Below are 72,089 nucleotides of genomic sequence, written 5' to 3'. Positions count from 1 at the left end.
ATTCAAAGAGTTGACAAGAATCAAAGAATCCGATTCTAATATAATTTTTGGTACCCCCCATTGAGCACACAGTTGTAGACCTCTCAACAAGGCGATGGCTTCAATAAATTCAGGTGAAGAAACCTCCCTTTCCACCTTACTAGCAGCTACCACAACATCCCCATTATGATCTCTCAAAATAATCCCAACCCCAGCAGAAAAATAGTCACTAAATGTAGCACCATCAACATTTAATTTCAGACAACCTATTGGAGGGGGATGCCAATACACAACATGATTGATTCTTTTATCAAACCCAGGAAAAACCTGCACCTTAGTATATTCTTGTTTTAATGACAAAGCATTATTAACAGCAGTATTAATAGTCAGAGATGCATCCTCATAAATAAACTTGTTTCTCCTATTCTATAATCCCCAAGCAACTACCAAAAAAGTAGCTAACACATCATGAGAACCTCTGTCACGAGCCAAGTTTGCCAAATCCCAAAAAGAAAGATCAGAAACAATCTCCCCTAATTCAGGACAATAATCCATCCACACTTGTCTCACATCATTGCAAAAAAATAAGGCATGAGCAGCATCTTCAACACAACTAGAACATATAGCACAAATATCATTCTCAAGCACATGTTTAAGTTTTAAATTATGGAAAGTTGGTAGTTTTTCATGGCACACCCTCCATGCAAAAATCTTAATTTTTTTAGGGAGTTTCAGATGCCACAAACATTTCCAAAAAGCTGAAACCATGCTCTCCCTTGAGTGCTGCCCCATATCATTTGAGATACCCTGCTGTAACATTCGGTAAGCACTTCTAACTGAATAAATTCCATTTTTCTCATGCACCTAAAACAAAGAATCTTCAGCATGAATAGAAATATTAAGCTGCAGAATTTTCTGAACCACATTTGGATTGAATAGAGCTCTTAAAGCTTGTATATTCCACCATCCCGTACTGCTATCAATCAAAGAATGAACTTTTAAATTTTCATCAAACTCAGAATTATTGAGGGGCAAATTATAATCAGGAATCCATGGGTCTTTAAAGACATTAATAGATTTACCATTTCCCACTCTCCACCTACACCCTCTCTTCAAATCTGTTATAGCTACCAAAATACCCTTCCACACATATGATGAATTACATCTGAGCTTGGCGTCAAACAAACTTGTATTGGAAAAATATTTGGCTTTAAAAACACGATGTACGAGGGAGCCCTCATTCCTTAGAAGCCACCAACCTTGTTTAGCTAAAAGAGCTAGATTAAAAAGATGTAGATCTTTAAAACCCATCCCTCCTCTAAATTTAGAGTTACTTAGCTTCTCCCAACTTACCCAATGAATTTTATTCCCTTGCCCCTGATTTCCCCACCAAAACTTTGCCATCATCATCTCTAATTCTTTACAAAGAGACTTTGGGAGCAAAAAACAGCTCATAGCATACGTAGGGATAGACATTGCTACTGCCTTAATGAGTACCTCCCTACCCCCTTGTGATAATAACTTACTTTTCCACAACTGTAATTTCTGCCAAACTCTACTTTTGATACTAGAGAATGCCTGTTTTTTTTATCTCCCAACTAAAGGTGGTAGTCCTAAATATTTTTCATATTGCTGTGTATGACTTCCTCCCCAAAGTTACATAATATTAGCCTTTAATTCATCACTAACATTCTTACTAAAAACCATAGAAGTCTTTTCTTTGTTAATACACTGCCCCGAAGCTCTCTTATATTTGTTTAACAAGATCTGAATCTTATCATTAGTGGCAACATCAGCTTGACAAAAAATAAGACTATCATCTGCAAATAGCAAGTGATTCACTCTAGGTGCACCTCTACAAATCTGAACCCCCTTAACACCTTCTCCACCAGCAGAATTTTTCAACAAAGAGATTAGGCCTTCAGTACATAAGAGGAACAGATAAGGAGATAAAGGATCTCCTTGTCTAATCCCCCTACTTGGAATTATAGGGCCCTTGGGGCTGCCATTTACTAATACTGAAAAGGAAACTGTTCTCACACACTTCATAATCAAACTTATAAAGTTATGAGCAAAACCAAGGGATTCCATAATTTTTTCTAAAAACGTCCACTCCACCCTATCATATGCTTTACTCATATCCAGTTTAAGAGACATAAAGCCTTTATTTCCATATCTCTTCATTCTCAAGAAATGCACAATCTCATAAGCAAGAAGCACATTATCAGAAATTTGTCTACCCGGAACAAAGGCACATTGAGTATCAGAAATAACATCCGGTAAGATCTTCTTAAGTTTATTTGCAATGACTTTAGACAGAATTTTATAGAGCACATTACAAAGACTAATAGGTCTAAAATCTGCCACTTTTGAAGGTGATGCCTTTTTAGGAATAAGAGTAAGGAAAGTATGATTCAAATCACTCGGAAAATCCCCAGAATTCAGAGCTAACAGCAAAGCATCAGTAACAGATTTACCAATCACATGCAAATACTTCTGGAAAAAAATAGGAGACATACCATCAGGTCCGGGTGCTTTTGAGGGGTGCATTTGTTTGAGAGCATTCTCCACTTCCTTGGCCACAAAGGGTTTTAAGAGCTCTACATTCATATCAGTTGTGACCTTCCTATCAATACTCGATAAAATCTCCGTCATCTCCACTTGGTCTGCTACTGAAAAAAGATTCTGAAAATATTCAGTGATTAAAACATCCATCTGAGCCCCATTCTTCTAGTTTCCAGAGTCATCTTGCAGCTGAACAATAGTATTCTTCCGTCTTCGAGCCGAAGCCTTGGAATGAAAATACTTAGAATTACAATCCCCCTCCCTAATCCACTGAACACGAGACCTCTGTTTCCACATTAACTCATCCCTTTCCAGCCACTTCTGAACTTCATCATGGGCCTTATTAAACTCAGCTGGGAACAAACAATTAGGATCAGTAGCTTGTAAACTCTGCAGCTTCATCTTAGCCTTGGCTAATTCTTGTTGAACATGACCAAAAGATGACTTATTCCAAACGCCCAAATCCTCTGCACATGTAGAAATACAGCTCGTAATACTACTCAAAGGAACAGAATCCTCAACACGCCTCCACACATTTTCAATAATAGAAGAGCATGCTGTCTCTCCCACCCACATGGCTTCAAAACGAAAAAATTTCTTCCCCCTTCTCCGAATTAAAACACCCTCAGTATCTAACCACAAAGGAGAGTGGTCAGAATGTGCCGCTACACCATGATAAACTCTAAGATTTGGATATAGATCACACCATAAAGTATTAGCAAGAAATCTATCCAATCTCTCCATAATTAAACCAGCCCCTTCTCTCCGATTGCTCCAAGTGAAACGAGTCCCAACAAACCCCAAGTCTCTCAGCTCACATACTTCCAACACCTCCCTAAACTCTCTTAACTGAGTTTTACTCCGTAAACTTCCTTCAGATTTTTCAGAATTGTCAAGGATTTCATTAAAATCTCCAAACACTAACCAAGGTATATTAACCCCATGGCCCAAAGTTTTTAAAACCCTCCACACATCCATTCTCATGGTCCTATCCGGATGGCCATAAACCCCAGTTATCAAACACTTTTCCCCATTACAATCAATAATAATTGCATGAATATGGGGATGAGTATAATTAATGATAGATAACTTCAACTCATCCTTCCAAAATAGAGCCAGCCCACCGCTCCTCCCCACACAATCAACACCAAAACAGTTACTAAATCCCAACTTAAATTTACACGTCTCCACTTTTCTAGCATGCATTTTCGTTTCTTGCAGAAAAATAAAATCAGGAGCTTCCTTCGCAATTAAATCAAGAAGCATACGAACACTCCGTGGGTTCCCAAGCCCACGGAGGTTCCAGCTTAATCCTTTCATTGTGACCGGTGGGGTTGTTCAACAGCCACCACCGATGAAACTGATTTCGAATCCACATCATTTGAGTCACAAGAAACTTTACCTTTCTTTGCAACACCTTCCAACAGCAAAAGGCCCTTTCGTTTTCTGCCGAGAGACACAGAAACATCCTCCGTTTGACCTCCATCAGCACACCCCGGTACAGCCGACCGGCCTCTCCCATGTTGCCGCTTGAGTTTCGCAGCCCTAGCCTCTGCTAAAGGGATCCTCGAGTTTAATTTAGTTGGTAAAGGGGCTGAATGAAAAACTGAGTGAGACTTAGAAGCCTGTGGGTTGTAGCCGTATGGGCCTAAGCCCAACCCCAAACCCATGTCCGAAGCCTGTAGAACTGGGACTTCAGTAAGCCCATGCATTTTTTCCCTACCATTCTCTTCGGTAAGCTCCATACACCCAAAGTCTTCTGCAGTAAAACTCTGCTCTGCTTCCGTTACTTTCGAAACCAATATATTCCGAGATTCCTTCGTAGCCGTTATAGCAGAAAAAGTCGCCTGAACACTTGGACCTGAAAGTTGGCCTCCGTAATCAGCTCGTCCACGACATTAACTTTATTCCCAGAATTTATTAGCTCAACTAGTGCCGTATCCAGCTCTGTAACCGACGTAATTGGTTCCATAACAGACGGAACGTTGTAAATGTCAGATTGATTCGTCATCCCCTCTGGTTCCCCTCCCTCCGCCGGCGACAGCGGTGCTGCCACTGTTGGTGCTCCTGAGTTTGTGCCTTCACGCCGTCCTACCACCCTTCGAGTACTCAAGAAGCCGGCTCTCAACCATTGCCCATAGGGAAGCTTGGTCAGATCTAACTTTACAGCGTCCGGAAACTCACAATCCTTTAGCGTGTGTCCTAACACTCCACAGAAAAAACATAAATCGGGTAATCTTTCATAGGAAAAATTCACCCAGAATGAAGCTCCCTTCCCCACATTCAAACGCTTCCTTCGCAAAAAAGGTTTGGAAATATCCAATATTACTCGGACTCGCATGTACTCCCCCCATTCCATTTCTCCCTTATCCAGATCAACCTCCAGAACCTCCCCCAACGCACTGCCAACCAATTTCCCAATATACTCATTCCGAGCAATCAGTGGTAGATCATGAATACGGACCCAAAAAGGAGCCTTTACCAGTTCAAGTTTACTGATCTGTATCAGACCATCAAACTCCTTCAATAAACCCAAATGTTTATCAAAACTCCAAGGACCTTCACGTACAACTTTGGCTCTGTCTCGGCTATCTTCAAATTCAACCAGTGTAAATTCAGCATTCAAATCGCGAAACTTCACACTCTTCACCAACTGCCAAAATTTTCACATCATCTGTTTAAAAGCTTCATGATTATAATGTTTCCAAATCAGAAGATTCATAATCAAACAATTCTCTCCCCGTTCCAACACTTCGTCCAATCTATTCGGCTCCACCGACACCTCCTCATTCTCCTTCTCCGTTAAAGACAAGCTCGCATACAATTCATCCAAATTATCCGCCATCCGATTGAAGTCTCGTACAGAAGACGGGGGTGAAAACCTCTACCCTGAAAAACCAGAGAGAGGAGAAGGTGTACACACCAACTAATTTTAAATGAATTACATACAGATATCAATTACAATTACTAATCTAACCTTTCGATTGGTAGCAATCCCTTTGCCGTTGTTATTTGATTTTTCTTTTGCTAAATTGTCATGGTATTCGTCCCTTCGTGAACAAATTAAAATTAACTTCTTCTCCATAAGTCTTCTTGTTAGAGGTAATATTAAATCAAGATTTTGATTCGATTATTATCTTAATTAGATTTTCATAATTATTAAATCATGAAATTTAATTTTCATAATTATCATAAAATTTACCTTATCTTATTTCTATCTAATTTCTCTATAAATAGGGACCAATCCTTTGTATTCAACCATAATTTAGAATTGAGTAAATGTACCCTTCAAAATCTCTCTCCCTCCTTTTCTCTTCTTCATTTCATTTTCTTTAATATTTTCTTTCATTTCTTATAAATAAGAAAAAAAATAAGGATTATTGCTATCTATATATTAAGGAAGATTGCATCAATCCTGCCTAGTTAACTGATCATTGTCCAAGTTTAGAATTCTAGCTGCTACAAATCTTTCCATTTATTGTAAATTGTATCCTTGCAAAATTACAGCAAACATACATATGTGTTAGTTACCTAAATTATGTTCTGTGCTTGTATATATCTGATTCAATAGTCAATGAAATGTGTGTGGTGGTTTTCCATTGAAACTGTGTGCATGTATCCTAAAATCTTATATGGTATCAGTAGAGCCATTCTCTTACGAGCAAACAGACCCTCTTCTTTAAAATGTCCTCTTCCCCAGATCAAACATTTGATCCTCGTCCAAACACTCATCCTGTCTCCTCCATTGAAAATGCCCTCATTGCTCTCAACATTACTGCACAAATCAATGAGAAACTGGCACTATCCACCTTTCCTCAATGGAGAGCACAATTTGAAGCTCTTCTTATAGGATATAATCTCTTTGACTATGTCCATGGAATTTCCCAGTGCCCCTCCCCTGTTGGCACATCTTTCACCGAGTTGAATAAAATTCATTGGGTTTGTCAGGATAAATTATTCATGAGTGCCATTCTGGCTTCAACCTCCACCACCATTACCCCACTCAATGCTACTGCCAAAACCTCTCATGAGGCTTGGAAAAAACTTCATCACATGTATGCCAGTAAATCTAGAACTTGAGCCATGCAACTTAAGGAAGAACTTACCATGCAGTGAAAGCCCTTGCCAATGAGATCACACTCATTGATCATCCAATATATGATGATGATCTTACCCTTTATATTATTAATGGATTGGGTTTTGATTTTAAATTGCTACACCGATTCGAGCACAGGAAACATCTCTGGCTTTCGAAGAGCTTCATGATATTCTTGTGGGGCATGAAAGTTACTTGCAGCACTTGGAGACCGCAACTCAGTAGCTTGTGGCCTCTACAAATTATTCTCATTGTCACAAGCAAAACTCTAGTTCATCTAGTGGGTCTCAATCAAAAGGGGCTAATGGGCCTTCTCGGTCTGAAGGCCAAAACAAAATCCCTCAAGGCCAATCCAAAGACAACCCCAAGTTTTCAAATAATCAGTCCAATCAGCAGCATTACCAACCGAAGTGCCAATTTTGTGATCAAATAGGCCACACAACCAAGTCTTGCCCACAGCTCCATTCCTCTAAGGTTACGGCTAACTATGCAACTACATCCAATCAACAAGATCAGAAATGGCTTCTTGACTTTGCTGCTTCTCATCATATTACTGGTGACTTGGCGACCTTATCTATTCATTCTAAGTATGATGGCACTAATGAGGTTCTTATCGATGATGGGTCAAGTTTGGTCATCTCACATATTGGTTCTTTGACTTTAAACTCACCAACACAGACTTTTATACTACATGATACTTGTTGTGTCCCCAATATTCGCAAAAATTTAATTTTCATTCATCATTTCACATCACAAAATAATGTTTTCCTTGAGTTTTGCCCCTTTTATTTTCTTGTGAAGGATCGGATTATGGGGGCGACCTTACTAAGAGGTGCAGTGAAAGCGGCGTTTATCATTTTTCGTTTATCACTAGTGGGTTCCTCTTCTAAAATGGTTGCAAATGTGCATGAACGAACCTCGTTAGATGGGTGGCGCAAGCATCTTGAAAATTTGTCCTTCAAAGTTGTTCAAAGTCTTGTCAATCATTTTTCTATTCCTGTTATGAACAATAAAATGAATTCTTTGTGTTCATCTTGTTCTATTATAAAGCCCATCAACAACCTTTTTGGCCCACAAGTTTTCAAAGTCATGCTCCTTTTGATATTATTTACACTGATCTATGGGGACCCGCTCATTGTACAGGTCTAGATGGTTCTCATTATTATTTAATTTTCATTGACCATTACACAAAATATATGTGGTTTTATCCCATAAATGCAAAATCCTGTGTTAGGAGCATTTTCCCCAAAATCCCATAAATACAAAATTCTTGTTGAGAAATGGTTTCAAGCAAAAATTAAAAGTCTCTATTCCAACAATGGTGGCGAATATATTAGTCTCAAACTGTTTCTCTCTCTTCATGGGATTAGTCACTACACTACTACTCCTCACATACCTCAACAAAATGGTGTCTCCGAACGTTGTCACTGTCACTTAGTTGAGACTCGTCTCACCTTACTGCACTATGCCAATCTTCCTCTCTCATATTGGCCACATGATTTCCATACTGCTACTTACCTCATCAATTGTGAACCCACTCCCCTTCTTCAAAATAAATCACCCTTTTTGGACAAAAACCCAACTATCTTAAGTTAAAAACTTTTGGGTGTATTTGTTATCCCTTCACTACGCCTTACAACATACACAAAATCCAACCCAAGTCCATTCTGTGTGTCTTCATTGGGTATTCTTCAACCCAAAATGCTTACCGTCGTCTTAAGCCCACAACCAATAGGGTCTACATTTCTCTTCATGTATACTTTGATGAAGCAAAAACCCTCCATTGGGCCCTCTTCTTCTGCGTCTGCATCACCACCATTGAAAGTTGTCGTTCAGCCTGCATATGCTTCAATGGCTCAACTTTCCGCTGCACTGGTGGCTTTGAAAACTGCCTCAGCCACAATTGTAAGCTAAACTTTGGAAGTGCAAATTTAAAGTCCCAATAATAGACTATTTCGGCCACCTAATCAATTTTGAAGGGGTTAAGGCTAACCTTTCTAAAATAGCTGCTATGCTCGACTGGCCAACTCCAACTAATTTTAAATCCCTTCGGGGCTTTTTATGCTTAACAAGCTACTACTATAAGTTTATCAAAGATTATAGGCTAATTGCGACACCTCTCACTCAGCTACTTAAAAAGAATGTATTTCTATGAACTGAAGAGGCTGATAAGGCATTTGTGGAGCTAAAACATGCCATGACCAATCCCCCAGTCTTGAGACTTCCTAATTTTTCCCACCCCTTCATAATTGAATGTGATGCAAGTGGCAAGCGCATTGGGGTAATGTTATTGCAGTTCAATTAATCTGTTTCCTTTTATAGTAAGGCTTTAAAGGGTAAGGCCCTAATGCTATCTATAGACGAAAAATAACTCTTTGTCTTGGTGACAGCAGTTAATAGACCTTATTTATTAGGCCAATCCTTTGTCATTAAGATGGACCAACAGGCCTTGAAGTATCTTTTGGAACAAAGCCTAGGCACGGGTACTCAGCAAAAATGGCTCAGTAAATTACTAGGCTACGATTTCACTATTCTTTACAAGAAGTGCAGGGAGAACAAGGTGAGTTGGCTGATGCCTTGTCCAGGAGAGTGGAGGAAGAGGGTAGCCCACAAGGGGCATTGGCTATGATTTCTTTTCTTAATCTTGAATGGGTTGAAGAACTCAAGGCAAGCTATGGTAACTCAGCAGAAATGAGAGATTTGATTACTAATCTGTCCAGTGGTTCAAATCCCCCCAATGGCTATCAACTACAACAAGGTTTGATTTTAAAGAAGGGTATAATTGTTATTATACCAGATTCCCCATTCAAGACTAATGTTCTCCATTACATTAATGTTGATCCCTTTGCAGGTTACTCGGGATACTTGAGAACCTACCACAAGGCAAAAAGAGATTTTATGTTGAAGGGTTGGCTGATATCAAACAAATGGTGAGAGAGTGCCAAATCTATCAAATTGGCAATAACAAGACCACTCATCTAGCTAGGTTGCTACAACCCCTTCCTATTCCACAACAGCCTTGGACAGACCTTTCTATGGACTTCATAGAAGGTTTGCCAAAATTCCAAGGTTATGATGTTATATTGGTGGTCGTGGATCGTCTCACAAAACTTGGCCACTTCATACCTCTATCACATCCCTATACTACCTCTATTGTGGCTTATTTATTTATGGCACATGTTTTTAAATTGCATAGTTTACCAAAATCAATTGTGTCTGATAGGGATGCGGTGTTTGTCAATAATTTCTAGAGGGCACTTTTCACACTATAGGGTTCCACACTCAACTATAGTTAGGCCTATCACCCTCAAAGTGATGGTCAAACTAAAGCCTTAAATAAGTGCCTCGAGGGCTAACTCAAATGCTATGTAGGTGCAAAACCTTATAAATGGGCCCATTGGCTAGCCCTAGCCGAGTGGTGTTACAATACATCCTATCATGCATATACAAAATTACTCTCTCTCCCTTGTTTTCTTACGTTCCAGGTATATCTACCAATGAATCAGTGGACAAGCTACTACACATGAGGGAACAAACATTCAATTTATTAAAGGAGAATTTCAAGGCTTCACAAAATCGCATGAAATACTATACTGATAGGAAAAGAATTGAAAGGGAGTTCAATGTTGGAGACTTGGTGTACCGATGCCTGCAGTCGTATAAGTAGTCCTCAATGGCAGTCCAACGAAGTTTGAAGCTCTCGCCTCACTTCTGTGGCCCCTTCCAGGTCAAGCAAAGGATCAAATCTGTGGCTTATCACTTTCAACTGCCTACCACAGTCAAGATCCACCCCACCTTCCATATATCATGCCTCAGGAAGGTGGGAAACCATATTCAGCCTCTTTCCACACTTCCACTTGTGGATATCCACGGGATCCTTCTCAACCTCGAAGCCATCATCGACTGCCATATCAGATGCCAGGGACAACGACCCCTCACGGAAGTCTTAATCACATGGTTTGCAGGTTCACGCGATGACAATACTTGGGAAAGTCTTTGGAAACTCAAAAGCCTTTATTTGCACCTGGTGGACCAGGTGCTGTAAGGGGGGTGCTTGTTAGGGTTCTCATCGAATGAAGGAGGAGATAGCGAGGGAAACCCTAGTACTGGAGACTGAGAGAGGAACTGAAGTGAACTAGATTTGGGATCGAACTGAAGCTAAGTCTTTTGCGGGAATAACTAGCAATGATGTCGTTCCTGTGTTGGTAGAACGCTACATTTGGAGTTGGAGAAGCAGTAGAGATTGTGAGTTTAAACACTGCATTTCACTTACATGAAACACAGCATTTAAGGGCTCTGACCCTTACGTTTGTTTTTACTTTTAATTAGCTGTGAGCGTTGGGTTGTCTGTCATTGTTAGACTTCATTTTCCTTTAATTTGTAATTCTATAATTAGTATGTCACTACAGTATATAGGGTCAGGGAATTTGTAAGGAAGACTTGAGCAGAATCTGAAGATTGTTATAAATAAACCTGGAGGATGGAATGCCTCGAATCTTCCTTATGATTTTCTACATATGAATGAAAGTTTATCTTTTCCTTGAAGATCTTTCTATCCATCTTTGATCGTAACATTTCCAGTAATGTGAATTCCTTTATTACAATATTTTCCAGCAAGGTCCTAATAATACACACACACACACACACACACACACACACACACACATATGTATATGTATGTATGCTGTTCTTTGTTATAAAATGGGCCAAGTTTTATTATTTTATTATATATAATGAAATAAAAAAATTTTGGGAGGAGGCCGAATGGGCATATGCATGAATGCATGCAGCTGAAGCTGATCTTATACATTGGATCATGTCTTCCTCTTCAGCTATGAGAATTTTTTAATATGCACTCATGGCATCTTGACTTCTATTAAGTTCAAAGACGACGTACTTACCATTTTCTTTTAGGCCAAAAAATAAAAAGTCTCTTAATAATTCACTTATACGTACGTACACTTTGTACTATTTCATTAGGCTCAGGTCTTTAATTTGTATTAAGTAATTAAGTACTTACGTAGTAATACAAGATTTCTTAGGCATTAGCCATGCGAGGGGGGATCGATCATTTCTCCTAGTTCGATCGTCTACCCATTATTACAACAGCCAAGAGGCCGTTTTGGTAAACAGTTCCAAAATGTGTAAGGTATGGACAACTGAAATCAAGTGGTCGAAATTGAAACAAAGATGGGTTGAGGAAGAAAACGTTGCAGGTTACATTCTTGACCAGTTCCACTCTAGACTCTAGAGAGTGCGCTTCACTATTGTACTTTCAGGATATGTTTGGATTGTAAGATAAGAATTTTTAATTTTAAATAAAAGTTTAAAATATTATTTTTTAATATTATTAATTTTTTAAGATTTAAAAAAGTTAAATTAAAATTTTAAAAAATTTATATTTTATATAAAAATTTAAAAAAATCATAATAATAAAATAAAATTTTTGTATCAAATCCCACATGTAGAATTATTTTTAACGACGCTGTGAATTTAATAGCAAATTAGAGACCCAATGGCGCTTGAAACAGAAGCCAAAAAGGCCATACAAGTTGGCGGCGTAGTAAGCTCTCCACCACTGTGCGTGACACAGAGGCAAGACAGCCTCTTAAGCCAAAACGACACCCACACTCATAGAAGGCACGTGGTGGTGCATGTGAGGGATTCCAATGTCCTTTTTTGTTCAAGTGTGGCATGTGTACTAATGTCAATCTAATTTATTTGAGTTACATGAATATTTATATAGATTCCTATTAAATATGTGGATGCATATATTGAATTTTTATTGTCAAATATATGCACATATTGAATATCTATTCCAAAATTTGATGATCGGTTAAACCCTTCTCACTAATTAAGAATGTGAGTCCTCTATTCATTGACAATTCTTCTATAGTCAGTCGGGGGATGCAAATGCGGGGTAAGTGTGCAGGCCATGTTAATTAAATTAAAAAAAATAAAAAACAACAAAAACAAAAAATAAAGACACTCAAAGGTGGTGGTCATCTTCTTCTTCGGTGAATCTTCTTGTACATATGTACGAGGTTGCTATCATCGAATAAGAGGTAACTGGCAAGGAACACGTACAGGATGACTCCGCAAGACCAAGCGTTGGCTTTGGAACCGTCGTATCCGCCCCGGCAGACGATCTCGGGGGCCGTGTAAGCCGAGGTCCCGCACGCCGTGTGTGGCAACCCGTTCTTGAGCTGCTTGGGGAGAGCTGAGAGTCCGAAGTCCAAGACCTTCAGGTTACCGTCTTTGTCGAGGAGGAGGTTTTGGGGCTTCAAGTCGCGGTGGGCTACGCTTTTTTGGTGGTAGAAATGTAGTGCCGAGACCAGCTGCTGGAAGTACCGTCGCACCGACGGCTCAGTAAGCTTGCCTCAACAAGAGATCTTGGAGAAGAGCTATCCGCCCGTGGCAAGTTCAACGACGAGGTAGATCTTGGTCTTGGTGGCCATGACCTCAAGAATCTTGAGGATGTTAGGGTGGTCCTGAAGGTGGTGCATGGCCATGATCTCTCGGATTATTCACGGTTCCATGGCAGCATCGACAGTCTTAGACTTGTCGATGACCTTCACGGCCACTGTCGTGTCGTCCACCATGGACCGTGCCTGGTACACCTTGGTGAAGCTACGACGTCCCAGTAGATGCCCCAATTGGTACTTCCCGAGGATGGTGGTGGGTGGCGATGGCGGTGGGACTGGGACCCTTAGCTCCATGGCTAGAGAGGTTGGAGGAAGAGAGAGAAGGAGGCCCAACTCCCAACACCAACAGACAACACAGAACATGGGTCTCGAGCTCTGTTTAGTGTGTTTGAGGGAGGAGAAGATGAGAGGGGAGACGAAGAAGATGAAGGAAGGAAGAAGATGAAGGAAGAAGATGGAGAAGATGAGAAGGGAGATAAAAGGAAGAAGAAGATTTTGCACGATACGCACCGTTTCATTAAGGACACGTAGGACCTGACTGCTCGACGACTACCCCTCCCGCTTGTAGTTAGCATTTTCCATTCATTGAACCTTCATGCACACTATTATGATTAGATGTTTGAATTCATTAGTAATTTTTTGTAAATGGATAGAGTTAACATAGATAATTTGTTGTGCTCATGTGTAATCTATGCATTTATTTTCATGTAAGTAGATGAGTCAGATGTAGCTTATAAGTATATGAGTATATGGGTGTTATGACATCCCTATTTGAAGCCCTTTGGCGAGCTTGTTGAAGGTAGTTTGCAGTTTAATGCTCATAAGCTAAATCATTTTCATTCCTTAGCGTTGGTATATATTAACAGCTCAGCCCAACTAAGATCCGACTCCACCTCATCAAAGCAAAATCTCACAGCAATCACCTCAGCAGCACACGCAACAGTCCAACCCTCTCAGCATGAAAGCTCCTCCAAAAACTTCTAGAAAACTCTTGCTGAAATTCTCTTGTTTTGGTTTCTGGTAGTCCGTTGTAAAATGGCACCTTACGGTTACAACAATATTCCAGTAAATAGCTTTAGGCAACATGCACACCATGTGCTTGAGTAAATGTCCAAACTGTCCTATAATTCTCCTATATAAAGGAGCCCTTGTAAACAGTTAAAATCATGGAAGAAATACAGATACTCTTAAATCGTACATGGCATCAGAGCCTCAATTAGACAAACGTCTCCATGGCTAAAGCTCATTCTGAAAACTCTCCCACCCGAAATCTTTTTCTTCTTCTCTTCCTCACCTCTCCCATCTTGTTTCCGTAAAATTAAACAATGACAACTTTCTTCTCTGGCGAGCTCAGATGGTTCCATATCTGAAAGGCCAACATCTTTTCCACTTTGTCGATGGCACTAATCCCCCTCCACCCCATTTTCTTCCCAACTCTACCACAATCAATCCAGAATATCTTGAATGGTCCCATACTGACCAGCTTATTCTTAGTGCTATCATCTCCTCCCTCTCTGACAATCTTATTGCCCAAGTCGTCGGCTACACCACCGCTTATCAAGTCTGGAATGCCCTGGAAAAACTCTTCACTTCTCAATCCCAAGCTAGGATTATTCAGCTTCGATATCAGCTTGCCACTGTGTCAAAAGGTTTCTCCTCTGTTTTTGACTATTTCCAAAAAGTGAAACATCTCTCCGACACAATGGCTGCTCCTGGCATTCTACTATCCTCAGCCGAATTTATCTCCTATCTCCTAGCTGGATTAAATAGTGATCTTGATGCTCTGGTTACTACCCTTACAGCTCGTGTTGAACCAATCTCCTCTAAAGAACTCTTTAGTCTTCTTCTCACTCACGAAAGTCACATTGCTCACTCCACCCATCTTCCCTCCTTCACTAACTTATCTGCCAATTTCTCTTCCAGTTCCCCTCGTGGTCGTAGTAACACTCGGGGAGGCTACCGAGGTAATTTTCACGGTCGAGGAAGGGGTCGAACTCCAACTTCCTCACCTCCAAATTTCTTTCCCATCTCCACAACTCCAAATCAGTCTCCCTTACAGCACTCTAAGCCAACTTGCCAAGTCTGTGGCAAAGTTGGCCATCTTGCACTGCGATGTTACTATCACTATGATCATGCATGCGAAAATGGCCCACCAAAGTCCTTCTCAGCCAACTACACCTCATCAAATTCCACCTCAGACAACAACTGGTACCCAGACACTGCAGCCACAAATCATCTCACCTCAAATCTCTCTCATCTGAACCTCAACTCTGCCCCTTACAATGGATCTGATCAAATTCGTGTAGGGGATGGTACTGCCTTACCTATTTCCAACATTGGTAATTCTCTCTTGACCTCTGCTTCCCGCTCCTTTCATCTTAAGAAAATTTTACATGTTCCTCATATCACCAAAAATTTGGTTTCCGTGCAACAATTTTGTCTTGATAATCGAGTTTATTTTGAATTTCATGCCTCTCATTTTATTGTGAAGGATTCCAAAACGGGGACCCCTCTCCTTCGTGGCCCCATGCATGATGGTTTATACACTTTTCCAGCAAATGCATCACCTCTTCAAGCTCTTGTTGGCGAGCGCATCACATCCTCTAGGTGGCACTCTAGACTTGGGCATCCATCTCTTCAAGTTGTGCAGCGTGTCTTGTCTCACCACTCTCTTCCAGTTTCAACCCGAGACTTCAACTCTCCATGTTCAGCCTGCTGTCAAGCAAAAGTCACCAATTACCTTTTGTTTCTCTCCATCAACAGGCCACTCAGCCCTTAGAACTTCTTTACACCGATGTATGGGGTCCCACCCCTGTTCTTTCTCGTGAAGGATATCGTTATTATGTTGCCTTTCTAGATGACTACACTCGATTTACTTGGTGGTTTCCTTTAATACAAAAATCTGATGTTGTCTCAGTTTTTAATAAATTCCAACGATATGTTGAATTACTTTTTAATTCCAAAATAAAATCTATTCAAAGTGACTGGGGAGGTGAATTTCGTCCCCTTAGTCATATTCTTCAATCCAAAGGAATTTCGCATCGAACTTCTTGCCCTCATACTCACCAACAAAATGGTGTTGTTGCAAACATCGACACATTGTCGAAACTGGCTTAGCACTTATGGCCCATGCCTCAATGCCTCAACATTTTTGGGCAGATTCCTTTCATACTGCAGTGTATTTAATAAATCGTCTTCCTACTCCCTTACTTCAACACCTTAGTCCTTTTGAAAAATTGTTCTTTAAACCTCCCAATTACAATTTTCTCAAAGTTTTTGGAACTGCTTGTTGGCCTCACTTACGAACATATAATCGACATAAACTGGATCTTCGCTCCACACAATGTCTTTTTATTGGGTATAGTGACTCCCATCATGGCTACCGGTGTTTACATCTACCGACAGGACGTCTTTACATCTCAAGAGATGTCATCTTTGATGAAAATTTATTTCCTTTCAATCACTCCACCAAATCGGACTCAAATCCATCCCCAACACCTCTTCCATCCATTCTTGGTCCATGTCCCGCCCAGCTCCCATACACAACAAACCAACCCTCTGATAACACCTACTCACGGCCCACCGAATCCACTCAACTCCAGTCTATCCTACCCAGCTCGTTCCCAGCTACTGAATATAACCCAGATTCTCATGCCTCTCTTCAAACTCCTACGGGCCCACTCATTTCACCAACTGAGCCCATTACCCCTCAAAGCCCATCCTCATCAACTTCTCCATCTGATACCCCACCTCAATCCGATTCCCCTCAGCCCTTATCTCCCTCCTTCAATACTCTCGAACCTTCCTCGCAATCTTCATCCTCTACAGAATCTTCCCCAAAAAATCAAATCATCACTAGATCTAAAACCAATTCCCTTTGTCCCAAAAAATTCACCGATGGAACTATCCTTTGGCCACCACCACGAAGCTTTCTCACTTTCTCTTCTCCCATTCCTGAAGATCCCATCAACTTTACCGAAGCTTCAAAACATCAAGCATGGAGGACAGCCATGGCCGAAGAGTTCCAAGCACTGATAAACACCAATACGTGGTCTCTAGTACCCTCTTCTGGAATCCACAATCTCGTCGGGTGCAAATGGGTTTTTCGCACCAAGAGACGATCGAATGGCACCATCGACAGATACAAAGCACGCCTCGTCGCAAAGGGGTTTCATCAACAAGCAGGTATTGACTTTTCCGAAACCTTTAGTCCTGTTGTGAAGTCCACCACAATTCGTACTATATTTTCCATTGCTGTTACTGAAAGATGGTCCCTACGGTAGAAAGACATCAACAATGTCTTTCTGCATGGGGACCTCCAAGAACAAGTTTTCATGTCCCAACCCGTCGGCTTCATCCATCCCGATCACCCCACCCACGTCTGTCGCTTGAATAAGGCCATTTATGGTCTTAAACAAGCGCCACGTGCGTGGTTCTCCAAGTTGAGTAACAAACTTCTTGAGTTTGGCTTCACACAATCATTGTCTGATCCCTTGTTATTTTTTTACAAAAATTCATCTGTTACTCTTTTCTTCTTAGTGTACGTAGATGATATTATTCTTACTGGTTCCAGTGTGGATGCTATCACCTCTGTTTTACACTCTCTCAACTCCTTCTTCCCAGTCAAAGACCTTGGACCTCTTCGTTTCTTTCTAGGACTTGAGATTCACCATCTCTCACACGGTCTCCACCTATCACAAACAAAGTATGTTTGTGATCTGCTCAAACGGACCAACATGGACCTTGCCAAACCTGTCCAGACCCCCATGGCCTCCTCTGCTCGACTCTCACTCACAGATGGTCCTGATTTTTGTGACCCAACTCTTTACCGTAGTACAGTAGGTAGTCTTCAATATCTCTCTCTTACCCGACCCGACATTGCATTTGCTGTCAACAAAATTTGTCAGTTTATGCATTGTCCAAAACTGCCTCACTGGCAAGCAGTCAAAAGGATCCTTCGATACCTCAAATACACTGCTCACTATGGCCTTCTCATACGCCCTTCCTCTTCCTATAAGCTTCATGCATTCTCTGACGCGGATTGGGCAGGATGCCCCAATGACCGTCGCTCTACTGGCGGCTTTTGTGTTTTTCTTGGTTCCAATTTCATTTCCTGGAGTTCCAAGAAGCAGCCCACCGTCGCAAGATCCAGCACAGAAGCTAAGTACAAAGCACTGGCAAATACCACTGCTGAACTACTTTGGCTTCAATCACTGCTTAAAGAACTTGGTAATTTTCTCTCTCAGCCTCCTACCCTCTGGTGTGACAATTTGGGGGCTACTTATCTTGCGGCAAATCCTGTTCTTCACTCACGCACAAAGCTATGGAGATTGACTTTCATTTTGTGTGTGACCGTGTCACTTCCAAGTCTCTACAAGTCGCCTTCACTGCATCTCGAGATCAAGTTGCTGATATATTTACCAAGCCTTTGCAATCATCTCGGTTTCTTCAATTAAGAGTCTCACTCTGGTTCCCATCATGGACTCACATGAGGGTATTAACAGCTCAGCCCAACTAAGATCCGACTTCGCCTCATCAAAGCAAAATCTCACAGCAATCACCTCAGCAGCACACGCAGCAGTCCAACCCTCTCAGCATGAAAGCTCCTCCAAAAACTTCTAGAAAACTCTTGCTGAAATTCTCTTGTTTTGGTTTCTGGTAGTCCTTTGTAAAATGGCACCTTACGATTACAACAATATTCCAGTAAATAGCTTTAGGCAGCACGCACACCATGTGCTTGAGTAAATGTCCAAACTGTCCTGTAATTCTCCTATATAAAGGAGCCCTTGTAAACAGTTAAAATCATGGAAGAAATACAGATACTCTTAAATCATAAAGTATATACTGGTGGATTGCTTAATTTCTCAACAAAATCAGTATATATTTAAAACGTGTACGTCAAATATTTTAAAATGATTGGATTCTTGATACTATGTATGAACATTACATTAAGTTATTAATCAATAATAAATGAGTGAAATCATCCAGAAAAGATGTCTTATCAGATCAGCACTGTCGATAAAATGAAACGTTGCGAACGCCAAATCTGGAAGCGTTGGGAAAAAGTAATATAACAGTATGTCTTCCAAGTATGCCCATAAAATGTGGCCATTAATATATTTTAATATTTTTTCTTAATGATTAAAAAAGTGGATGTTTAAAAACTGTTTAAAAAAAGACAAAAAAAAAAAAAAAAGGAGGACAAAATCCATTTGTATTGGTATGTTCATATTTGGAGTACATGAGAATTAGATGATATGATAATTTTGTGAATTGTAATAAGATAATTTATGAATAATAGTAAATAGTTTGAGTTAAAAATTTATTGGGTTTTAGAAAATGAGAGAAAAAAATTTGAATAAAAAATATTACAAAGTTAAAATATTATTAGAATATTACATTTTTGTTTTGAGATTTGAAAAAATTAAGTTATTTTTTATTTTTATTTAGAAAATTGATAAAGTTGTAATAATTAATTTAAATGTATTTATGTTTAAACATTATTTGGAAAGTAAATAAGATGAGATGGGATGAAATGAAATATGTTCCCAAACATCCCTTGTGCACCCTAACTACCCTCCTATCATCGTTTTACTAATCTTTTTATTTTTTAATTTTTTGGTTTACTTAATGGTTAAGAAAGTGACTATTAGTAAAATTGTATATTTTTTAAATTTATAATGGAAAGTATTTTTGAAAGGTCCAAAGCTTATGCATTCATAGATGATCATGCTACAAGAAAAATGGACTTTTGTGACCAATTTATTGCAACAAAAAGACCATTCGCAACCAATTTTGATTGCTAAAGGGATGAATGATCAGGTATTTCTCATGCATCTTCCCCGCTCCCATTCTCTCCTGTTTTTCATTTGGATCTTTTTTTCATTTATGGCGTTGAATACGTAGGAATGGGTTGGTGTTGATGTTGCAAAGAGTTAATCAATAATAATATGAAAACTAAGATCAATATCGTGAGGCTTGAAAATTAGCTCCACCCCACTAGTGAAGACGAATAGGAAGAAATATACTAACTAAAAAAATGGAGTTAAAAAGAGTAGTAGTGATAACAAAAAACACTAAAACCTAAAATCTTAATTCATCCAAGTCTTACAAATACACTAAACACAAATTTCAACAAAACGAGAAATCTGTCAATTACAAACACACTAAACACAAATTTCAACCAAACGAGAAATTTGTCAATATTTTGATCTCAAGCCCTTAAACCTTTGAGATAATGAAGAAAGTTATGAACCTCTCTATTCTTTTGAGCGGCACAAACCTGAAGCCTTCAAGCATGCAATCTCTTGCATTGCCAACGAAGAGATCTTACGTTTATGTTGCAAAACACCATATTGCACAATGGATTAGTTAAAACCAAGCTTCATCTTCCTATTGAAGATGTCTCGAGAATAGGTCGACTTGATCATATTTCTAAGAATGCAGAATTGAGTCCTTATGAAGTAGATGACTGGAATACTAATGTAAACATACGAAGAACCTGGAATATATCTTTCGTCACCTAGCATGACGTCAAGAGCACAAAAAAAGGCTATCATCAAGGTTAGAAAAGATAGCATTAGTGTAGAAAAACCTAGAATCATCTTTTTCAGTAAAACCTCAAGAAAATCCTCTTCTGTGTAACGTGTTGTGAGGACTTCTAGAAATTTCAAGACCGAAGTTGATGACAAAAAAAGGGACATTGTATCGAGTACTATAAAGATCTTAAACTTTCCTTTCTTATAGAATATTGGAAAGCCTGTAGTTTGGTTGTAACCACCTGGAATGGTAAAAACAATAGTGAACGTAATAGTAACAACCAGAGCAGCCACCACTATACTTGACGATGCTATACCCTTCATCCATTTCTCTCCCTTCTCCCTCATGTTCTCGTGGTTCTTTGTAAACAGTTGTCGTGGAGTCAAACCATTTTTGTTAGTACTTTCTTTAATCTTGGAATTGACAATTCTCTCCACAAGCTGCATTTGTTAAAAAAATATGCTACCAAAATCAACTACATAACTAGGGGTAATGTTAGAAATTTTTTAACATTTTTATCTAATCATTACATAATGATCATTATTCAAACATAAAAAATAATACAACTTTTACAAGTTTCAAAACAAAATTCATATTAAAATGGATAGTCATACAATTTTTTAACTTTATAATATTTTTATTCAAATTTTTTCTCTCATTTTAAAAAAAAACTCAATAAAATAAATTCACTCGAACTATTTTACTAGTATTTATAAAATTCTAAGATACTCCCAGTGTCCAAACATGCTTAATTCTCAAACGTTGCAAACTTTGCTTAAGTGAATTAAAAAAGAGAACAAAAAAGACGAGCAAATTATGTGCCCAAGGAAAAAAGACGAATAAAAAAGCATGTTTTAGGAAAATTAAATGACTATTAACTTCAAATAAAGTAGAAACCTAGCCAAATATACATGCCGTTTCGATATAAATCTTTACTTTTAAAACTACATACTTTGAAGATTTTAGAGCTCGTATTAAAAAATAGTTAGTAATTTGATTGGATATATATTATCTTTTATTTCATAACTTGATGCTATATGTTATATATCAATAGCACAAATAAAGAGTACTAGACGATGTGGCTTAATAACATAAATTGTTTTTCAATAATAATAGATTGAGATAGCTATAGTTGGTTATATATATGGCTTTATGAAAATGGAGTTTATTCTTTGAAATTTTTTAAGTAACAGATATTTTCCAATTATTCTTAATCTATGATAAAATAGCCAGCTCTCTTTAAATTATTTTTGTGTGTATGCGGATATATTATATTTTAAATGTGTAAATTGAAAAGGATAAGAAGACTGTGAATGATTAGAAGACCAATCCTAACAAGGGAAAGAGAGATGTTGTGATGAGGATTAACTATTGAGGGTTATCTATGAGAGGTTGTGTAATGCCAAGGTCCAAATCACATGATTTATACTTTAAAAAGACTAGTCAATAATATAATTAGAGCTCCATTGAAACCTTATAAATTAGAGCAAGAACTTCTTTCCAATCAATGTGGGGCCTCATTCACCACCTACTCTTATCCTTATCATATGAGATATCACCCTTAAATTCCCGATATCCTTATCGAGTCTGCCCGTAATAGGTGACACGGCTCAAATCCTATATTTTTGACCGTTGGGATAAGCTCTAATATCACTTGTAACGTCCTAATAGAAGGTCCAAACTACATGATTTATATTAAAAAATGATTAATCAATGATAAAATTGGAGTTTTATTAAAACTTTATAAAGAGTAAGAATTTTTCATTTCCAAATAATATGAAATCTCATTCACGATCTATCATTATTATTATTATTATTATTATATGGAATATCACAAGTTGGAAGTTCATGGACATCGGGATCATATATCTCTAGTACCGTCGAAGATCTACACCCAGAATATCTGTTTTTCTTTTAAATCCTCTAAAAGTTTGTTTCAGATACTAGGCTATAGCCCTTAAAGAAGTTGGTGCCTAAGGTTATTTTCGGTTCTTTCTTTTGGGAACTACTCTGATTTAAATCAGATCAATTATCAGGTTTTACTTTTAGCATGCCATATGTTGTATTTTGTCTCTAAAAAGTTGTGCAAGGTGACTGATACGAAGAAAGCCGTACATTTGCCTAAGGTGACTGCTTGTTTAGTCTCTTGGGTCACAAGAGAGTGTATAAACGTACTTCTTATTATGGGGTCCATTACAATTATAAAAAAAATTTAAAAGACCAATACCTTTTGCACTAGTTGACAAGGAAAAGATGTATTAGGTGCGTAAATAAGAAGCTTATAAATATAATTTTTCGCTCTTTAATGGATCGTCGCTCCTTTCAAGGAGCGGATCGGCTATGGGTATAACTATAGATAGAGATAGGGTACTGTGTTGCATGTATGAGACTATTGTACAATGTGAATTCCACACGTTTATTATAAGTCTTCCTTTTCACAAGTTAGACGAGAGTTGGAGAACATCTCGATCCATATGTTCAGGTATGATGTGTTCTCGAAAAATGGATTGTCATGAGCATTTATGGTTTAGTAGTTTTGAGTTTGTTGTGTATCTTGTTTCCTTTTAGAATAAGAAAAATTTAGTTATCAAGAGTGAGGGAAAAGAAAATATGCCAGACAGAGAGAGAGAGAGATATGACCTTAAACCATTGTAACTCTCTTTGCATCTGTAAAGCTGCACCAGAGATTTGATTGCGCATAGTGGAATCTTCTATCATCCCTACCATATGTAATATGTTGTCATCGTTGCAATCTCCATAAGATGTCAAAGTGTTCTCCATATCAAACCCATGATATATATGGCTAAAGATCTCAGATTGGCGATACAGAACAGCAAGCATGAGTATGTTCCTCGAATTTCTATATTTATTTTCCAAAAAGCTCGGATGTGTCCTCGCTACCTTAAGAACAAACTCGGAAATCCCATTCTTGATAGCAAGGGTGATTGCATCACAAACTCCACCAATGTTTTCAAGCTGTCCAGTCTGTATGAATGATGTTGATATCTCCTCACACATGAAGGAAAGAAGTTTCTGGGATTGTTTATGGAGCTTCTTCATTGCATACAATTGCACGATTGCTTTCACAATTGCTGAAACAATGCCAATTTAATTAATTGGATGAAACTATAACAAAAAATGAAGAAGGAAAAAGAGTACAAAAATTTCAAACAAAAAATATATATCTAAGATATGATTTTGGTGGAGTAGAGACGGTATACCGGCCAACAAAATTGGAGTGTAGTAGAGCGACGCTACTATTAGCCCTGCAACGTGATTGAAAAAATATTTTCAGTACTTACAGACATGATCATATAAGTTCCACCAAAACAAAGCTAGTAGATAACTTCTTGTTCAAACTAATCATGCACAATATCTTACAAAAATCTTAAATAAAAATTATCAAGATATGATTTTGATGGAGCGGAGACGGTATACCGGCCCACAAGTAGAGGACAACTGAAATTAGGTGGCGCAACAGTACTGCTGTCACTGCAAAGTAATCAACAAAATCTTTTCAGTAACTATGCCAATCAGTTTTCTTCTAACTGAATTTTTTAGTTAAATTTTTGTTGAGGCAAAACTGATATTTTCATTGTCAGTCGAGTCATAGAGTATTGTCTACTTTGAGAAGGATTCTTTACGTGCACATGAATGCCTCCTAAGATTTGGTGTAATACAATGAACGACAGGGCAAATAATTAAGGCAGTCGTCTCAATTGTAAATAGCAATATTTCAAAGCAGATGCAATTAGCATCGATCTTGTATTAAGCAGATATATTCATAAATCAACTGTTAGAAACTTGCAACACTTTTACCGCTATTTGTATAAAGGGACGTATTTTACAATTAACTCGGAGAATATTCCCCCTTAACAATCTGACCAAACAGCTCATTAACTCCTCAAAACTGAAGAACTTCTTTTGGGTAATTAAGATAAAGATATTAATCAAAATCATATGGCAGTTTACGATGGAGATCAGATCTACATATGTAGTGAATATATACTAAAGTTTCCAAATTAGAATAAATTATATTTCTCAAATGTTACAAGCCAAGAATGAGGGAATAGTTATAATTAGTTAAGGCAGAGAGATAGTACCTGATTTGATCCTTGTAATTACTTGATTGCGTTGGCGGCCATTTTCAACGTTGGGAATGTTCAAACGAGTTTCAAAGGTGGCTGGAGCCGATTGATTACCTTTCAGCAAAAAAGCCCAGCAAATATCGGAAAGATCAAGTACTGTCAATCCAGGTCTTGGATGAACAATTTTGTTTTAAATTAGCAACAAGAAACAGCTCATTAACGCCTCAAAACTGAACCGAATATAACAAGCTAGGCTGTAGAATAAACTGTATACATAATGAAAACCTAGGTTTCCAAAATAAATTATATTTCTCAAATGTTACACGCCAAAAATCATGGAAAGTAGGGCAGAAAGATATACCTGATTCAACGTTGGGAGTGTTCAAACGAGTTTCAATGGTGGTGCCAAGAGCTGATGGATGAATGCATATACCTTTCAGCAAAAAAGGCCAGCAAATCTTAAGTCCGTGAAAAATGTCGGATAGAAGTACTGCTGTCAATCCAGGTCTTGGATGAACAATTTTGATCTTTTAAAAATACAACAAAAAATATAATAGCATGTATATATATTATATATATCTCTCTTTAATTGGCTCTATCCGGATATATTGAAACCTTCAAACGAAACATATATAGCATTGAAAAATTATATTTGTGAGAAGATACTATAATCAAATCTTACCATTTAAATAATGTGGATGATGTGTTCTATACAAAAACTTGAAAGTAGAATAACTCTGTAATATTTCACGATTGATCGGTACATTTGTCTTGATTCTCCATCAACTATTAACATAGTAATTGAAAGTAGTGGCAAACTCTAGTAATGAGAGAGAGAGAGAGAGAGAGAGAGAGTAGCACTAACAGTTATAGATCCATTGTTTCCAGAAGACGAGTCGATTTCCACTCGGAAATGCGTTCCGCATAGAAGCCAATGCTAAGAGGGGGGACTCGCCGCGGTCGTCAAGAGCATGTGTCAAACTTGGGTAAAGCCGAATTAAATGCAAAGCAAGATCTGTTGTGTTGTGCGAAGCGTACATGCAGCAAAAGAATCATGAGCAAAATAGGAATTAATTAATTATAATGCCAAGATTTCAAATGATCGATCGGAAATAACGGACAATAATATATATATTGGGTATTAGTAAAACAAAGAGTACGTTGCTACCCAAATTTCTGGAAGATATTGCACGGTTAAGGAGCATAGCTCCTTGGCGGCGTTTTTCTACAAGCACCAGATCATCATGATTCAACGAAGTGAGAGGATACAAGTAGAGCGCCAGTTTGGATCTTTCATACACAAGAGCCGTTATTAGAGCTGTGTAACCATCACCATCTTCAATTCCCAAGTCTTCTGTCGACATTCGACTCACCAACTCCCTGACTATATGGGCATGTCCAGTAGCAACAGCAATGTGAAGAGCCGTTTGGCCTTTATTTGTGATTGCCTTGCTTACTGCCTCCGGTTGATAATCAAGGAAGTCCTTTGTAGCAGTCAAATTACCACGATGCACAGCCCTGTACAAGTCGGCATACTGAAGATAGCTCTTGTCAATGTTGCCCGTATCTGCAATTTTTTTTCTTGTTTTCATGAGATGGTCTTTTTCCGTAAATGCAATTAACTGTGGTCTTTTTCCGATCGCCATTTAGAAAAGGCTGGATTAATCTCAAAAGTAACTAATCCGGCCGCCACCATGAGTGGTGCCAGATGGAGCTGCCAGAAAATACTCCGATTTGGGGGATTCGGCCGAATTTGCCACATTCAGCACCATATCTAGTAAATTTGGTGCCGCCGCAGGTGGTGGCAGACTGGCAGTCCATCCCATAATATATCTTTTAAAGATTTCATTAACAATTAATGACTTAATTAAGTTAAAATTATGTCAGTTAAGTTAATTGGGAAAACTATATATATATATATATATGAATATGTAAAATTAATTAAATAGAAATCTCATATTTGTAATCCTATCATTTTTTAATAATTTGGTTTTTAAAATTTAAAATTCGATTTATGTTTTAAAAATTCTAAAACCACTTAAGTTATTTTTTTCAGCTTTTAAATTTTATTTTTCTTAAGGGCCCATTTGGGATTGCAGTAAGAGTCGTAAAAAGTTTTAAAATAGTCTTAAAAGTTATTTAATGAAAAAATTAAGTTGTTTGTATGTTACATATTAAAGTACTTTTAATCTCAAATAAGCTAAAATGTACGTTTGCCTCAAACGTGATTTTCCGAATAATACAAAATGTAATTCAAATTTTAAAAATACGATTAATTGATGAAAATATCTATACAATTTTTAAACTTTTAAAGATAGATCATAATCTTTAAAAATTTAAATAATCGTCATTTTTAACTTAGAAAATACTTCTTTAATTTGTTTCCAAACAAACGTAACATGTTTAAAAGTGTTTTAAACATATGATTACCAAACAGTCAATAAATTTTTACTAGTAGAATTTATTTATTAAATTATAAACTATATTTCTTATCGGGAACATTTTTTGGATTGGAAAACCTTCTCAACCCATCTTATCTCATCATTACATCGATCTTTCCCAAATTCTCATATAAAATATAGTAAATAATTTAACTATCTCAAATCTCAATTCAGCTTTTTTAAATCTCAAAATAATAATAATAATATTTTATTTAACTTATCTAAAACCACCTCATCTCATCTTCTGAATCAAACTAGAATCTTTTAAATTGTATTTATTTAGGACAGTACTTCCAAGCCTATTGAATTTATTTTGGATAGGGTTACCAAGAATTGTAATTTGTTAGGCAGAGTTGAATCAATTTTTGAGCGGACGTGGCAATGTTGAGAGAAAGAGAGAGAAAGAGAGAAACTAACTCACCAAGCACGATCAGATACTTCTTTTCCAAAGTTTGCCAAGCAGCCTTGGCCGAACAAACTGTCCTAATCTCGGAAAATGCGTCTGGACCGCATGAAATCTGGATCACATGTAAAGCCAAGTAATTCCTCCTTCTACGAACGTTAATAGTAGCAACAGCAGCATCATCGTCGACACCATCATCATCAACATCATCATTTTCATAAGCTGGTGCATTTTCGTCTCTGTCAGTGATGACCTTCCAAAGATCTTGACCCTTCAAGTAGGTTCGCACCCGAATCGCCCATTCCGGATAATTATGTTTGTCAAGTAATTCAGGAACAGGAATAGCCGCAGAAAAGCCAGTAGTACTCTTTGTTTCCATCTTAAGTACCAATGATCTATCAGTATATATTATAATCTATCTGGTGAGTAGAAATATTAAATTGAAGAAAAAGATGAAGTGTTCAAGAGATCAGAGGCAAATTTCATATATAGTAATCTTCAACTTTCATTACAGTCCTAATTTTATTAATTATAACTTAAAAGTGAAATCTAATACTAATAAAATTGACTTGATGAGAAATAGCATGATTTTCTTAACTTCAATCATTGATCAAATTAAAGGATAAAGAGATCATGAATCAGTTACTTGCGAGGCAGCTAGCTAGCTGGAAGACGGAATATTTTTCAAAACTGTCGCCGGTATCTTTAAGTTTCACTTGGCTGTTGTAGTCACAGGTAGTACTCCATGAAGAAATGATGGCTGCACAGCTAACCAATGTTTACCATAACAGGATCCTCTCTGATCACTGTATATATACATATATATAGACTTGACAATGACAGATACAATTTTAAAATATATAAATTCTACGTACTTTTTTTCTTTTTTTTTTTTAAAATTGATCATTATAAGCACTGATAGTTCTTTCAAAGAAACGATAGCCGCACAGCTAACGTGTGGTTACCATGACATTCAGTACCATATCCATATTGACTTATGTCAATGAACATGTGGTGTTTATAATATTTTGTTTCATTTTATGATTTTCATTTATAATATGTTTTTGTATATATGCATCAGATCGAGTACGCAGTAAATATCATATATATATATATATATATATATATATTTATATACACGGTATATATCTCATTGATTGCCCTTGTTTTGATTGTACGTAATCTTTTGGAACGAGGCCGAATAGGCAAATGAATGCATGGATGCAGCTGAAACTGAAAGAGTCTACCTTATCTGATCATGTCTTCCTGATTCTAATGTATTGATCATGAATGAGGACGTCGGCCTCTAATTCGCATATTAAGACGTAATTTGGATAATCAAACGAATTTATCTCATTTTATTATTATAATATTTCTAAATTTTTATACAAAATATAATAAATAATTTAATTTTAATAAATCTTAAAATAATAATATTATTAAAAAATAATATTTTAATAATATTTTATTCAACTTTTAATTTTTATCTAAATTTATCTCATCTGATCTCATTATTAAAAAACTATATCGTATCACAAAATATTATTAAAAATATTATGAAATAGGTTAACACGATACAATATGAATTATTTCAAACTATTTATGTAAATGAATTGAATAAGTCTGAAATTAATCCCTTTAACCTAATTAAATTTAATATAATTTTATATAAATGTTAAAATTACAATATCTGTAAAAATTATAAAACTAACTATTAGTTCAAAATTACAATTCAAATAATAAAAATATCGAAATTAAAATTTTAACAATTTTATTTTAAGTTTAAGGGTATAATTGTAACTTTAACTTTCTTAATGTATCATAACGGATCGATCCGATATCAACAAGTTAAGTAATCGTGTCTTAACAAGTTAAAAATTAGTACTTATGTAAGTAATGTTGGTAGTACAATATTTTGTGATAGGATTGAAATACCACATTATTATTGCTTTAGGAGTACTTAATAATTTCTCAAATATTAAGTCAATTAGTCATAACTCAACTTACTAAACGAAAAACACTCCACGTAACTAAATTGGCGTGTGTTGAGGCATTATACAACAGATAGCTAGGCCCTTTAAAAAATATTTGACATTTTGATTTGCAGAATCTTGGTTGAATTCTCATAAATTCATACTTCTACGTGGAATCAACTCCTTCCATGGATCATTGCAATTTTAATTTGAAACCTTGCAAAGTTTGCTGAGACTATTATCTTCAAATAAAGTAGAAACCTAGCCAAATATATATGCAATTTTGATATAAAAACTTTACTTTTTAAAACTACATCTATAATTTGAAGAATTTAGATTATGTATTAAAAAAAAGTTAGTAATTTGATTGGATATATTATTTTGTATTTCATAACTTGATTCTATGTGTTAATTTCAATAACACAAATGAGGAGTAGACGATGTGGCTTAATAACATTAATTGTTATTCAATAATAATAATAAAGTGAGATATATAGACGATGATGATATGTCTTTATCAGAAAAGAGTTTTATATGTAATAGATACTGGAAAATTATTTACACACAATAATTTTTCACAATATATTTTATAATAACATGTTAAATGACGAATATTTTTGTAAAATATCTTATAAAAATAATATTATTTTATAAAAATACTCTCATTTTATAATATTGTCATAAAATATATTATAAAAATCTGTTATGTGAGTATCTTTACAAATAGATATTTCCCAATTATTCTTATTCTACCTAGTCTATAGTAAAATTGAAGATTGTTAGAGCATTCACATCCAGTATCCCAAAATATCAGATTTTCCATAATTTGAGATTTATTATAAGGTTTTGATCCAAATACTCCCCACATCCGAATCCTTATTTTAGGGAAAATGTTTATTATAGTGAGTCTCCAAATTGTTCATCTCCTAAATCATTTTTTATCAATATTTTATTCTAATATATAAAATAAATATTTTTCTAATCATCTACACTTTCTCTCATATTCATATTTATTATAATTTTAAATAATAATTTTAAAAATAATTTAATTAATTACGAAAATATAAAAAATTTAATTTTAAAAATATTATCATATCCACAAAAAAATAATTTGAATTTTTTTGTAATAGTTCAAAACATAAGAAAATATATTGAGTAGTTAAGTTTGTAAATGGAAGTGAGAGAAAAAAATAATAAAAAAAGAATAAAAAAATATTATTTTAATAGAATAGATAAAATATAGGCAATGAGATGTATGAAGTTTTTGAAAGATGAGTAAAATTTTAAAAATTATATTTTTTAACTAAATTATAAATTTTTTTCCAATAGAAAATGAGATGTGAAAGCTCTTAACGGGATCAATATTTTTCGTAAGTACAGTCGCTAGCTCGCTGTCGTAGTCAGTCACCGGGTGGGTTGTAGATGAATCCTATCCTGAAGAAATGATGGCCGCACAGCTAACGTGTGGTTGCCCACACCATCAAGTAGCTTATCCATATTGACTTACTTCAATGAATTTGTGAATCATATGATGTTTATAATATATATGGAGATCAGGTGCTGGGTGTGGATTGAGAGGGAATTTCAACCCATTTTAATCTCATATTAAAATATTCATTTTATTCCATCTCATTCAATGATTCCAATCTTCTTTTTAAATATAATTGAAATATAAATATTTTAAAATTAAATATTACAATTTTTTTTAATATTTCAAACAAAAAATAAAAAATATACTTTTTTAAAATTTTAAATAAAAATAATATTATAAAATTATATTGTAATAATATTTTAGCATCATAATACTTTTTATTCAACTTTTACTCTTATTTTTCAAAACTTAAAAAATATTCAATTCAAACTATGTAACTACTATTCACAAACTATTTTATTATTATTCATAAAATTCTCATATCATATCACTTTCCAAACATGTAGGCAGGTAGAGGCAGAAATTAGTAAGTAATTACTTATCTAGTTTCCGAAACAGATTATATATATTCTATTTTCAGTGATGTGTTGAAGTAATTAATCAAAATGACATATTTTTTTTTCACCAAAGCTTTAATTTTGACGCATGAAATGATATACGAGGGTTCTTTTTTTTTTTTTTAGATGCAACGTACTCTGGATTTTTCAGTCCTTGCATTGTTATTTGTTCGAAATCCCAGATCTCACAAGCTCCATATATAGTGCACGTCAAAATCAGGAAAAACTCAAATTGTTCTCATAATCATGATTGAAAATTCTGATCTCTAAAAGATCAGAAAACCTTTCATTTGAATTTATGTTAAATGCTGCGAATCAAATCACTTTAATTTGATATTATTTCCATCTCTTTTCTCTATTTTAATTAATCATTTTTATTATGATATTAGAACTCTTAACTGACGTCAGGTTTGATTATATTGACTATTTCTCTCAATTACCTCTTCATATCACAAAGTTTTCATTATCATTCAATCATGTTTAATCTCAATCTAAGCATTTAGAATATCCTTATAAGAAGTGAGCTTTTTTTGAATTTTGGTTTATTGTGAACATTATTTGACGCAAAGCTTCAATTAAGTCTCGCTATTGTAGTCAGTCACCGATAGGTTATATGGTAGATGAACCCTATCCTGAAGAAATGATGCAGGCCGCACAGCTAACGTGTGGTTACCCATACCATCGAGTACCTTATCTATATGGACTCACTTCAGTGAATATGTGAATCACATGATGTCTATAATATTGAGATAAGGTGCCGTGTGAATCTCATCTTAAAATTTTTATTTTATTCCGTTTTATTCTATCTTCTTTTTAAATATAATTCAAATATAAATATTTTAAAATTAAATATTATAATTCTCTAAACTTTTAATAAAAATAAAAGATCATTACTTAAACACTAAAAATTAGTACAACTTTTATAAATTTCAAAACAAAACACAAAAATCAATACAATCTTTACAAATTTTTACAAAACTCTCATCTCATCTTATCTTAATCATTACAATTTTTTCAAATTTTTATATAAAATAAAATAAGTAATTCAACTTTTTCAAATCTCGATACAATATTTTTAAATCTCAATACAAAAATAATATATTCTAATAATATTTTATTCAACTCATCTTTAAAAACAAACAAAGCTTAAAACCAAAAATTAATATTAAAAATTATATTTAAACTACTCTTTAACGTATTTTATAATAATTTTATTCACATTTTTCTTTTTCATTTTTCCAAACCAATAAAATATTTTTACTCCAACAATTTCATTATCATTTAAAAAATTCTGAGACACACTCTGACACACTCCAAGTGTCCAAACCTGCCTTAGTAATCGGTTTGGATTCCGAGTACAGATAGAGACCGTCTTACAGTTTTTTATATCCAAACCTCTTATATTTTATTTTTAAATTTTAAAAATATCAACTGAAATAAATAATAAATAATAATAAATAGTAAAATTTGACAGTAAACAACATATAAATAGTAATAAACAGTAAAATCTGAAAATAAACAGTAAACAGCATAATAACAGCGTGTGAACAAGAATAAACCGTACATACTTCGGATGAAAATTAAAATAATGGAATTCAAATTCTTTTATTCGTTTGTTTTGAAAGATGAGATAAGTTAGAATTAAAATTAAAAGTTGAATAAAATATTATTAAAATATATTATTTTTATATTAAAATTTTTAAAAAATTAAATTATTTATTTTATTTTATATAAAAATTTAAAAATATTATAATGATAACGAGGAACAGCAGTATAAGTAAATTAGTTGCGAGGCAGCTACCCGAAGACGGGACATATGTTTTCCAAAACAGCCTCTCGTCGCTTTAAGTTTCACTTGGCTGTTGCATGTAGTCACAGGTAGTCATGAAGAAATGATGGCTGCACAGCTAACCAGTGGTTACCATAATATGATCCTATCTATATAGAGGGGCTCTACAACTGCACATAAAATCTCGACAGTGCAAAAAAAATTATTATTTTTATTTATTTTAATGTATTTTCTTAATATTTATAATATTTTTTAAAAATAAAAAAATTTATCATATTATTAAAAAATACTATTTAATTACTAAATAAAAAAAAATTACACTATCCAGATCTCAATGTATAGCTTCAGCATTTCTTTTTTATATATATTGATTTACGCAATGATATATATAAGTTTAAGATTTATAAGTTCTATATAAATATATATATATATATATATATATATTGTTTTTAAAAAGTGATGGTTGTAGTCACTGATAATACTTTTGAAAATGATAGCCGCACAGCTGGTTACCATGAGATCCAGTACTATATCCATACTGACTTATGTCAATCAACATGGGATATTTATAATATTTGTTTTCTTTCATAATTTTCATTTATAATATATTTTTTATACGCAGTTAATATCATGTATAATATATATATATACACACACACGAGTTATGTCACTGATTGGCCTTGTTTTGACCGTGAGTAATCTTTTGGAACGAGGTCAAAATGAACATGCATGCAGCTGACACTGAAAGAATCTTATTGAATCATGCTAGTCATGCTTTAACCTGAAGAGGACTCGTTTTCAGAAGTTCGGTAAAACAGATGTATGTCGACTGTTCTCGCTATTCAATTATTTCCTTCCCACCTGATATAGAACCAAAAAACATAAAAAAAAAAAAAAAAAAAAAAAAAAAAAAAAAAAAAAAAATTATTATTTATAAATCTCATGTATCATATATCATTCTTTTTATTATTATTTTAATTATTTTCTCTTATCAAATATATAATATATAGAATCATAGATAATAAATAGAATAATTTAATTATTTAAAAAAATAAAACTAAAAAAATTTAAAAAATTAAAAATTATGTAATGTGTAGTTTATAGGACTTATTAATAGCAAAGTTTCTATAAGATTATCAGTACAGTTACAATATAAGATACTATCAGTAAATTAAAAAGAACATGATATAAACTTCATAAATTTAGATTTATTATTAACGGATTGAGATTAAAATAGATTGACTCGTTAATATAAGATTTATAAACAAATCAATCTATTTAACACAAAATCAATCATTTTTTACCTGTTTATAATTTATTTTAAAATTAAAATTTTATTATAGTTAAGTTATAATATGGAGATTTATCAATATGCTTATGTTTTTATTTTTTTATTATTGAAATTGTAATTTTAGACCTATACTTAAATTTATTATTATAGAATTTGTAATATATGTTTTCTTATATATTAAAATTTAAAAAATATTAATGTATATTTATTAATATATTGTAGTTATTAATAAATATAAATTTTTACTTTGATTTAAAATCATATTAATCAAATCAAATCAGTTATATGTTTTAATTTAATTTATTTATATAAAATAAATAAATTTAAATGAGTGTTAATATATTTTTAATTAATTAATAACTTAATAAAAAAGAATGCCATTGTACGATCCATTATCTAATTAAATTGAATTAAGATTTAAAAATATGATAGATTTAACTTAACAGATCATATTCCAATTGATTTATATAATTAAATATTCATAATTTAAACACGAATAGGAATTAAAACACGATTTGCCAACCCTTAAACTTGCCTACCCTCTTTCACCAGTTGTCCATTGATGGTGAAACAACTGTCTGCCATCTTATTGGATCATGAATTACTGTTTCAGGGTGACGTCATTCTAACGACGTCCTCTCAACAAATTAAATGCAGAAATGCTAAAATTACCGAATTCGGACCAAAAAATTCTACCGAATCCTTTTTGTTTTTCAAATTTTTTTTTTTTTTAATTTAGTGATTGAGTAATTTTTTTAAGTGATGATATAATTTTTTTAAAAAAAAAATTTAAGAACATAAAAAAAAAATTCAAAAAAAAAAAAAAGATTTCATTCAATAGGAATTCAGACTACACAAAGGGTGGATATAGCACCACTCAATTAAATCCGACTGTACCGTCCGATCGACCTTATTGACTAGTTGTCCATTGATGATACATATTTTAATTTTTTATAAATATTTTAAAAATAGATTTTAATACTTTTTAAAAAAATGTAAAAAAATTAAAAAACACTTTCTTAACTGAAAAATAAAAAAAAAAATTAAAACTTCTACTCATAATTTTCACATACTATACATCATATTTTTTTTATTTTACTAAATATTTAATATATGGATGAAAAGTAGAAGAATTCAATTAGTTTAAAAAGAATAAATTTAAAAAAAATTAAAAACATTAAAAATATGTGGTGTATGGTGTATAGAAATGATGAAAATAAAGTTAAAAGAAATAACACAAATCGGTGAACACTGTTAATAATCACTCTTGATGAACACAACATTTTCCTATTATAAATATGATCATATTGCTCGTGAGCATATAAAACAAGTCCTATAATTTAATTTAATCACCATGAATAACATCTAAAGATAAATTTAACACAAAAGTTTTACATAAGACATTTTTATATAATTAATATGTGATTTATCAATTTTATTATTTTATTTTAATGCTTAAAGATGTGTATATTTAAATAGAAAATAAAAATAATAAATTACATGTTAAAGATGTAGAAACATGAGAAATCAAACATTTATTCTGAGATCAAGTTAAGCTTTATAAATGGTAGAAAAATACCAGCCGGCAGACATGTTATATTAGGCGTTTGTCTGTTTTAAGGAGTGGGGAGGGAGAGGTCAGATTCAGCTTTTTGGTTTTCTACAACGTTCGTGGTGACGTGATTTGAAAGAAAAGCTTGAATGGTAGGGAAGGTTTGAAGAAAAAAATGTTGAATAAAAGAAAAAGTTGGGGGAAATTTCTCCCGAAGAGGCCCCAACCTTTTGACTACAAAGTGTAGAACCAAAAACTTTTTGAGAAAGTAGCGGTTGTTGTCATATTTCTCACCTAGCCCACTTGTCCTTTTACAAATTGTCAACACAAGCGTTAGGGAGATAGCGTCAATTTTGCTTATAGGCGTTGCAGGGTGACTAATAAGGTGTCAAATTGTGATAATAAATCATATTTGTCGTGTCAAAATATATCTATTATATTATATAAATTAATTTTAATAAAATATATCTATTATATTATATAAATTAATTTTAATTTAATATGTTAAAATTATCGTATCAAAATTTTAAACTGATCTATTAACATAATAGGTCATGTTGTGTCAATCTATTTTTGTCTATTAGTGAACATTACGAAATAAGTTACAATGACACAATATGACATTTTCAAACTATTTATGTAAATAGATTGAATAAGTTTAAAATTAACTTCTTTAACTTGATTAAATTTAATATAATTTTATATAAATGTTAAAATTATAATATCTATAAAAATTATAAAACTAACTACAAATCTAAAATTATAATCCAAATAATAAAAATATTGAAATTAAAATTTTAACAATTTTATTTTAGGTTTAAAGGTATAATTATAATTTTAACTTTATTAACGTGTCATAACGGGTTGATCCGTTATCGACCCATTAAGACAATCGTATCTTAACAGGTCAACCCGTTTTGATCTAAACTCTTTAAAACTAAACTTAAATACGTTATTATTGTATCGTGTTTATGTTGGATTAACGGATCGTGTAACATATTAGCACTCTTACTTTATAGAAAATAAATTCAGATTAAAATTAAAAATTAAATAAAATATTATTATTAAAATTAATAATATTTTTTAATATTATTATTATTTTAAAATTTTAAAAAACTGAATGATTTATTATATTTTATTTAAAAAAATTATAATAATAAAATAAAATAAAATAAAAGACTTTTATTTTCTAAACTTTGGTTTGTACTGACTTGTCAGAGCATATTTTATCAGGCAATCAATCAGCCATTCACTTGACGAAAAGGTCCTGACTGGGCCCGCTGGAATGTTGTCCCAAAATCTAGTCTGGTTGTTTTGGTTCAAGATGTTCAAATAGGAGTAGCGGGGGTGACGCATAATAGTTCCGGTTTGGCAGTTAAAATTTCTTATCTTAAATTTAAAATTATCATTTTATCATTATAATTTTTTTAAAATTTTTATATAAAATATAATAATTAATTTTTTTAATTTTTTTTAAATTTTAAAATAATGATAATAAAATTTAAATCTTAAAATTTAAAACTTTCATCTTACTGTCAAACCGAACCAAATCTAACTCCTACAGAGCATGGAGACTCGTACATTCATGTCGCACATATTCCATGCTCTGTACGAGTTGGCCAGGACGGTTCAAGAGATTCAAAGGTGGCTGGTTCGCATGTGGGAATGACGACACAATTGTACAGTTTTGCTTTTTGATTGATGATGGCGAAGCGATCGTGAAAAGACAGGCTCTTTTGGTTCGGTGGCTCCCGCTGTGAGTCACCGTTAGGTAAAAAAAAATTTTTATTTTTTTGATTTTTTTTTAAAAATTATTTTTTAATATTTTTAAACATTTTAAAAAAATATAAAAAAATTATAATAATATTATAAAAAAATTACTTAATCATTAAGAAAAAAATTAAAAAAAAAATAAAATAGGGCCAGCGGTGGCCCCCAGCGGGAGCCACCAGCAGTGGCCCTATCATTTTTCTTATCTTTATAAATTCATGCACCACATATTCATTGTCGAGAAATGCTTGGATCCAATAATAGTTCTGAGCGTTTCTTGATAGTATTTTTTCTTTAAAATTAAGGCCTTGTTTGTTTAGCCAAAATAAAAAATCTCATCTCATCTCATCTCAATTCATCATTACACCTTTTTCAAATCCCAATACAAAATATAATAAACAATCTAACTTTTTCAAATCCTAATATAAAATTAATATTCAAAAATTATATTATAACAATATTTTATTTATTACTATTTAAAACATCTCATCTCATCTGTGTAACCAAACGGGGCCAAGATTATTAAGAAAAAATAATGAAAAAAAAAGAATTATTCTTATTACAGTCCTCTTAAGTGGACTGCATTGCAGACAAATAAAATATAGTATTTCATTTAATCCAAACGCTGTGTTTCGTTTTATAAAAATAAGACTTCGCCTAAAGACCTCGTCCCTTATACAGAATTCAAAGAGGACTTTGCCCCTGTCCATTGCCATTTGTCTATTGACTACAGTGTTTCATTGCACAATGTTGCCGCCTTATGCCGTTGTTTATTGAGCGCACATTACCATTTGTCTGATAAGAACTCAACAGAGCGGAAGCTTTGTTATTTGTAAAAGAATTATTCTTATTTTGAATATTTACTTGTTTGTGGTAAGATATTTAATTGTTTGTAAAAATTTTCTGATTTTACTAGTTGAGGAAAGTGAAAGCTAGGGGAGGAACAAGGGCTTTAATATGCTATTGTTTCTAAAATGAAGAGTATTTCCTCCCGAAGTTAAAGGTTGATGGCGTTATTCTTGAAATGCACTTACTCAATCGTTGTGGTTGGGGGGCATGCACGGCAGAGGCCAGAAGGAAACTGAACATTTGAAATATTTGAGAGATTTAGGTTATAGAAGAAAGATGATAATTTAGTCTATTCAAATTTAAAAATGAGGACAATTTAGTAATTTTAGGCTATGACTGCAATACAGCCCTCTTAAGAAGATTGTATATAGAACGACTCAAAAAAAAATTTACCTTGTCGGGAGAATCTCTGAATATTCCCAGTGACTGTAGAGCCACCCTTGTTTTATTTTCATAATTCATGTTTATTTGTTTGTCTTTTTACTATAAGTTACTTGTGTTAATCGCTATGTAGATATAATTATTGTCCATTGATGACAAACCTATGTAGGACAATAGGCAATGTATACTGTGGAGAGGATATAATGTCTGAGGAGACCGAAGTAGATTTGGGCTATTAGCCAGCCCATGGTCCACTTCACTATACAAGCTCTTATCAGTTTTGAGGAAGCCTGGCCCGTTTCCAATACCAACGAGTTAACTATCTAGTAGTAACATTGGATAGAAGTGGCTACCATTTGAATCAAGTATGGGATGAACTCATCATCTCCAAGTTAGAATTTCAAATAGAGGATGAGTTTGTTATCACACAATAATAGAACATTTCATGAAATTCCTATAGAAAGGAAGAACTCATGTATGTAAAGGGCATTTGATTCATTGATATTCAAGAGAATTTATTCTATCATTGACATAAGCATCGGAGGCGTTCCTTCAAACCCCCTAAGCTGTCTTGTTCTTTGGTTGTAGGTGGTCGTGAGTCGGTGGTGGTGAAGCATGTCCATAACAATTGGTGTCGTTTATGGTATCCCTTCATCCTACAACCAGCGGGCTTTTCACATGCCCACTACAACTCGATTACAGGCAACTAGAGATCAAGAAGCATCGTCCAGGAACATGGAGGGAAGACTTGCAAAAATGTAGGAAGTAGTGAGAAAACTCACCGTTAAGTTGGAAACATTGAGAAAGGAAAATGAAATCCTAAAGGTGAAAAATGGTCCGTCACAAGAAGATCAGGGAGAAAGAATGGAGATGGAGGCGCACTGTGCTGGCGCGGGGAAGTCTCCTCAAGAAAATGTGGAAAAGAAGAAGATGCATCGCGACCTGCAGAGCTTGATGGACAAGTATGAAGAAATGGCCAAGAAGATAGGGACATCTTCCTCGGTCGATCAGTTGCTCTCCAGCACGAATATGCCATTCTGTGTAGAAATCATGGCGATACCCTTACCTCCGAAGTTTAAAGATCCTGTAGAATATTAGGAGAATTTTAAAGCCCATGTGACTCTCCACGGGTTTCCCGAACAAATTGCATGTCAAACTTTCCCTTTTACCCTGAAAGGAACGGCGAGAGGTTGGTTCTGGGCGCTGCAGCCAGGTTCCATAGACAATTTCAATGAGCTGGGCCGGCAGTTCTTAACCTAGTTCATGGTGAGCAGAAGGCGGAGGACACCAGTTGCACACTTATTGATCGTCAAACAGAGAGAGGATGAAAGTCTGGAAGCATATCTCACACGTTTTAATAAAGAGAGAATAACAGTTGATGATCAAGATGAAAATATTATGCTAGCTGCACTACTCATGGGTATTTGGCCAATGAGTCTTTTCATGGCAGAATTGGCAAGGAAAACTCCCTTCACGTTATAAGAATTTATGGACAGGGCCGACAACTTCGTCAGCGCCAAGGATACACTTATTGCCCTAACTGCTCGATCGAAGGGAAAGAATGAATGGGGATCGAGAGGAAGTCAGAAGAAAGATCGGGAAGGGGGACAAAAGGCGAGAAGGGACCAACGTGATTCGAGACATGAGAGTAATGTAAAAAGACATAATAGTGGTTACGTACACTACTCCAGTGTGCATAACCAAGATAAGGCAAGAGAAGCAGGGCAAGATGATGGTAATAGGCGACAAACTAGGAAGTATTGCACTTACCATAAAACAAATGGGCATAAAACTGAGGATTGCCACAACTTGAAGTGAAAAATCGAAGATATTAGAGACAATGGTCAATTGGAGTGACTAGTCACCCAGAATGCTACCCCTTTGGGGAGTGCAAGCGATCAAAAGCTCAAGCACAAAACTCGGTGAAGTGAGAGCCCTAGACGACAAAGCTCCCCAAAGAGAGGAACAAGGTCGTAGGAACCTCTTGATCAGAGACCAAGGATGGATATCAGAGAAACCCACCCCTAGGTGAGATACACACAATCGCCGGTGGGTATGCCAGAGGTCGTTCAACCTCCTCAGGGAGAAAGGTGTACGCAAGATGGGCAAGGTATGAAGAAGTTTACAATGTGGAGAGACCTATCAAATAGCCTCGGCTACAAGTGTCTTCCACAATATCTTTTGGTGATGAGGATTGTCGAGGGGTTGTATACCCATACGACGATGCTTTATTGGTAACAATGTTGGTAGCAAATTACAATACAAGGAGGATACTAATTGATAATGGAAGTTTAACAGACATTCTATTCTAGGACGCTTTCAGCAAGATGGGAATTAGTCTAGATCAATTGCGACCTACATCGATCACATTAAAAGGGTTCACGGGGGACACAATTCAACCCATAGGGTCCACTACATTACCGGTATCTATGGGCATGGATCCCCATGTTACCACTACTATGACAAAGTTCTTAGTGGTAAGAACTCGGTTAGCATATAATGCAATTATTGGTCGGCCCACATTGAATGCATTAAAGGTGATCACCTTGATACATTATCTAAAGATGAAATTCCCAATGAAGACATGAGTGGGTAAGGTGCACGGTGAGCAGGTCTTTGCCCAAAAATGCTATGTACAAGAACTCAGATAATGAGAAAAGGAAGTGAGTGTAGCAGAGTCAGGGGAAGTGGCGGACGCGACCTTTCCACCACCACCCCAAGTATTGATGACTGAAGCAAAAACAAGGGATGAAGATGCCTTGAAACATGGAGAAGCATATGAACCTTATTAAAGGTTGTAACGTGGTTTGAGTTCGGAGCTATATTAAAAAAAATGATGAAAATGATTCAAAAATTTCAAAGTACATACAAATGAAATCTTATTAAATATCTCAGTAGACCACAGTTTTCATTTGATGTACTTTCCAACTTTTCAGATCATAGAATAATAATACTTTTCCTTCTTCTTTCTTTTTTTTTTCAACAATTTGTTGAAAAAACACACGCCACTTTGGTATTCTTGTCATTTCAACCCAATCTTGACTTTTTTTTTTTAAGAACCCAACATAAAAGAAGGAAAATGCAAATCACACACAGGTAGAAAAAATCAATGTATAGGCTATACTCCAATATGGCGAGGCATGGATGATGTAGGCATATGAAAAGAAAAAGCTACATTTGTTTATTGGCTCAAAGTTGGCTATTAAGGGTCTATGATGGAAATGGCTAGCTTGAAAAGCTCAAATATTGATCCTAAGTTGACCATGTAATAATATTATCAAAAGAAGTGCCAAATTCACCAGATCAACGAACACTCATTACAATTTACTGCATTTGTTAGCTCTCAATCCCCTCCAAAACTCACATGAATACTTAAGCAAAATAGTTTTCTAGTTATATATGTCATAACAAAACTTGGATGAGTGCATTATGGGTTCTGTGAATGTTTCAGCAAAAAAATGATTATGGTGGGTTTGGTGAATTCACAAAGACGGTTATGAATGCGAATGAGTACATATGTAAAAAAGATGCACGTGTGATGCAAATTAAAACAAAATTGACACATGAAAATATGCCAAAAAGTTCCAACAAGTATTTTAAATACTGAATTTGCACCACCACCCCCAACTTAAATGAAACATTGTCCTCCATATTGAAGATTCAAAATTGAATCTGGAGTAACTAAAAAGGGTATAACACTCCTGATGAGTGACATGGGTAGCTCGCTAAGCATCAGAGATGGTAACCTGAAATGATAAAATGAAACTAATTTATAAATAAAAATAAAGAAAACAACAGCAAACAAAATGGAAAAGATATAAAACAAGAAAAAATGAAAATAAAATAAAATAAACAAAACAAATAAAGAAAACATACCTGCGTGGTGTGGTCAAGGTTGATAGACCAGATCAAAAGTGGAATGTCTTCCATCTACAGAACTTGCCTATCAATTAATACTTTAAGGCGTTGATCATTTACTTTAAAGATCCGACCATCCTTAGGATCCTCTATTTCTACCGCCCCATTTGTAAAGACATTCTTCATTACAAAAGGGCCTGCCCACGTAGACTAAAATTTTATAGGGTGGTTATGGAGTCTAGAATCATATAAGAACACTCAATTATTAGACTTAAACGTTTTTTCAACATATTTTTATCATGAAGCGCTTTCATTCTAATCTTATAGATTCTAGAGTTCTCATAAGTATCATTTCTCAACTCCTCTAACTCGGTCAACTGAAATTTTCTAAACTTACCTACTTCTCTTAAGTTAAAATTGAAATGTTTGATGGCCCACTAAGCTCGATTGTTGAGCTCCACAAGTAAGTTGCAAGGCTTTCAAAAAAACAAGTTAATATGGTGTAATGCCTAAGGGAGTTTTGAAATCTGTACGATAGGCCCAAAACTCATCAACTAGTCTCAAAGACAAATCTTTGTGATTCGGGTTGATCGTTTTTTCTAAAATTTGCTTAATTTTTCTATTTATAAGTTCTACCTGTCCACTTGTTTGGGCGTGGTAGCTAGTAGAAATCTTATGTACCACCTCATATTTTTTCATTAAAGCTTGAAAAAAACGGTTGAGAAAATGAGTATCCCGGTCACTAATGATAGCACGTGGTGTACCAAATTGAGATAACATATTCTCTTTCAGAAATTTAATTATCATCCTATTTTCATTGCCCTTGCAAGCTACCACCTCTATCCATTTTGACACATAATCTACTGCCACAATAATATATTGATATCCAATAAAAGGAGGAAATGGTCCCATAAAATCAATATTCCAACAATAAAAAATTTCAATCACTAAAATTGGGTCTAAGGGCATCATATTACAACAAGATATAGCTCTGAACTTTTGACACTTTTCACATGAGCGACAATAGATGTTTGCATCTTTAAACTAAGTGGGCCAATAAATCCACATTGCAGAATTTTTACAGTGGTTTTCTTCATTGAAAAGTGGCCCTTATAAGCTTGGGAGTGACAAAATTTCAAAATACTAGCAATCTCTTCATCTGGGATGCACGTCTTAAAATTTGGTCATGCTAGTATTTGAAAAGAAAATGGTTATCCCAATAGAAATTATATACCTTAGTCATGAACTTCCTCTTGTCCTAAGTGCTCCAATCCACCCGCATTTTACCTACAGCCAAATAATCCACAATATGAGCAAACCATGGTAGATAAGTAATAGAAAGTAAATGCTCATCGGGAAAATCATCCCTAATTGGCAGGTGGTCAGAGATATTCTCAAATATGAGCCTCGAGAGATGGTCAGCCATTACATTCTCCACTTCTTTTTTGTCTTTGATGGTGATGTCAAATTCTTGCAAAAGTAAAATCTATCGTATTAGTCATGCCTTAGCATCATTCTTTGTAAGAAGGTACTTAAGGGCTACATGATCTGTGAAAATAATAATAGGAGAACCAATCAAGTAAGCATGAAACTTATCCAAAGCAAATACTACAGCTAGCAACTCTTTTTCAATGATGGAGTAATTCATCTGAGCATTAGTTAGAGTTCTACTAGTATAGTAAATGACAAAAGGGTTCCCCTCCCTTCCCTGTTCAAGAACAGCACCGACAGAAAAGTCACTAGCCTCACACATGATCTCAAAATGTAAAGTCCAATCAGGTGGCTGCATTATGGGTGCTGAGGTAAGCTTGCCAATTAGCATTTTAAAGAACTTTTGACAAACTTGTGTACACTCAAATGGTAAATCTTTAGCTAGGAGGTCACACAGTGGTCTAGATATGTAAGAAAAATTCTGTATGAACCTCCTATAAAAGCCCGCATGACCAAGACAGGATCTCACATCCTTTACTGTCCTAGGTGTAGGCAACTTAGAGATTACTTCAATCTTAGATTGATCAACCTCTATCCCCCTAGAAGAAATAATATGCCCTAAGACAATACTTAGGTACCATAAAGTGACATTTTTTCCAATTCATTCTCCTCACAACGTCTATCATTGAAGAACTCAATTTCCACACAATAGTCTTCAATACCATAGACGATTTGACCAAATCACAAGTTTGGTCATAATGAAGAATCAACCTCTTTACAGAAAAGACAACACACCATTATACAGACTGCTTACTTGAACAACGGCTTTTGAATACATGCGAAAGCTAATAACAAATATTCTTGGCCAAAGTAAGAACATCACAAAGTCTGCATGAGCATATCTCAAAGATGGCCAAACTTCCTCCTCTATCTACCAGATGAAACTGTAGACTATTCTCACTATGCGCCAATGCCAAAATCAAAATCATGCTTAAATTTAGAGGTGAAAACCGACACAGTTGGCGCAGTTTTTGGGCAAAACCGACACCAACCAACGTCTGAAAATAGAGGGGCAATCGAACGAAACCATATGTTAGGGAGAAGGAAAACTGTCCATCTCGACTTCGACGATTCTCTGGTGGCTCGATTAGTGTAGATGCGAGATTGTCGATTAGTGTAGATGCGAGATTGTTTTGAGAGAGAGAGAGAGAGAGAGAGAGAGAGAGAGTTGCAGAGAAGATTAGAAAAGAAGGTCTGTGACTTGGGAAGAAGAAGACCTCAAAACGATACCGTTTCACTTAAATTTAACGGGGTCAATATTTTTTAGAACTATTGTCACTAGCTCATAATTAAGTCTCGCGATTGTAGTCAGTCACCGGTGGGTGTGGTAGATGAAGTGAAATGAACCCTATCCTGAAGAAATAATGGCCTCGCAGCTAAGGTGTGGTCACTATGCCATCTAGTACCATATCTATATTTACTTACCCCAATGGTACGAATAATATGATGTTTATAATATTGAGAGCCCGTATGGTACGAAAGTATTATTTAATTTCCCTCAATTATATTAAGCAGGTAGCAAAATTTAAAGCCTCCAGCTGGTCGTAGCTCTGTAGCTGTGCGAGCTGCGAGAATCATTTTCCAACCTTTTAATTATTTTTTTATTACTATTCATAATTTTTTTTAACATTTTTTATTATTTAAACCAACTTTTACTCTTTGTTTAGATTTAAAAATCATCTCATCTCATCTTATTTCATTATTATAAAATTTTCAAATATTCACATAAAATATAATAAATAATTCAAAATTTTCAAATCTCAATTCAACTTTTTTAAATTTTAAAATAATAATAATATTAAAAATTAATATTTTAAAATAATAATAATATTAAAAATTAATATTTTAAAAATATTTTATTCAACTTTTATTTTTCATCTAAAACTATCTCATCTCTTTTCATCTCATTTTTTAATTGGTTATAAATCGAACTGATTTTAAAGAACAATTTGAATCATTCACTGAACCACTTCCATTGACTAATTCATACTAATTCTAGTTGGTTTTAAACTAATTTGAATTGATTCTAACTGATTCAAAATCATATTATTTTTAAATTATCTTACAATTTGTTTCTTTTAATTTCTTGTTAAAAAATACGATAGAACTAAAGAGTATATTAACTTTTTCATTATTGCATTCAATAAGAATTGTAGAAAAATTGAAAGATAAAATATGTAATCCTTTATTGTTTTTAGTTGAACAAAAAATTTAGGAGATTAATGTGTATTTTATATTAAATTCATGATTATGAATAAAATACTACATTTGCCATATGTTTATAACTTAATAGTTTCATATATAAGGCAAAAAAATGTCGACCATTGATATTAAATACATTAATTACATATTTATTGAAACTATTTAGATTCATAGTATATTTTTATTGAAACTTGTCATTGAATAATATTTTGAGTAATGCTATCTAACACACTCTGATCCTATTTTCATCCTATTAAGTAAGATGTGGCTCATTTATCACCATTAGATGATAAAGAAATATGTAATAAATGATCATTCAATAGTGGTAAATATGTCACATCATATTTTGTGGGATGAAAATATGATGGTAGTATGGTGTATAGAATTTTCCTAATATTTTATACTCTATTATACATGATATAAAATTCTTGAATTACATCAAATATGATTTTTAATACTTTTTGTCAACATTGAAATATCCGATTCAACATTATCATGAATCGCTCGATTTAATTTGTTGAAATGCTCAAATCATTGAATCGGATCTTCCTTGGTTTTGATTTATCCAGCCTTGGTTTGAATTCTCAAATCTGCTTTTCGGCTTTTTGATTTTGGTCCTATACTTGACCAAGGCTATATTTAGCCCATTATCAGCTCAATCTTTTGACCTATTATTAGTTCTTTGTTGGCTTTGGCCCATTATCGACCCATTGTTAACCACAACTCCATATTTGATGTTCCAATTGTCAATTACTTCATCATCAATGCAAGTCTCATTATCTCATCAGAGATCAATAAACAAATATAGAGGCTACATTAAAATGTCAAGCATTTCAAAATTCTCCACCTTGAGTTTGAGGAGGTGTTGGAGATAATATCAAATTATCAAATGATTTGATAAATTATGAAAATCACTTTGATTTAATTAGGGCTGTAAAAATACAAAAGAAAACTGGTTGTGCTATATATGGCGGAAGTTACGACGCTAGGATGTTGGCCGCTCGGTTTGGCGTATGAAAAATCAAATAACACTTAACAAAGAGTTGCTACCAATTGAAAGGATATATTAGTTGTAATTGCTGCGTCTATATAATTAATTTAAAATTTATATTTACAACGTTCTTATTAGGCATTTGTATTATTTAACTTCTCATATTTCTCAATTATACCCTCCCATTCCTCTTCCCCTCGACTCTCCTCCCTCTACTCTTGATCTCTTTTGTGTCTCACCTTCAAGAGCCACATGGAAACCTCCTTCTCCATGGACATGGAGGTAGGATGATAGTTATGAATAATGTCAGTAATTCAACCACATGACAACCTCCAACTCCACTTCCACAGAGCTAGTTGACCAACAACAATCAATGGCCATGGAGGGAGAAGGAAGAGTAGAAGTTTTACAGCCCAGCTCAGAGTAAAAAGCCCAACCTTATAAAAGAAAAAAATTAAAAGGAATCAAAAAAAGCAAAAACAGTAAGGTGCTTATTGTTTTAGAAATTTATTCTTTTTTTCCTCCTTCCGGAGTCTCCATCTTTCCATACCTACTTTCTTTATTCTTCTTGACGCTTCCAAATTTAGCGTTTGCGACGGTTCATTTTATAGACATTTATATGATGACATATATATATATATGCAGTTTCACTCATCTATTAATGTTAGATAACCTACCAGCTGTTAAGTTGTTACCCACACATGAATCCAAGCGTCATGCATCTCCTACAATCACTTAACAAATTCATAATGTATCTGCACCAAAAACTCAGTCAAATACAAGCACTCTAGAAGATCATATCATGATTCTTGTATTTAATTATGTATTCAAATTTAGATAACAATAGATGTAGATATGATAAGTTTAATGTAAAAGATTGTAAAATGATTAAGCTATCAATTTCAATTTTATCTTATACTCTGACACTACCATCGTGTTCATACATACTATTAAAACATTTTAATCCAATCATTTTAAATTTGACGTACACGTGTTAAATATATGTTGATATTGTCGAGAAAGCAATACACGGCTAGTATGAGCATATATACCAATGCTAAGGAATGAAAATGCTTCAGTTTATGAGCATTAAACCGTGAACTACGTCCTTCAACAAGCTCGCCAAAGCCTTCAAATGTTGTTCGTAAGGTTTTCTCAGATGTATAAAATGACAGGCTTGTTTGTTGAAAATGCTTCAGTAACATCTACTTCATATATCTATCTATAATCCGGCTGATATGATCTTCAAATTGAAACAGAGAATTGGAATATGTGTTTTCTTTAGTCTAAACAAAGTTGGGCATATGAAACCAAATGCGCGCGGAAGTGACACCAATTAAGCAGAATTAATTATTTAATACTCTTCAGTATTATATATTCTTTATTTTATGCATATGTCACCGAGACTTCTTGAGGAATGCTAGATCCACAAAATAAAAATAAAAATAAAATTATAAAATAACTTTACAAATTGACGTCGCTACATTATAACAAAAAAGATTTTTTGGGATGATTTCTTTTTGAGATGAAATGAAAATCGTCCGAAAAAGTGAGATTTAGAAATGAAATTCATATTTTGTACTAAAAAAATGATAGAATGTATATGTCTGTAACATTCAAACGCGTTCGAGTAAACCGATGCCAATGCTCTAAACGAAAAACACTCCATGTAACTAAATTGGCGTGTGTCGAGGCATTATACAACAGATAGCTAGGCCCTTTAAAAAAGATTTGACATTTTGATTTGCAGAATCTTGGTCACTTGGTTGAATTCTCATAAATGTATAATTCTATTTATAATCAACTCCTTTTCCATTGATCATCGCAATTTTAGGGAATGTTTGGACACTAAAAATTCTCAAAACTTTTCATAATTTCAATCTCAAATATCACTTAAATATAAAACACTTTTTAAATTTAAATTTTCAATTTTTTCATCTAATCAATTTTAAATAATGATCATTACTTAAACCCTAAAAATTAATACAACTTTTACAAATTTCAAAACAAAACACAAAAGTCAATACAATCTTTACAAACATTAAAACAAAAATAATATTAAAAATTATATTCAAACAACTCTTTAATGTACTTTATAATAATTTTATTCACATTTTTCTCCATCATTTTCCAAAACTAATAAAATATCTCCACTCAAATAATTTCACTATTATTTACAAAATTTTGAGATACACTCCAAGTGTCCAAACCTGCCTAATTTGGAACCTTTCAAACTTTGTTGAGACTATTATCTTCAAATAAAGTAGAAACCTAGCCAAATATATATGCAATTTTGATATAAAAACCTTACTTTTTAAAACTACATCCATACTTTGGAGAATTTAGATTATATATTAAAAACAGGTTAGTAATTTGATTGGATATATTATTTTGTATTTCATAACTTAATTCTTTATGTTAATATGATCAATAGCCCAAAGAGTTTATTCTTTGAAATTTTATATGTTATAGATATTTCCCAATTATTCTTGTTCTACCTAGCTAGTCCATGGTAAAATTGAAGGTTCTCAACGGGAGCAATATTTTTCAGAAGTACTAGTGTCAAACGGATGCAGTAGTTTGATTGCAAGAGCGCTACAAAGAGGTGGGTGGGTGGTATCACGATCGACTAAAGGGGAAGTCACCTGAAATGGAGGGGGAATATTGGTTCGAATCCAATTTGTGAGATGGCCTTAGAGCCTCCACTACTCAACTATATAATTTATTTTCCAGGAAATTCAAGGAGTCTTATGGATCAGTCAGATTCTTCAGAAGCAAGTCAAACAAACCCTACAAAAACAAAGCAACTATATAATTCAAGATGCAAAAGAGCCTCTTAGTAATTTACTAAGTATACATACTTCTTTTCGAATACCGTTTTGTTGAATTATGCCAATCTAAGTTTATTTGACTTGAATCTCCCAAAATAACTTCAAACATACTATGGTTTCCCATTTGGGAGCATTTGTTAGTTTCTATTCATGAGATTTAAACTAATCTAACCTTTCTATTGGTAGCATCGACTCCTTGTTGATCGGAACAGTCATGATATTTTGGGAACAGTCATGACAGTCATGATAGCTAACCTTTCTATTGATAGCATCGACTCCTTGTATGATTTCTTATTTGCAAACAGTCATGATATTCCTCCCGCTTGGAACAAAAAAAAAAAATCAACTGCATCGTCAAATGTCTCCATGTTGGAGATGATATTAAATCAAAATTTTGATTTGATTATTATCCTAATTTTATTTACATATTTTTCAAATGATAAAAGAAAATTAATTATCATAATTATCATAATATTTTCCTTAACTCATCTCTATGTAATTTTCTTATAAATTGAAACAAATTCTTTGTATTCAACCATAATTGAGAATAGCAAGAATGTAGCTATCAATGTCCCTCTCCCTCATTTTCTCTTCTTCATTTCAATTACTTTTATATTTTATATTTCATTAGTTCTAAATGAGAAAAAAAAAAGTAAGGATTATTATCGTGGTCTGTTCAAATGGAAGTTTGGACTATATATCGAAATCTTTGTGGCTGAGCATGAATGGCCTTCGATGGGAAGTAAACAATGTCAATTAATGACTTATGAAGTGGGAGTGATAAGGGATGAGGTTGGTACTGTGCCAGAGGCTTTCTCACCTCATTTTGGTCTTGGTACTAATAATGGGGCTGAGTTACGGGCTATTACAACAGGGATTGTAATGTGCAAAAGGCTTAACTATTTTAATGTTATCATTGAAAGTGATTACAAGTTGGCAGTGGATTGGCTTCCTGAGGGAAGACGCACTTTATGGTATCTATGGTACTTTTGGGATGAATTACTCACTGCAGTTGAGGGGATTAATTTTAAGGTGGTTGACCAATGTTGGGAAGGTAACCAAGCGGGAGATTTTCTTGCACGACAAGGCTAGATGGGGAGGAATATCCGCTATGAGGGAAGCCAGAATTTGCCTCGGATCTTGAAAGGAATTATTCGTCTAGATAAATTGGGTTTCCCCAGTCTTAAGATTTAATTTTTGTCATTTTTGGCGATGTATTGTTTGTTTCATGGCTTTGGTTTTTGTTGATTGTTTGAGATAAGTTTGATTTTCCTCCGCCTTAAGTGAGAGACGGTAATAAACTATGGGGATTTTCCCCTGTTTTTTTTTTTTTTGAAAGAAAAAAAAATTAAAATTTTAAAAAAAAAAATAGTGGATTGGAGAGTGGTTTATCACAAGGAGAAGGCGTAAGTGAAGCTAAAATTTATAATCGAAAGTATTTCTAAAAGGTCCAAAGCTTATGCATTCGTAAAGTAAGTACACTACGGAGGATGCCCCAAAGAGATGAATGGCAAGGTTATTTCTCACGCATCTTCCCCACTCCCATTTTCTCCTATTTTCATCATTTGGATCTTCCTTTTGATCTCTATAGCGTTGAATACTAAGGAATGGGTTGGTGTTGATACTGTTGGAAAGAGTAAATCAGTTACAATATGAAAAACTAATTAATTAGATCCATACGGCTAGGCTTAAAAAGATACACCCACTAGTGAAGACAAACAGGAAGAAATAATGAAATATACTAACAAAAAATTGAAATTAAAAGAGTAGTAGTTATAACAAAAACGCTAAAACCTAAAGTCTCAATACATCCATGTCATACAAAACACACTAAACACAAATTTCTACCAAATGAGAAATCTTTCAATTTTCTCTCAAGCCCCTAAACTTCTGAGATAAGGAAAAAAGTTATGAATCTCTATTCTTTTGAGCGGCACAAACTTGAAGCCTTCTTCCTTGTAGCCTAGAAGCATGCAATCTCTTGCGTTGCCAGCCACCGAAGAGATCCCAAGTTTATATTGCAAAACAACATATTGCACAATGGATTACTTAAACTCAAGGCTTCATCTTCCTATTCAAGATGCGTGGGAAAAGGGTCGACATGAACATATCTTTAAGAATGGGGAACTGAATCCATACGAAGATGAATGCTGGAACACCAGTCAAACAAATGAGAGGAATTGCAATCTGTAATTGGTCACTTAGCATGATTAAAAGAGCGGCAGAAAAGGCTATCATCATGGTTGCAATAGATAAGAAAAGGGCGGAAAGGCCTATAATCATCTTTTTCGGCAAAGACTTAAGAAAATCTTTTTCTGCGTAACGTGATGTGAGAATTCCCAAAAACATCAAGACCGATGTTGAGGAAGAAAAGAGGGACAACGCATCGGTTATTATAAAGAGCATAAACAATTTTTTCTTTAAGAATATTGGAAAGCCATAATTTTGGTTGTAACCACCTGGAACGGTAAAAGCTACAGTGAACATAATGGTAACAATCAGAGCACCCACCACTGTACATGATGATGCTGTGTCTTTCATCCATTTCTCTCCATTTTCCATCATGTCCTCATGGTTCTTTGTAAATAGTTGTCGTGGAGTTAAATTATCTTTGTTAGTACCTTCTTTAATATTGAGACTGACAATTTCCTCCACCTCCTGCATTTGTTAAAAAAAATCTCTGCCAAAATCAATTACTTAACTGTGGGTAATATTAGAAAGACGAAACAAATAATATTAATATATATATATATATATATATAAAATATATCTAGCTTTATTTTGTAGTTTTCTAGTACGAACACATAATATTTCCTTATATCCTGGCCTATATATTGCAGAATGCCAGATTATTAAAATTTAGTACTTATGTACGTACGTAAGTGATGTTAATGTTATAATATTTTGTTAAAGTATTAAAATGCCACAGTGTTCACGCTCTAGGTGTATTTAATAATTATTCAAATATTAAATGATCAATTAGTCGTAAACTTGGACAATGCACAATAATTAATAAACATAATTCCTAAACGAAAAAACTTGAGATCAGGCATTATACCCTTCAAAAAACTTCCAACATTTTGATTTACAGAATCTTGGTTGAACAACTTAATTTTCAAACCTTGCAAACTTTTCTTAAGCTTCATCTTCATATTTCTATACTGTGCCCGAGGGAAAAAGAAGGGAACAAAGAAGCAAGTTTTAGGAAAATTTAAAGACTTATTATAACTTCATATAAAGTAGAAACCTAGCCAAATATATATATATATATGCCATTTTGATCTAAAAACTTATACTTTTAAAACTACATATTCTGATCAATATATTATTTTTTATTTTATTAAAATATATTTGTGTGGGGATGTAATATATTTCAAATGTATGTGTAAATTGAAAAGGATAAAAAGACTAGGAATGATTAGAAGACCAATCCTAACGAGGGAGGGGAAGAGAGATACTGCCCTGAGGATTAACTACTGAGGGTTATCTCTGAGAGGTTAGGGGTTTGCGGCTATATGTCACGAATAGCTCTACTGTCAAGATCTAGACCCCGATCAAGCGCTGTTTTCCTTTTAAATCCCGGCCTGAAAGTTCGTTTCAGACAAAAGCTTTAGCCCACAGAGAGCATTGATGCCTAAATTTATTTTCGCTTCTGTACGTCTTTCTGGAACTATATATTTTCATTTAAATCAGATCAGGTAACAGGCTTTACTTTTAGTTTTTCATATGTTGGGGCTTGTATCTCTAAAACGAGTTGTGCATGGTGGCTTTGACAAAGAAATTCGTACATTTGTCTAATTCCACGTGTATTTTGTCCTAAGGTGAGCAGTGTTATTATTGCTGTAAACTCATCTTAGCCTTCTGAATTAGACTGCCTATTTAGTCTATTGGGTCATAAGGGAGCATGTAGATTGGATGTACTCTTGGGTTTTTTCTATGAATTCTGCTACTTAAAAGTTGGTGTGGAAACATATTTCGTATCGTGTAACCCATTACAGTTATAAAAAGGTTTAAAAGACCAATACCCTTTTTATACTAATTAATAGGGAAAAACTGTATTGGTGTGTAAATAACAAGTTTCTAAATAAATGTTTTCTTCTTTAATAGACCGTCGCTACTTTGAAGCATCAGATCGACTATAGGCATAATTAACTATATATATATTCTCAGAGAGAGAGAGAGAGAGAGAGAGATGGCATGTTGCATGTGTGAGACTATATATTTTACAATATGAATTCCACACATTTATTATTATGTCTTTCTTTTCACAAATTAGACCATCCTAGTTTGACAGCGAGTTGGAGAACATCTCAATCCATATATATGTTTGGGTATGGTGTGTTCTTGGAGAAAAATGGGTTGTCATGAGCATTAATCATGGTTTAGTAGTTTTGAGTTTGTTGTGTATCTTGTTTCTTTTTTAGAATAAAAAAACTTACTTACCTAAAGAGAGGAAAAAGAAAACATGCTAGAGAGAGAGAGAGAGAGAGAGATGACCTTAAACCATTGTAACTCTCTTTGCATTTGTAAAGCTGCACCAGAGCTTCGATCAAGCCTAGTGGAATCTTCTACTATCGCTGCCATATGTAACACGTTATCATCATTGCGATCTTTATAAAATGTCAAAGCTTTATTCTTATCAAGCCCATGTATATGGCTAAAGATCTTAGAATGTCGATATAGAACAGCGAGCATAAGTATGTTTCTTGAATTTGTGTCTTCCTTCTCTAAAAATCTCGGATCCTTGCTCAATGTTTCAGAAACAAACTCGAAAATCCCATTTTTAACGGCACGATTGATTGCATCATAAACCCCACCACTTGTAAGTTGTAGAGTTTGGGAGATTGTTGGTATCACCTCGCACATGCTGGAAAGAAGTTCTTTGGAATGGCTATGGATCTTCTTCATGTCATATAATTGCTCGATTCCTTTGACAATTATTGAAACAATGCCAATTTAACTTGATGAAACCATAACAAAAAAATAAAAATAAAAATAAAAAGAGTAAAAAAATCTCAAACAACAATTGTCAAGATTGATTTTGATAGAGTGGAGACAGTATACCCAACAAGTTGCTGACAATTGATTTTGCTGGCACTGCAAAGTGAACAAAATCTTTTCAGTAGTAATTATGGACATCATAAAAGTTCTAACAAAACAAAGCTAGTACAATATTTCTTATTCAAATTAATTAAATTTTTGCAAGTTCCCATGGCTAAAATCTCATCTAATAAGTAACTTCAAGAAAATTTTCTTTGTATTGATCTTTTTTTTAAAAAAATAAGAAAATAAATATTACTTCATCCACACATAAATAAAACAAGAAATTTACATTTTTCTAACAATTATTTATAAAATAAGACGTTATAAAATAACTGTAAAAAATTATAATATATCAGTACGCAATTAAAATTATTTTAATGATCGGCCCAAGTTCAGTAAAACTTAACCTATATGTCAAATTTTCAGAAAATTTTTCGGTAGCAGATTAATCTGACCAAACAGCTCACTAATTAACTCCTGAAAACTGAACCGAATATAACATTAAGGCCAGTTGAAGTCTAGCTAGAACGTACAATCAGCAATCGCTGCTACGCAGGGACGACAACAAAAACAAAACAAATTAACTCCAGGTAGAAGGCCGATTTCTTGTTTTATGAAGGAAGGGAGACCTTGCTTTATTATTTGAATTTTCTTTTTTTGTTTGTTTTTTTTTTTGGGGGGGGGGGGGGGGGGGGGGGGATACGACAAAGATATTAATCAAAATCACATGGCAGTTTACAAGGAAAACGAAATAAATGATATTTCTCAAATTATTACAAGCCAAGAATAATGGAAAGTTATAAGGTAAGGCTGAAGATACCTGATTGCGTTGTACCTAGATAGCTGTTAATGTTCAAACGAATTTCATAGGTGGAACTAGCCGATTGATCAATATGTATACCTTTCAGAAAGAAGGCCAAAAAATCTTTAAGTCCGTGACAGATACCGGATAGATCAAGTACTATTGTCAATCCAGGTCTTGGATGAACAATTTTGACCTTTTCTAGAAATAATAATAATAATAGCAAATATACTATGCAGGAAATATTGAAAACTTCAAATGAACGAACCATATAGAGCATTAATTCGTGATTCATTGGTAAATGTGTTTTGATTCTCTATCAGCCACAATGCGCAACTATTAACATATGAAAAACACTATAGACATAAGAGAATGCCGTCAAAGAATTTCACGCACTGACACTAGTGTGCCATGTCTCCTTTTTCTTTTTTCTTTTTTTTTTTTTGTCTCTTTCTTTCTCCCCCTCCCCCCCATGCCCGCCACACCTGCCCTCTCCCCGTGCCCTTTCTCCATGCTGACCATCGTGGTTGGGGGGACCACCTCAGGATGGACAGATCAAAGACGCCGACGGTCCAAGCGGCACCGCCCGTGTGGAGCTCACGACAGCTCGCCGTGCATGTTGTTGCTAATTCGTGATTCTCGCCGTGCATGGTCGACTGCTGCGCGGCCACCAGGGTGGTCGGGATCCGAGCCGATGACTTGCGTGGTCGACAGTCACCGTCCTTTGGCTGTCTGTGGTGGTTAGGAACCACCCAAGAGGGACAAAGAGAGAGGGAAAGGGGGAGGAGGAGGAGGAGGAGGAGGAGGAGGAGGAGGAGAGAGAGAGAGACGTGGCAGTGTTTCACATCAATATGTCGGATCTCTTTGTTTCTCTAGCAGACTTCTTAACATATATAGTTGAAAGCAGCACTAACAAACTTCAGTAATGAGAGAGAGAGAGAGAGTAGTACTAACAGTGATCGTAGATCCATTGTTTCAAAAACCCGAGCTGATTTTCCCTCGGAAATGCGTGAGGCATAGAAGCCAATGCTAAGAACGGGGACTCGCCGTGATCGTCAAGAGCATATGTCAAACGTGGGTAACTCCAGAGTAAATCTAAAGCAAGATCTGTTGACAGTTGTGTTGTGCGAGACGTACAATAAAAGAATCATGGATATAATGCAAAGATTTCAAATGATTTCGAATGATCGGAAATAACGGACAATAATATTGTATAGTAAAACAAACAGTTCATGTTACCCAAATTTTTGGAATATATTGCACGGGTAAGAAGCATAGCTCCTTTTTTATCTTTTTCTGCGGGCATCAGATCCTTCAACGGAGTGCGAGTATACAAATAGCGCGCCAGTTCGGATCTTCCATACTCAAGAGCCTTCATTAGAGCTGTGCAACCATCACCATCTTCAATTCCCAAGTCTTCTTTCGTCATTCGAGCTCTGCAACCATCACCATCTTGATCATCTTGATGATGTTGATCCACCAACTCCTTGACTATGTGGGCATGTCCAGCAGTAACGGCAATGTGAAGAGCCGTTTCGCCTTTATCTGTGATTGCCTTTCTTACTGCCTCTGGTTGAGAATCAAGAAACTCCTTTGTGGCGGGCAAATTACCACGAAGCACAGCCTTGTACAAGTCCGCATACTGAAGATAGCTATTATCAATTTCCTTTCTTCTTTTTTTCTTAAGATGGTATTGTTCCGTATCTGCAATTAATTGCGGTCTTTTTTAGTTTTTCCTATCGCCATTTAGAAACGGTTGGATTAATCTCAAAAGCAATTAATCTGGCCACAATCAGTAAAACAACATTATAACGCTTCGAAGTTTCTTGTTATAAAATTTTCAGTAGTATAACTTTTATTAATTTTTTATTTGATTTACTTTAACTTCTGTAAATTTATGGTCTGTTTTAAAATAAGAAATAATATTTATAATTTTAAAATGTGCACTGTGCAATCTGTGTACTCATTTAGAAAAAAAAATGAATAAATCTTAAACATACCTGAAAGAATTATTTTTCTAATAGTCTCTCCATTTTTTTCAAATGGAATATGCGAGAATCGCACCCTCCAAGACTCTATATAATATTATCCTTTATAAAATTTTAAAATGGTAGAATTTTTTTTCAGCTTTTCAATTTTATTTTATTTTATTTATAATTTTTAAATAAAATTATATCTTTTAGACTACATTAGTAACACTAACTATTTTTTGATTTTTTGAGACTATTTTAATACTATTCACGAATTTCTTCATTATTATTCATAAAAATTCTCAATATCCAAACTAGTGTTAATGTTATGGATTTTCTTGGGATAATTAACTATAAATAGTTTCTCGCCTATTGAATTGAATTTGGTTTTAGATAGACTTACCATTGTAATGCCAGACCTTAAGCAACTTTTGAGTGTACGTGGCAGTGTTGAGAGAGAGAGAGAGAGACTGACTTACCATACTTCTTCTTCAATGTTTGCCAAGCAGTATGCGCCGAACAACAGGTCCTAATCTCGGCAAATGCGTCTGGCCCGCATGACATCTGGATCGCATCTAAAGCCATGTAATTCCTTCCTATCGGAACGTTTATAGCATCTTCATCATCTTCTTGCCCAGGAGGTGCTGCGTTTTTGTTAACGTTAATAATGTCATCCCAAAGATCTCGACTCTTCAAATAGGTTCGCAACCGAATCGCCCATTCCGCATAATTATGTTTGTCAAACAATTTAGGAAGATGAACATCCGCAGAAAAAGCAATACTCTTTACTTCCATCTTATAATCTATCTGGTGAGTAGCAATATTAAAAGAGGAAGGTGATCATGTGTTCAAGGGTATATAGAGAGACCGCAAATTTCATCTTTAATATGGATTTTCTGAGTACATTAATTAATTACAGTCCTAAATTTATAAATAACTTGAAAGTGAAGGATAAAGAGATGAAGTAATTACTTGCGAGGCAGCTAGCTGAAAGACGGGATATTTTCCGAAGGACGGTGCTACTCTGCCGCCCAGATTGCACCGCTCCATTTGACCGCACGGTCAAATTTTTTTTTTTTTTTTTGAATTTTTCGTTTCAGATTTTTTTAATATATTTAAACATTTTTAAAAAATATAAAAAAAATATCAATACACTTAAAATCACTTCCTTAATCACTAAGTAAAAAAAAAATTAAAAAAAAAATTTTGTGACCAGGGGTCACTTTGAGGGGGCACGGAGTGGCGGCAAATTTTCCTTTTCGGAAACTGTCGCTCGTGGCTTTAAGTTTCACTTGGCGGTTGGAGTCACGGGTAGTCCATGAAGAAATGATGGCTGCACAGCTAACCAGTGGTTACCGTAACATGATCGAATATATATTGGCCTGAGCAATGATATATACACTTTTTTTTTTTTTTTAAATGATATATACACTTTTAAGGATACGAGCGGTGCTAGTCAGCCACCCATTTGGCCGCCATCACATTTTGTTATTTTTTTTATATTTTTAAAAAATAAAAAATATATTAATATATTAAAAATTATTTTTTTAATTATTAAATATTTTTTTATAAGCGGTCAAATAGATCATTTTTGAGAAATAAAGTACTGTTTTCCTTAAGATATATATACATAGAAAAAAAGACCTATTCATAAGTCTCATATAACATACATTATTCTTTTTGTTATTTTTTTAATTTTTTTATTAAATATGATATATATGAATAATAAGTAAAAATATTTAATTATTTTAAGAAGAATAAAATTTTAAAAATTTTAAAAATAAAAGATTATGTGATATATGAGATATAAGATTTATGAATAACAAAACTAAAATAATAATAATAATAAAAGTGATCGTTGTAATGACTGATATTACTTTCAAAGAAATGATAGCCGCACAGCTAACGTGTGGTTAGCATGAGATCCAGTACCATATCCACACTGACTTATGTCAACCAACATGTGATGTTTATAATATTTGTTTTCTTTCAAGATTTTCATTTATAATATGTTTTTGTATGCATCAGATCGATCAAGTAAATATCATGTATATAATATATACGGTATCTCATTGATTGCCCTTGTTTTGATTGTACCGAATCTTTTGGGACGAGGCCAAATGGGCATATGAATGCATGGATGCAGCTGAAACTGAAAGAGTCTACCTTATCTGATCATGTCTTCCTCGTTCTAATGTATTGATCAGGAGAGGTTTCAAGGATGATGTCATTCTAATGACGTCAGCCTCTTCGCAGAATTAATGACACTACTGTCCTCATTGACTAGTTATCCATTTACGGGGAAAGCAGCCTGTGCAATTAGCAACAAATATTATAAAGAAATCATTTAGTTACAAAAATATTATATAAAAATAATTTTATAAATTGCTGTAATTTAATCTGATTTATGTAAATAATGTTGGTAGTACAATATTTTTTGATATGATTGAAATACCACATTATTCTTGCTTTTGAAATACCACATTATTCTTGCTTTAGGAGTACTTAATAATTTTTTAAATATTAAGTTATTAAGTCAACTAGTCATAACTAAACTTACTAAACGAAACACACTCCAAGTAACTAAATTGGCGTGTGTTGAGGCATTATACAACAGATGGGCCCTTTAAAAAAGATTTGACATTTTGATTTACAGAATCTTGGTTGAATTCTCAGAATTCTATGTGGAATGAACTCCTTCCATTGAGCATTGCAATTTTACGACATGTTTGGAGTCTTTGGACACTATGAAAATTGTAAAAGCTTTTCATAATTTCAATCTCAAATATCATTTAAATATAAAATATTTTTTAAGTTTAAATTTTAAATTTTTTATCTAATTAAGTTTAAATAATGATCATTACTTAAACACTAAAAATTAGTACAACTTTTACAAATTTAAAAATAAGATAAAAAAATCAATACAATTTTTACCAACATTAAAACAAAAATAATATTCAAAATTATATTCAAACAACTCTTTAACATACTTTATAATAATTTTATTCACATTTTTCTCCCTAATTTTATAAAATCAATAAAATATCAATTTTATTCAAGCAATTTCACTCTTATTCACAATATTTTGAAATACACTCCAAGTGTCCAAACCTGCCTAATTTGAAACCTTGCAAAGTTTGCTGAAGACTATTATCTTCAAATAAAGTAGAAACCTAGCCAAATATATATGCAATTTTGATATAAAAACTTTACTTTTTAAAACTACATCTATAGTTTGAAGAATTTAGATTATGTATTAAAAACAGGTTAGTAATTTGATTGGATATAATACAAAATCATAACTTAATTCTATATGTTAATATGATCAATAGCACAAATGAGGAGTAGACGATGTGGCTTAATAACATTAATTGTTATTCAATAATAATAATAAAAAAAAAAAAAAAAAGTGATCGTTGTAATGACTGATATTACTTTCAAAGGAAAAATGCTGGATGCAGTCGCAAGGAGCAAACGGCGCACAAACGGCTTGATGATGTGGCAGCCCTTTATGGAAACGGCGTCGTTTCTGGGTTCTTGGTCCTTAAACCCATTTTCTCCTTAGACTTTCGCATACCACCACCCTTAGAGAATGCCGACAGCGGCAAACCAATGACCTGCAATAGAAGATGACCCACGGCAACTGAAAGCACCGAGAGAGCCACTGCCCAGCACCGTAGAAGTGGTCGACCACCACTCAGTCATCACCAGAAATTGCCGACAAACTCAGATGAGCTTAGCCACCACACAGAAAAAAAAAACCACCGAGAACGAGAATAGATTTTCGTAACTCTGGAAACCACCGAGAAAAAAAAAAACTGATAGTCACCAAAACTCAAACCCACAAAGTTTGTCATCGCAGAACGCATCGACTCCCACGAATAGCAAGAAAGGACTTGCTGGAATTGAAAAAAAAATAAAATTCTCTTGGTTCTGCTTTGTTCCCCCCTTTCGTTCGCCTCTTGTTGTATTTTTGAGAAATAAAAATTGTTTGGGTTGCAAAGGATCTAAAATAAAAAAGAGAAGAAGCTTTTTGCAGAACCAAGAGAAAATCTAAACTCCGATAGTTGCATTTTTTACGTTTCTCACAATTTCTAAAGCAAAATCGGAAAGAGATGGAATCGGAAAGAGATGGAGGCTACAGTACAGACTACAAAGAGAGAGAGAGAAGAAAAAGGTTATGGGGTTGATGATTATAAAGACGAAGAAAAGTGAAGCTTCTATGGGCTTTTGCCACTCTTTTGTTCTATATAACCTGCATCTTCTCTCTCTCTTTAGTCTGTACTGTAGCCTGCAACTAGAAATGGCAAGAAAGCAAAATCGGAAGGAGAGAAAGAGAGAGTGAGTTCTGATTTTTGTTTTATTTTTATTTTTTTTTCACGTAAGCACTTTCAGTACGGCTGATTACTCCCCGCTTGCAGACCCCGCTTGTCCCTAGCAGAGCTGCTTTCAAAGAAATGATAGCCGCGCAGCTAACGTGTGGTTAGCATGAGATCCAGTACCATATCCGTACTAACTTATGTCAGTCAACATGTAATATTTATAATATGTACTTTTGGAACGAGGCCAAATGGACCTGCATGATGCTGACACTGAAAGAATCTTATTGAATCATGCCTTGCTCGCCAGCTGTAATATGCAGTACTGACATGGACTTGACTTCCCAGTACTGGCATGTGAATCCCCCAAACACGGGCCGAACAATGGGGGCAGGCTAGTCTGGCTAGACTGGTCCAGCTTTAGGATAATGACACACTATCCATTTATTTATAATTTATAAATAATTTTAAATATAATAATAATTTTTTATTATATTTAAACAGATCAAATTATCAATAAAGTCAATAAATTATAACCACAACCTTATTTAAGTTTCTTATAGGAAAACTCTACTTGCAGGCGCGGGAAAAACGAATCGTGCACTAATTCTGACGTCATCACTTAAATTAAACGGTGCGTTTTGTGTTAAGTAAAAGAAAAAATCTATTTGCACACGGAGTTGGGGACATTTCGCGTACACGTCCATCTACTTGTAATAATGAAATGCGTTTAGCTCATCTTCTTCTTTGCATCTCCTTCATATCGTCTTCTCTGTGTTCAAGCAAGGAAACAGAGCATGTGTGCTCTCTAACCCGAAGCCTTGCTGCACGTTGATCTCCTCCATGCCAACCCAGACCACCTCCTTCGCCGTCCAACCCATCTACGTTCAACCAATGCCGAAAGATCAACCATCACCATTTCTCTCATAACCAAAACAGACCATCTCCACACCGTGACCCTCTCATTGCCAACGTTCAAGCCAACTCTTTGTATGTTATTACCCAACCTCCATCAAAACTCCTCACGTTAACAAGGCCAAAGGAAGCAACCACCCACGCACAACGGCATTGTCACCACTCAGGAAACCACTCAACTACACGCCGCTACCAAGTTGTAGTTTAGCCACCCTCTCCATTCATGGTACCGACTTCGCAGCAAGATCACTTTCAGCTCATCACCATGGACAAAATCAGTGCATCATCATCGCCACTTTCAGCACGGGTCCAACTGAGACAACTCCATCATGTCCTCTGTTTTAAAAAGTGAAAACTGAGCAAGGAGGAGCTGTGCAAGCCACCGAGGGCAACCTCCACGTCGCGACCCCACTACCCAAAGTCTCCCCACCCTCAACCATGTGCAGCTCCTTAAGCTTCAGTCGCTCTCTCTCTCTCTCTCTCGTCTCTCTCTCTCTCTCTCTCTCTCTCTCTCTCTCTCTCTCTCTCTCTCTCTCTCTCTCTCTCTCTCTCTCCTCTCTCTCTCTCTCTCTCTCTCTCTCTCTCTCTCTCTCTCTCTATTTTCAACAGTCCAGCTACGCCTAGTGGTCTACGTCGTGAGCAACGCAGCTCGTCGCTAGTTGCCTCCGATCTGCTCTGTGCCAAAGTCTTCTGCGAGTGAGTGTCCAGCCGCATGGAACTTTGGTCTTTTGCTCCGTGCCAACGTCTTCCTCGTATAGTTTGTTTTAACAGGGTGAAGTTCTATCTCAGAAGCATACTTTCTGATTTTAGTTTCCCTCTCTCATTTCATGTTTCCGCCTCTTTTTTATTTTTATTGTTTTTAATAATATCGGTAGCCGATTCCGCAAAAGGTACCCGACGGCGAGTACCTGTAGCAGAACTGTCTGCCCCCTTCATTATTTTGTTTCCCTCTTTCAACAACCCTCCCTCCGTTAAGCTTTCCCCCCCCCCCCCCCCCCCCCCCCCCCCCGCGGTGACTTTAGATTTAGGATTTCTCCTCTATCAATCTCTATTATTCTTCATTTTCGAAGTTGAAAAACGTGGAAGCCGCGTTATAGATTTATAGAGTTTGAGAAAAAATACATCAAGGTTACCTGCTTGTTCTAAAAAATATCACGAAAATTAAAAATGAGGAAGCTTGTACTTTTCGAGAAGACGATGGTTTACATTTGAAATCGGAATGCTGGCTGGGATTCAGTTGCTGAGACCAAAATGTACTGTAATGGCAGAAAATATAGCAAAACAGAGACTAATGAGATGAAAATACAGAAACTTGGAGATGAACATACAGAATGAAAAGCTGAGTTGGTCGCCGGAGTGAAAATGATGGAGGAGATCAGTGGAACTCACCTCGGAGGAGGCTATCGCAAAGGAGCCAGTCGCAGAGGAGGCCGGTCGCAATCCTCGTAGCAGCGAACACTGTATGGAGCTGAAGCAATCTTCCGAAGCACGTTTTGTGCTTTCTAAACATTTCTCTCCTTTTGCCTGTTTTTGTTTTGTTTTTTTTTATTGCACTGCCACGTCACCATTGGTGCGCGATCCGCTCCGCGGCGCGCTTGCATGTAGAAGAACTCTTTTTTATAACCCACCTTGGTAATTTTATCTTTTTTCATGGATGGATTGACTCAAAAAGAATTAAAAAGGGAAGATTTATGCATGCTCTAAATTGATATAATTCTTAGATGGTCCTTGTTATTAAATTTTATATATACAAATATTTTTCATAATCAGCATAACTAATTAGAAGTAGAGAATTTTTTTGTAAATTAATAAGGTTGCTCCACATAAACTTAACACCATGTATGTGCATTTCTCTTCCAGTGAATTAGCAAACATTAATCACGTTATAATCTAACAAGTTAGACCTTATAACCAATTATCTCTAAGAAATTCAAGCCCATGCAAAAGCATTAATAGTGTATCAGTAGATATATATCAGTATGCTTATCTTTTCATTTTTTTATTATTAAAATTGTAATTTTAGACCTATACTTAAATTTATTATAATAGAATTTGTAATTTTTATTTTATTATATATTAAAATTTGAAAAATATTAATATATTGTAGTTATTAATAAATATACATTTGTACTTTTATTTAATATTATATTAATTAAATCAAATCAGTTATATGTTTTAATTTAATTTATTTATATAAAAGAAATAAATTTAAATAAGTGTTAATATATTTTTAATTAATTATTAACGTAATAAAAAAAAATTTTGACCCATTATCTAATTAAATAGAATTAAGATTTAAAAATGTGATACATTTAACTTAACAGATTATATTTCAATTGATTTATATAATTAAATATTCATAATTTAAACACGAATAGGAATTAAAACACGACTTGCCTACCCTCTTTCACCAGTTGTCCATTGATGGTGAAACAACTGTCTGCCATCTTATTGGATCATGAATTACGGTTTCAGGGTGATGTCATTCTAACGACGTCCTCTCAACGAATTAAATGCAGAAATGCTAAAATTACCGAATTCGGGCCAAAAAATTCTACCGAATCCTTTTTTTTTTTCAATTTTTTTTTTTAATTTAGTGATTAAGTAATTTTTAAGTGATGATATAATTTTTAAAAAAAAAAAATTTAAGAACATAAAAAAAAATTAAAAAAAAAAAATTCCATTAAGTAGGAATTCAGACTACACGAAGGGTGGATATAGCACCCCTCAATTAAATGAGACTGTACTGTACGACCTTATTGACTAGTTGTCCATTGATGGTGAGCAATTATGTTTGGTTTGGTCACTTTTAAATTTTTGATAAGAGAATTTTAAATTTTAGATAAAAGATTAAAATATTATTATTATTGTATTGAGATTTAAAAAAATTTAAAAAAAATTAAATTATTTATTATATTTTATATAGAGATTTAAAAAAATTATAATAATGAGATGAAAATTTTATATTTGAGATGAAAAATCTTAGTGGCCAAACTCAAACCTTATTAATCAACGCAAATATTATAATGGTACATCCATCAAGAATGTATATTTTAATTTTTTATAACTATTTTAAAAATAGATTTTAATATATTTTTTTAAAAATAAAAATGTAAACAAATTAAAAAAACACTTTCTTAATTGTAAAGTCAAAAAGAATTAAAAATTCTACTCATAATTTCCACGTATAATACATCATATATATATATTTTTTACCAAATATTTGGTATATGGATAATAAGTAGAAGAATTCAATTAGTTTTAAAAAATAAATCTAAAAAAAATTTAAAAAAATAAAAAATATATGATGTATAATATATGGAAATGATGAATAATAAAACTAAAAAAAATAACACAAATCGGTGAACACTCTTAATAATCACTCTTGGTGAACACAACATTTTCCTATTATAAATATGATCACATTGCTCATGAGCATATAAAACAAGTCCTATAATTTAATTTAATCACCATGAATCATATCTAAAGATATATTTAACACGAAAGTTTTACATAAGACATTTTCATATAATTAATATGTGATTTATCAATTTTATTATTCTACTTTAATGCTTAAAGATGTGTATATTTAAATAGAAAATAAAAATGATAAATTAAATGTTAAAGATGTAGAAACATAAGCAATCAAACATTTATTTTGAGATCAAGTTAGCTTTATAAGGCCCGTTTGGTTACACAGATGAGATGAGATGTTTTAAATAGTGGTGTGTGCAGTACCTCCATGGTGTGCGCTGCACCACGCTGGTGCGCGCAACACCTCTGTGGTGCTTGCAGCGCCACTGACGGGCCCACCACTGCCCAGCAGTGGTTGCCCATCCGATGCAGTTTTTTTTTTTTTTTTTTAAACAGCACTAAAAAAAATGGAGTTTAAAAAAAAAACACAACTCAATTATCGCATCAAAAAAGCATTTAAACTGCTGCATATACTCTATTCCAACGATTTTAACTTCCTTGCATGTTCACTGCAATTATCGCGTCTTTTTTGCTCAAAGCAGCAAAAAAAAATTCGCTGCTAAAAATACATTTACCAGTGATTTTTTTCCTTGCTAATACTCCGAATATCGCTGTAACTGTCCTCATGCCCATAAATATATATTGCTAAAAAATCTTAATTACAGCATTTTAAGTCCTTGCAAATACTCTATAAATCGCTGGAATTGATGTCTGTCAATTGTTACAAATGATTATTTTCAGTGAAGTAGAAATGCTGAAAATAAAACCAAAAGAGCTGCAAAAATGAAAATACTGTTGCAAATGTGATCACGGCTATATGGAAAATCATTGTTAAAGTGTAATTACAGCATTTAAAAGCGTTGCAATTACTATAAAATCGTTGGAATTGAGATGATGAATTCTGGCGATTTATTTAAAAAGTGTTGCAAATAAGGTTTTGCAGTGTAATAGAATTGCTTGAAATAAAACTAAAAGCACTGCAAAAAGGAAAAAAATTGTTGCAAATGTGGTCATGGCTGTATGGAAAATCGTTATTAAAGTATAATTGCAGTATTTAAAAGCGCTGCAATTACTATAAAATCGCTAAAATTGAGCTGATGAATCCCAGCGATTTATTTAAAAAGTGTTGCAAATAAGGTTTTGCAGCGTAATAGAAATGCTGAAAATAAAACTAAAAGCGCTGCAAAAAGGAAAAAAACTGTTGCAAAAGTGGTCATGGCTGTATGAAAAATCGTTGTTAAAGTATAATTACAGCATTTAGAATTGCTGCAAAAGCTATGTAAATCCCTGCAATAAACTCTTTGGTGTATTTTTTCTCTCTCTCGCCAGTTACATTGGTTATATATATAACCATCATTTTTGAACTTGATTTGAGATATAATTTTTATTTATCCTGCTCATGTCAGTCACTAAATAATTATTTAATCAATTGATTACTTAACCTGAAATAATCAATTAACTTTTTTTTAATACCTTAAATTTCACTTAATTTAAGTCATTTAATTGTTATTAAATCATCATTCATTGGCATCACCACAAGTTTAATGATCCTACATGTAATGATCACACATAAACATATAACCAATTCTATTCCATTCCTATATAACACTTATAATTTATCCAACACCCAATTTAGAAATAGGAAACATAAAGGAAAATTCTAGGCACTTTCATTATAAATCTAGGCACTTTACGTAAACCGATTATTTTAATAGAGCAAACATTAATTAATGAACAAGAAAATAATATTCAATTAGAAAAATAATTTTAATGTTCATTCATCATCGCCAATTGCCAAAATGGCAAACATAAGGTCAGGCTTTACTTTTTGATATATGCAATTTTGATATAAAGTAGAAACCTAGCCAAATATATATGCAATTTTGATATAAAAACTATACTTTTTAAAACTACATCTATACTTTGAAGAATTTAGATTATGTATTAAAAACAGGTTAGTTATAAATAACGTTATAAAGTTGAATTGAGATTTAAAAAAATTATATTATTTATTATATTTTATGTAAAAATTTGAAAAAATTCTAATGATGAGATGAGATAAATTGAAAGTATTTTTTAATCCAAACAACCTTTATCTGCAAAGAGGCCATCGTCATTAGAATGACATCATCCTTGAAACCTCATTCATGGTGACTACATTAGAATGAGGATCGAAGACATGATCAGATAAGGTAGAATCTTTCAGTTTCAGCCGCATCCATGCGTTCATATATATGCCCATGTGGCCTCGTTCCAAAAGATTAGATACAATCAAAACAAGGGAAATCAATGCGATACCGTGTATATATATTGTTGGTATTTTTTAATAAATAGTTTTTATTTTTAATTTGTTTTAATTTGATTAAGTTGGAGGAAGACTTGTAGGCGTTATTCTTTTTGGTTAATTTTAAGTGTTCATACTGTTGCATGCCTTCATCGTTAGGTTATTAGACGTTATGAGTTATATATGTGGTTTATTGCTTAAAGTTATTTAGCCTGCTTTTATTGTTTGTACCCGATCTCTTAGAAATAATGTTGGCTTCTCGATTACTTTGCTGCCGTTATCTCTTTATTCTTGTAAATGAACGTTTAACGTCTAGCATTAATTTCTCATAGCTGGAATATTTATCTTTGGAAACACTTTAGTGGGGTTTTAATCGCTCGGCAAGTAGTTCTTATTTTTGGGAAAAGATCACCTAGAGTGGTTAAAATGTGTGGCTGTTTTAAAGTGTATGATCAACTTATTATTTTGTGTATAATATAGAAAAGTTTGATTAAGAAAGATAAGAAAAAGGTTTGTATATATTTTTGAGAGATTTTTTAGACAATTAAGAGGCATTCTTTTGGTAGAGTTTTAAGTTCAATTACTCGTACAAAGTTGGTTCGAGTTACACAACAATCAGTTAGACTGTTATATCCTAGATGAGTCAACTCAAGAGAAATTCTGCTGCACCGGTTAATTTGAAGTTTTGTACACCGAATAGGACTTGAATCTCCTTAAAGAGAGCAAAATTTCCATGTCTTAGTCTAAACTAATTTCGTTTAAATATTAATTTTATTTTAATTTTCATTACATTATTGCGTATTTCACTAATATATATATATATATACTAGGTTAGGAGGACATGCAAATCACGTTTGTCTAGTTGGGTTAAACAGATTTTTTACAAAAATAATATGGTTTTTTTTTTTAAAAAAAAAAAAACTTGATTAATGAATAATTTAATGTATAGAGACAAAAAAAATAAACTTTAGCAAATATCTTTAGATAATGATAGGTCGGTAAGTGTAATAATTACATATTTAAATACATTAGGAAACAAAAAGATTAACTCAAAATTAAAGTCAATATACATTAGAATAACATAGACAAATAAAAATAATATCATCACCACATCAATAAATACTACCACTACACTAAAAGCATGTATCAGATTTGGGATTTGGGATAAATCCAAATTATGTGTTTTGATATAATTTTTTTTAATCTCGACATATTTGAACATATCTTTTTCAGATCTAATGTTTTTCTTTAATGAGATTTTTTTTTTTTTTTTGTTTTGTATTTGTTGTTCTTTATTGCCATTTGTTTCTACAAATTTGAACATTTATACTCAGATTAATATATGAGTGTTTTAGAGAAAAATGTGAGAGGATGGGTTTGAGGGAGGTAGGTAGAGGTAGACATCGGAAAGTGAGAGAGATATTTGAGATGAGAGGAGAGAGGGAATCAAGAATGAGAGAAAGAGGTAGAAAAAGATAATTGTATCCTTAAAACAAAAAAGTCGGTATAATAAAAAAAGTTTACAAAAAAACAAGAAAAATTACTATGACAATATTAAGATAGCCACTTATTATGATAGTCACTTATTATAATAGAATAGATATATATCATATTTACTGCATAATTGATCTGATGCATACAAAAATATATTATAAATGAACATCATGAATGGAAACAAATATTATTATAAACATCACATGTTCATTGACATAAGTTGATATGGATATGGTACTGTATATCAGTGATTACAACCACCACTTTTTTTAAAATAAAAAATACGTAGAATTTGTATATTTTAAAGTTATATATATCTTTACTCAACCCTGGCATGGTTAGCTGGTTAGCTGTGCAGCCATCATTTCTTGATAGACTACCTGCGACTACAACCGCCGAGTGAAACTTAAAGCTAGGAGCGACAGTTTTGGAAAATAGTCTTCCAGCAGGTAGCTGCCTCAAAAGTAATTACTTCATGATCTCTTTATCCTTCAATTTGATCAATCATATGAGTTAAGAAAAATCATGCTATTTCTCATCAAGTCAATGATATCACATATGATCAGTATTAGATTTCACTTTCAAGATATATATTTATAAAATCAGTATTATTATATATGTAATTTGCGTCTCTCTATATGCTCTTGATCGAACACATCATCTTTCTGATCTTCTAATATTTCTGCAGCTCACCAGATAGATTATATATATATATATATATGCTCATAGATTAAGATGGAAAGAAAGAGTACTGCCTTTTCTGCGGCTATTCCTGAATTGATTGACGAATATAATTATGCGGAATGGGCGATTCGGATGCGAACCTACTTAAAAGCTCAAGATCTTTGGAAGGACATCATTGACGATAACGGAAACCCAATCCCAGCATTTCTTCAGCAAGAAAACGAACATGAAGCTATTAACGATTGGAGAAGGAGGAATTACATGGCTTTACATGTGATCCAGATTTCATGCGGCCCAGACGCACTTTCCAAGATTAGGACCATTAATAGTTCAGCCAATACTGCTTGGCAAATTTTGAAAAAGAAGTATCAGCTTGGTGAGTCTCTCTCTCTCTCTCTCAACATTGCCACCTACGCTCGAAAATTGCTTAAAGTCTGCATTATAATGGTAACTCTATCCAAAACTAAATTCAATAGGCTTGAAAGTTGAAACTATCGTAGTTAATTATCCCCCAAGGACCCATGAACATTAAAAGATACATGTTCGTTTAAAAGGATAAAAATAAAAATAAAACTGAAAAGCTAAAAAAATTCCTCCGTTA

General features: G+C 34.0%; 4 protein-coding genes and 1 pseudogene across 6 annotated transcripts in view; 1 reads left to right on the top strand and 4 right to left on the bottom strand.

Annotated features, from left to right (window-relative positions):
- LOC122294715 overlaps positions 1-5,389 on the bottom strand; it is a 5,627-nt gene extending 238 nt beyond the window's left edge. The window contains exons 1-2 of the mRNA XM_043103637.1: positions 5,297-5,389; positions 2,499-5,197 (exon numbers count right to left, since the gene is read on the bottom strand). Coding sequence (XP_042959571.1) covers positions 4,373-5,197; positions 5,297-5,389 — 918 coding nt within the window. The 3' untranslated portion in view covers positions 2,499-4,372. The remainder of the gene's footprint in view (positions 1-2,498; positions 5,198-5,296) is intronic.
- A 7,253-nt stretch (positions 5,390-12,642) lies between these two features.
- LOC122294713 lies at positions 12,643-13,448 on the bottom strand (annotated as a pseudogene).
- A 6,659-nt stretch (positions 13,449-20,107) lies between these two features.
- Positions 20,108-28,343, bottom strand: LOC122294092. Of its 3 annotated transcripts, none has more exons than XM_043102552.1 (10): positions 28,183-28,343; positions 27,555-27,931; positions 25,861-26,259; positions 25,558-25,707; positions 25,054-25,125; positions 24,708-24,806; positions 24,043-24,096; positions 23,826-23,870; positions 23,245-23,696; positions 20,108-21,044 (listed from the first exon to the last, which is right to left on the bottom strand). In XM_043102552.1, exons 2-10 carry the CDS (start codon positions 27,913-27,915, stop codon positions 20,433-20,435), a joined length of 2,244 nt encoding a protein of 747 aa, XP_042958486.1. In that variant the 5' UTR covers positions 27,916-27,931; positions 28,183-28,343; the 3' UTR covers positions 20,108-20,432. The 3 variants fall into 3 exon arrangements, with proteins under 3 accessions (XP_042958486.1, XP_042958488.1, XP_042958487.1); XM_043102554.1 differs by having other exon boundaries at positions 27,555-27,915; positions 28,183-28,342; XM_043102553.1 differs by having other exon boundaries at positions 27,555-27,955; positions 28,183-28,341.
- A 23,877-nt stretch (positions 28,344-52,220) lies between these two features.
- On the bottom strand, positions 52,221-59,669 carry LOC122293403. The gene is made up of 10 exons (XM_043101968.1): positions 59,584-59,669; positions 59,291-59,329; positions 58,798-59,125; positions 57,588-58,052; positions 57,303-57,455; positions 56,367-56,447; positions 55,568-55,600; positions 55,001-55,431; positions 53,015-53,161; positions 52,221-52,690 (listed from the first exon to the last, which is right to left on the bottom strand). The coding sequence occupies exons 3-10, from the start codon at positions 59,111-59,113 to the stop codon at positions 52,559-52,561; spliced, it is 1,758 nt and encodes a 585-aa protein (XP_042957902.1). The 5' UTR covers positions 59,114-59,125; positions 59,291-59,329; positions 59,584-59,669; the 3' UTR covers positions 52,221-52,558.
- Positions 59,670-71,512: 11,843 nt separating this feature from the next.
- The window catches only part of LOC122294712, a 1,344-nt gene continuing 767 nt past the window's right edge, over positions 71,513-72,089 (top strand). The window contains exon 1 of the mRNA XM_043103634.1: positions 71,513-71,864. Coding sequence (XP_042959568.1) covers positions 71,540-71,864 — 325 coding nt within the window. The 5' untranslated portion in view covers positions 71,513-71,539. The remainder of the gene's footprint in view (positions 71,865-72,089) is intronic.

Source organism: Carya illinoinensis, chromosome 14 (assembly GCF_018687715.1).
Source record: "Carya illinoinensis cultivar Pawnee chromosome 14, C.illinoinensisPawnee_v1, whole genome shotgun sequence".
NCBI lineage: Eukaryota > Viridiplantae > Streptophyta > Magnoliopsida > Fagales > Juglandaceae > Carya > Carya illinoinensis.
The sequence above is the reverse complement of the archived record's forward strand: the minus strand, read 5'-3'. Positions and strand labels throughout refer to the sequence as shown.

Coding starts and splice junctions, on each gene's coding strand:
- LOC122294092 (XM_043102552.1), bottom strand. CDS start 27,915: ATGGAAACAAAGAGTACTACTGGCTTTTCTGCGGCTATTCCTGTTCCT. Junction 23,871..24,042: donor TGTCCTCTACTTGTGGGCCG/GTATACCGTCTC, acceptor ATCACGTTGCAG/GGCTAATAGTAGCGTCGCTC. Junction 21,045..23,244: donor GAGAGTTACAATGGTTTAAG/GTCATATCTCTC, acceptor TAACAAATGCAG/CTTGTGGAGAGAATTGTCAA.
- LOC122293403 (XM_043101968.1), bottom strand. CDS start 59,113: ATGGAAGTAAAGAGTATTGCTTTTTCTGCGGATGTTCATCTTCCTAAA. Junction 55,601..56,366: donor TCTAGGTACAACGCAATCAG/GTATCTTCAGCC, acceptor TTCACTTTGCAG/TGCCAGCAAAATCAATTGTC. Junction 55,432..55,567: donor AATTGTCAGCAACTTGTTGG/GTATACTGTCTC, acceptor TAATTGTCAAAG/GAATCGAGCAATTATATGAC.